At 42.0% G+C, this 72089-nt stretch overlaps 4 pseudogenes; 3 read left to right on the forward strand and 1 right to left on the reverse strand.

Annotated features, from left to right (window-relative positions):
• Nucleotides 1–1966: 1966 nt before the first annotated feature.
• On the forward strand, nucleotides 1967–5520 carry LOC129485341 (cell adhesion molecule-related/down-regulated by oncogenes-like; annotated as a pseudogene).
• A 5636-nt stretch (nucleotides 5521–11156) lies between these two features.
• On the reverse strand, nucleotides 11157–18313 carry LOC129485343 (tripartite motif-containing protein 43-like; annotated as a pseudogene).
• Nucleotides 18314–18798: 485 nt separating this feature from the next.
• On the forward strand, nucleotides 18799–45768 carry LOC129485344 (putative tripartite motif-containing protein 64B; annotated as a pseudogene).
• A 3718-nt stretch (nucleotides 45769–49486) lies between these two features.
• LOC129485345 (ankyrin repeat domain-containing protein 33B-like) lies at nucleotides 49487–53184 on the forward strand (annotated as a pseudogene).
• Nucleotides 53185–72089: the final 18905 nt, after the last annotated feature.

Genomic DNA, 72089 nt, shown 5'->3' on the forward strand with positions numbered 1-72089 from the left:
CAGGAGTCAATCAATTTTGTCAATCAATTCACTATTCTTGTTGCCCAAAAGGGTAGAGATAATCACAGATCACAGATCTGTCTAGCATTAGCTAAGGACGTTTTATTACAGAGACGGATGCCTGTGTGTGCCTGCGCATGTGTGTGTGTGTAACTCAATCATAAATCGAAGGTTTAAGCGTTGTGTGGGTGGAAGATAATTCATTCTGACTCCTGGCTTCAGAGTCCCATGTTTGTTGGGAGAAAAGAGGGTCACGCTGGGAAGAATAGTAGCCCTGTGCCCTCCAGAACTGCAGCATGCTTGGGAATTGTGAGGCTTCCTGCCTTCCAGGAGATTTTGGAACTAGGAGGATGTCACCAGTGACTAGCACAGTACCACCTTCCTTACATCTGCCTGTCATCCCTCCTCAGGGCATCCAAATGTGGCCCTCTCCTTAACTCCTTCCTCTGCTTCTCTTCTCACAACCCTGGGATCTGAGCACTCTCTTTACCTGTGCACAGTATCGACTTAGGGAAGCCCCAGCACCTGCTGCAGTCAGGGCCGCAGCCCTGAGCTGAGTCTAGTAGAAATTTTGTGAACTAAACATAGAGCAAGAAATGTAAATTAGTGCACCCACTATGGAAAACAGTCTGGAGATCTCTCAAAGAACTGAACACGGAGCTACTTTTGATACAATTATTTCATTACTGAGTATATACTCAAAAGAAAATACATCATTGTACCAAAAAGACACATACCCTCCTATGTTCACGGCTGCAGTATTCAAAATAGCACAGACCTAATCAAGCCAGGAGTCCATCAATGGTAGACTGTATAAATAAAATATGGTACATATACACCATGGAATACTCTACAGCCATAAAAAGAATGAAATGACAACCTTTACAACAATGTGGATGGAGCTGGAGGCCTTAATTCTAAGCAAATTCACGCAGGATAGAAAGCCAAATGCTGTATGTTCTCACTTACATGGGGGAGCTAAATATTGAACACACATAGACATCAATATGGGAAAAATAGACTCTGTGGACTACTTGAGGGTGGCGGGAGAAGGACGGGTTAAAAAAATACCGACTGGGGGCGGTCTCTGCAGCCTGCCTTGCCTGTCTCTCTCTGGGATCGCTCCTCCTCCTGCTCCTCTCCTGCTCCTGTTGGGCCTTGTGACCACCTGGTTACCTGTAGGCAGGCCTCCATTCAGAGTCGCATTGCCACAGGGATGGGTCCTGTCACTCCGCACCCCACCCCCAACCCAGTTACCTTCCCCTGAGCCCTGGTTCCCTGTTGAGGTCACTCAGTGCAAGGAGACCTGGGACGTCGCTGCCCGCTCTCCCCACCAGCGCTTCTTCCCTGGCGTGGGAGGCACCACACCCTCCTCTGCCCCATGCGGGGCCTGAAGGGGCCCCTTCAGATCACAGCCGCCACCACAGCCGCTGCCTCACACCGGAGGGCATGACACAGGGGTGGCTTTCCCAGCTGGCTGCCACACGGGAGCGCTAGATGCTTAGCCCGCCCCGTGGAGCGCTAGATGCTTAGCCCGCCCCGTGGAGAGACCTAAAATCAAGGCATGACTTAACAGCTTATTTTGTAAGAGAAAAGCTCAACCCAAAGGCAGATTGTTAGTTTGGACTTTATTGCAAGCAGAACTGCTATGATGTGCTTTTAGCACTGAAGTGAGTTCCAGGCTAAGAAGAGTAAGTGGCTTCTCTGCTTTCCCTCCCAAGCACAAGTGTATTCACCTTGCAGACTTGAATCACTGAAGATATAAGCCAGCTGTTACTCTCATTTTGGGAGACACCCTGTGGACAGCATGAAGACTGTCCCTGATGGAAGTCTTTAGTAAGCAGGAAGGAGTCAAGGTTAAAGAATGTGTTTGCTTAGCCTGGACTACAGTATTTTGGAAAATGAACCAAGCCTTGGGTTTTGCTCTGGAAGCCTGTCCTGCCTGCTTCTGTAATCTCGCGCTCTGCATCCAGATCTTGGCCCTTTATGGACACCACCGTCTGTTACTCTTACGATTCTCTGCTCTTTTGGGAGTTCAGACGCGGCACCTTATTTCACATCTAAGCTACCCTCTGCCATCCAGAAACGTAGTGGACCTGTAGAACTATATTGTTCTGCTAAACCTGTGACCACTCACATCTCAAGGTGGCATAATGGAAAAAATAGAACAAAAACATGGAATATACTAAGATTCATCAGGGTACTTTGACAGTTTTTTCTCTTAACTCCTTCCTTTCGAGTTACTACCAATGCATTTTCAACAACAGGTCCATGTTGTTGTAAGTGGCCCTGGAGCAGTATCCACAGCAGGTCTTGGTGATTTTGATTCATCCGCAAAGCATTTTATTACAGCAAAATAATAAAGGTGCTGGTTTCATTGGCTGCAGGGTACCAGAGAGTAACCCCAAAGCTGAGGAGTGCGCTAAAATCCAGGGGAAGAGGCTGAAACATTCCACAAAGAATTACTTAAGCCCTCCACAAGAACATCTTTAGATTTTGAATGTATCCTTAGCGGACAAGGGATCATATAAATGTGCAGCTTATAATCCGGCCACACATGAATTAAAAGTTGAACCCATTGGCCAAAAGCTCCTTGTGAGTCACCTTTCTTCAGATGATTTTGGCATTCTTCCCCTGCTCGTTCACAGGTATTAGCTGTTCATTCACATAGCCCTGTGCCTTTGGAGTGTGTGTTTAGTGGCATCCTGGCTCCTCAAGTGTGTTGGCTAAAGAACAGGCAGGATATTGCCCCGGGAAGCAACTGGAGAAGGTTGTGTTCTCATCTTGCCATAGATAGCATTGACCCAGTGGACTCTGGAAACGATTCCTGCATGGTGCGAAACAACTCTGGAGATGTAAAATATGTGGCATCCATGGTTAATGTACTTGAACACGCTCCTGCTCTAAGGGACTACAGGATCAGACAGTGTCTCTATTTTCCACAGAACACTTTATCTCTGATGCTTGTAGGAACCCAGCTGCCAAGTATAACTGGTTTCATAATGCGTGGCCTAATCATCCTTCCTCAAGACATTGAACTGCAGGAAATTGATGGAAATTCAGTGGGGTTATTATGCAAGGTACTAGGCTACACCAGTGTTTAGCAGATAATGAGATTGGATTTATGCAGTCTACTGGAAGACTTGAAATAGAAAAAGGCAATGGATTCAAGCAAGTTATAATTTTGACACCAGCAAGCACAAAAGTGGTAGATGGAGACTTTGTTACTCTGTCCTTCAGTGCCACGAGGCTGTTGGGTCCGGTCATTTGTTGGTATGACCGCCATGGATTGATAACCAGCCATCTCTCTTAAGTCCTTAGATCTAAATCCCAAAAGTCAAACTTACCAAGACCTGGAATCTTGGAGCTAGAGCCTGTCTACTTCATCATGTCCCAAGCTGGCTTGAGCCCTCTCCATACTCAGGCTGTGATGCGGGAGCATGTGGAGAAAAACATCTGTGAAGCTACAGATGAACATGGTACCATGCAGGCAGAAGCACCTCTCATGGTTGTTCTTTTTGAAACAAACAAAAGGAGAAATAGTCACACTTTTTGTTGCTACCCAGAATAATGAAAAAAAATAAGAGATTGTTCAGAAACTGGATTATTCAGCTCATTTCCAGAGAAAGTACATCCCAGTGCAGTTTCTAGAAACATCAGAGAAAAATGCTAGTGGTATCTCTGTTCCTGAGGTCCCCACCAAATGGAAGCCCTACAGACCCCCATACCAGTACATACAACCTGGTGTGGAGGGCAGGCAAGGAAAGTGGACTGCCCATCAATGCCTATTTTGTGAAGTATCAGAATCTGGACTATGAAGTTAATGTGATGGGAAGTTGGCACAGGGTTTGAATCCCAGGAAGTGAAAGTGAGCTTCATTTAGCTGAATTGGAGCCATCTGGTCTTTATGAACTCTTGATGGTTGCAAGAAGTGATGCAAGTGAAAACCCACCTGCCATGCTTACCTTCTGAACCAGCAAAGAAAAGACAGCATCATCAAAAAACACCCAGACGTCCTCTCAACTCGTAGGCACCCCCAAGTATCCTGTTGTTTCAGAAGCTGCAAACAACAATTTTGGAGTGGTGCTTACAGATTCATCTAGGCACAGTGGCGCTCCAGAGGCACCAGATCACCTGATTATCTCCACTGCATCAGAGACGTTGGTCTATGTCACTTGATTTCCTTGGGCAATTGGGAATTCTTCAATCGCTGCCTTCAAGGTCAAATATAAATGGATGAGGACCAGTGACTGGCTGGTGGCAGCTGAACATATCCTTCCTTCCAAAATTTCTGTGCAAGTTTGTAGTATAGAACCAGGTTCAACATACAAATTTTGGGTCACTGCTATCAACCATTATGAAGAGAGTTTTCAGAGATCAGCGTCTCATCCTTATCCGGTGACTGGGTTCCCCAGACTTTTTTCCAACTGTGCAATAACGGACCTCACATTGTATACACAGAGGCTGTCAGCGTTACTCAGATTGTGCTAATGTGGACATGCATTCCACGAAGTAACAACAACACTTCCATTCTTTTGTGTCTATTACTGACCCACAGATAATGACAACACCAATGTTTATAAGAGGGATGTTACAGAAGGTTCAAAGGAGTGGCACATGATTGGCCATCTGCTGTCAGAAACTTCCTATGGCATTAAAATGCAGCGCTTCAGTGAAGAAGAAAGTGAGTTTAGCAATGTGATGATCTGCGAGACTAAAGTGAAATGTGCTCCTGGAGCTTCTGAGTATCCGAAAGGCTTGAGTACCCCTCTGAATTCCTCAGGAAGTGAAGGAAATGCGAGGCCAGCAACCAGCCCTGACAGAAGCAGTGACATGTTATATCTGATCCTTGGCTGTATGCTGGGTGTCTTGGGCCTCATTCTTATGGTTTTCATTGAATCGTGCCTGTGGAAGAATCGCCAGCAGAATATCATACAGAAATATGATGCTCCAGGATACCTCTATCAAGGATGAGATATTAATGGACAGATGATGTAATAATACACCACTCTCTCAGGAGCAAATGAAATAAATGGAAGTGTTCATGGGGGTTTACTGAGCCATGGCGGTCTCAGCAGTGGCTGTTCCCACCTTCACCATAGGGTTCTCAATGGGGTCAGTGTAATTGTGAATGGGAGCTTAAATGGAGGATTTTACTCTGGGCACACCAACTCTCTTACAGCAATGGGAATGGCACTGGAGGTTGTAATCCTAAGCAAATTAATGCGGGATCAGAAAATTAAATGCTGTATGTTCTCACTTATAATTGGCAGCTAAGCATAGAATACAGAGAGACATCAGTATGGGCAAAGTAGACTCTGTGGTCTACTTGTGAGTGGACGGAGAGGGATGGGCTTAAGAAACTACTTATTGGAGGCGGACTCTACAACCGGACTCGCTTGTCTCTCACAGGGCATGCTCTGGGCAGCCCTGAACCTGCCGTGTTACATGTCCACTCCCCTCCGCCTGGAGGAGCGCTGCCGCGGGGGCGCGCCCCAGGTCCCCTACACTGAGCCCTGATGCCGGGCTCCAGTGTCAAGGTGCCAGAAGAACCAGGACCCAGCGCCCGCCTGACCTACCCAGCGCCTGCATCCTGGCCTGCAAGACACCGCGCCCTCCTCTGCCCTGCGTGGTGTGTGGAGGGACCCCTTCGGATCACAGCCGCTGCCGCCATAGCCGCCACCATAGCAGCCGCCATCGTAGTAGCCGCCGCGGGCGTCGGAGGGAAGGATGTGAGGGGGGCTTTCCCAGCCGGTGGCCCCACAGTGACTCTGGATGCTTAGCCCGCCCGGCCGAGAGATCTAAAATCAAGACATGACTTAACAGCTTATCTTGTAGGAGAACAGCTCAACCCAAAGGCAGATTGCTAGTCTGGACTTTATTACAAGCGGGACTGCGGTGATGTTTATAACACTGAAGTGAACTCCATTGTAAGTACAGAAAGTGGCTTCTCTGCTTTCCCCCCCGAAGCACAATCATATACACCTTGCAGACTTGAAACACTGAAGATGTAAGCCAACTGTTACTCTGACTTTTGGAGACTCCCTGTGGACAGCATGAAGACTGATCAAAGTCTTTAGTAAACAGAAAGGAGCCAAGGTTAAGGAATGCGTCTGATTACCCTGAATTGTAGTACCTTGGAAAGTGAATCAAGGCCTGGGTTTTGCTCTGGAAGCCTGCCTTGCCTGCTTCTGTAATCTGGCGCTCTGCATGTGAATCTTGGACCCATATGGACATTGCTGTATGTTACTGTCATGACTCTCTGCTCTTCCATGAGTTCAGACTTGGCACCTGATTTTACTTCTGAGCCACTCTCTACCGTCCAGAAACGTGGTGGACCTGTAGAACTACATTGTTCTGCCAAACCTGTGACCACTCATAGCTCATGGTTGCATAATGGAAAATAGTAGGATAGAAACATGGAACATATAAAGATTCATCAGAGAACTTTGACAATTCTTTCTCTTAACTCCTCTCTTTTGAGTTTCTACCAATCCCTTGCCAAAAATAGCGTTGGTATTATTTTGAGTGGCCCTGTATCAGTGTCCGTGGCAGTTTTTGGTGATTTTGGTTCATCCACAAAGTGTGTTATTACAGAGGAGGAAAAAAGTGCTGTCAGGATAATAGAAACGATGTCATCTGCGTTCGCACAGAAACTCCAGAAGAGTTCAGCAGAGGAGACAGCTGTGTCTATTCAGAAACGGACAGCAACAATTTACATTGGTATCCTCTTATTTTGCCACCTATCTCAGAGGACGGTGCTGAAAAGACAACATGGCGTCCGCCTGGTATTCCTTTGGACAGCCCATCAGGGGTCCTCCAGCGGCCCCAGGAAAGTGGAGGATGTGCAAACAACCAGTCATCTTCTGACTTCAAGCCTGTAACCAACTGCACAAAACAGGCCTGGGAGTGAGCTGTGTGAAGGATCCTAATTCAAATCGGAGAAAATCATTCTTTATTTTTTTTTTTTTTTTTGCAGTATAATGTCATGTGAATGTGTCTTAAAATGTGTGCCCTTTTATATTATTTATGCCTGAAAAGTTTTCTTACCCGTTGCTTCCTTGCTCTCAGTAAGAAACAACCTTGTTTTGCATAGCTTTCAATCACCTGGAGGGCAGAGGGATCATTCCAAATTTTCTAACAACTGTAGTGGCAGTAAGAACTCCTCATGCAACTGATTCCATCTCTTGGCTGCTTCAGCGCAGAGGAAATGCAGCGGCCAATTGAAAGTTGCCAGCAGTCAGGTTTTCAGATGGAAAACCGTCTTTCAATAGTGTATTATCAGACTTTCTGAGAACACTTTCAAGTCAACTACGGTTGTTTATAATAGCAGACCTGACTGATGAATTTTAAAAGAGTGCCTTCCACTAAAGTGGTGATGTGACCAGACAACATTCTCTCTATCTGCACGTGGGCACAAGTGATGTTCAGTCTTCTAGTCACTAGTCATAAGCAGTGTCGTGGACATGGTAGAGTGTAAGATGTAGTTGAATGATTGCAGTATGCGGAAAAGGAACCCAGGCCAGAGAGACAAATAATGCTTTAGTATCCCTCTGCTTTAAAATTACATTGATTCCTAAAATGGCCGGTATGGGGCTATTTTTGACTGTTTCTAAGAGTAGGAACAAAATAAGACTTGAAGTCGTGGCTTGAAAAGAAAGATACACATTTTCAGAAGAAAAAAGGGGAGGGCTGCAGGGAGCCTCTCTTGGAGGGAGCTCTTCCGTCTGCTCCATTAGCCTAGGAGCATGCTCATGGTGTCACACTGCCAGAAACTAGTCATCCTCTCACTTCCAACAGGGGCAACAGCCTGAAGGTGTGAGTGTCAGAAAATACTTATTTTGGAAGGAAAGGTGTTTGTCGTTGTTGTTGTTTATTTTCTGAAGTTTCCTGAATTTTTTCCAGAATGTCTTCCTTTTAAACAGGCACCTAAAGCCCTGGTCAGCAGAACTCCTGACCACTGCTGCCTCTGAGTGACAAGGACATTGGAGCTGTCTTTGGATTGATCTTCTCCACATTAATAAATCATTATGATATAATATTTAAAAACTACCTACTTGGTACTATGCTGACTACCAAGGTGACAGGATCCGTATTCCAATGACAAGGTTAATGGAGACATACAATTCTACAGTCATTTATATTTTAATAGCATTATACTCTTTTAACCATCCTCACCTTGTATACAATCTCATTGTATATTAGGATTCAGCTATTAGAGCAATAAGGAAGAATGGATAAATACAGTCAGCTTTTTGTTTTGTTTTGTTTTGTTTTGTTTTTGAGACAGGTTCTCACTCTGTCGCCCAGGTTGGAGTGCAGTGGTAAGATCACGCCTCACTGCAGTGTCGACCTCCCCAGATCAAGCAGTCCTCCGACCTCAGCCTCCCAAATAGCTGGATACAGGCTGAACTGACATGGCTGAGTAATTTTGTTGTTGCCATTGTTGGAGAGACAGGGTCTCACCTTGTTGCCCAGGCTTCTCTCCAACTCCTGGCTCAAGTGATCCTCCCACCTCAGACTCTAAAAGTGCTGGGACTATGTATATATATATATATATATATATATATAAAATATATGAAAAATAGTGCTTGGAAAATAAGCTTACTAATTGAAAAATATATATATGAATGACTGCTTTGAAATATATATATATTATATACATGCACACACATATAAATGTATATATATATATATATATATATATACAACCTTCATCTGAGAGTAGGTATGCTTTTGGCTTCTGAGATGAACATATTCACAATGATAAATATTTACTATGAATTCAGCTAAACGTGAAACTCAGCAATATTCGTATCTATTTACCTCTATTTCTACCTAAATCTGTATTTCAAAAGTTGTGGCTAAGCCTTCCTAGTTAGTTAGATTTTTATCCTTTACCATTTAATGTGTGTGTGGTTTGGAGACTGCTTTCACAGATCAGGAAGTTGACAATTATGTCCCACATTCAGTGGACTAACAGCTCAGAGATCCTCTCTCTGGTTACTGCTACGACAGTGCATGGTCAGTCTTCCAGATCACCGGAGACGATTGTGATTTTATTTTTAGGTCTAGCTTCTAGGAATCACTCCCTGGAACAGAAGAATTTATTGTTCACCCAGTGTTCACTCAGAATTTGTGCTTTAGCTCTTCAGCCAGTAGGGTTAAATGCTCTTTATTGATGAATCAGTGGTTAGCTTGGGGAGTGCTTACAAATTTGTCCACGTTATACCTTGATTGCTCTTGAGTGGGTGCAGGCTGGCACAGATACACAGCCTTCCAGATCTCCAGAAATTAGTGATCCAAAGACACTTTTTCTTGGCTTTCTCTTTGCCTGGTTTTCTCTGGTGAACTTCTGGCTGGCTGTCAGAAGTTTGTTCGTTGGTACAAAGCAGGCTAAAGATTCCAAGCTCCTCTTTAATGTTCCTAACCGAGGTCTCCATTGTTTTTGACGATGCCCTTGGGAATGTACCTTTTCATGACTGATTCAAAATCAATCATTAATGAGAGGCATTGAGCAAAGCTCTCAGTTTTTACGGCCTGTCAGTCCTCCTACATGAAGCTCTGCATCACTGCAAAGGAGTTGACAGTGGCTTCTCTAGCACTCACACACGCTCTACAAGTCTGTGCTGGAGTAGGTAGGGGGATGGTGTTTTGTCTTATCCCTTGAGGGATGGAAGATACAGCCAGTGGGAAACTTGGGCATAGCAACGCTAGACCTGCTGTTCGGGGTGGAGATTCTACCCTATCAGTGGAGGTTGTATGTGCATTATCTCATCCAGTCCTCACAACTACAAGAGAAACATATTTCTCTCATAAACTTATAAGAACAGCCAATTCAACTGAAGTTTAAATTATTGGCCATATTTATGCCAGGCATGGTGGCTCACGCCTATAATTCCCAGTACTTTGAGAGACTGAGGTGGGAGGATCACTTTCTCTTACAATTGTAGGACAGAATAAGAAAATTCACTTAAAATTTGATTATCCACTGCCTGTACCTAGTATTCCTTCTATTAATTCAAGTCATTGTTTATGAAGGAATTTTCATATTTTTGTGAATTATTCTTAAACATTAAGAACTATTCTTATGAAGGGGCAATCATAAAGTAATTCATGTTCAAGAACACATTTTAAGACACAGATTATTCTTATAATGAAAGAGAGAGAAACACAAATAATTTAAATTTCAGTTGAATTGGCTGTATTTAGGCCTCGCCTCGTGGCTTATGCCTATAGTCCCAGCACTGTTAGAGGCTGAAGTGGGAGGATGACTTGAGCCAGGAGCTTGAGAGAAGCCTGGGCAACCAGGTGAGACCCTCTCTCTCTAGCAACAGCAAGAACAAAATTACTCAGGCATGACAGTTCAGCCTATAGTCCAGCTATTTGGGAGGCTGAGGTCGGAGGATTGCTTGATCTGGGGAAGTCGAGGCTGCAGCGAGCCGTGATCTCACCAGTACACTCCAACCTGGGCGACAGAGTGAGAGCCTGTGTCAAAAACAAAACAAAACAAAACAAAAGCAAAAAGCTGACCGTATTTAATCATTCTTCTTTATTGCTCTAATAGTAATATTCTAATATACAATGAGATTATATACAAGATGAGGATGGTTAAAACAGTATAATGCTATTAAAACATAAATGACTACAGAATTGTATGTTTGCATTACTCCTATCCTTGAAATAACCCATTACGTAACCCATCTGTCATTAAACTTTTGGATCAGAGTTACTCTTTATAAATGGAGTTGGCCTTTTTTAGACTTTGTTCTCAGCAATCCTCATTAAAGTAGGCATTCCTAGATTGCTTTAAATAAATTCAAAAAACACATATCAGAAACCTTTGATATGTTTGTTGTGTGCCATATTGCCAGTAATTAGATTAAATGCTAGAAAATACACCATGAAATATGATATTTGATATACAGTTGGACCTCCCTATGAATGGGTTCGGCACCCATGGATTCAACTCATCATGGATTAAAAAATTTCAGGAAAGAAATGGAATGATTACCTTTTCACTGAACATGTGCAGACTTTTTTTGCTCGTCATTATTCCCTAAATAATACAGTGTAACAACTACTTACATAGCATTTACATTGCATTAAGTATTTTAAGTAATCTAAAGATTGTTAAAGTACATTAGAGGATGTGCTTAGGCTACATGAAAATACTTCCTCATCTTTTGTAAGGACATCTGAGGATTATTAGCATCTAAGGATTTTGGTATCTGTGGGGAGTCCTGGATCCAATTTCCAGTCGATACTTTAGGAAAGTCTTCATACAAAATTAACACAATAAAAATATAGGTATTTCTGATAATAAGGATATTTTACTGTACATGTATTTTAAAAACTTCAAACACCTAAATAAATGTGCAGTTTTCTTAAAATGTAATGAGGCTTCTGAGTATTCTGTATTTTCTGAAGCAAAAAGTGGGTCTTACTTTCTATTCTGGTAATGACATGTTCCCAGGTAACTGTCTGTAGGATGCCATCCATGAAATTACTAAAATCTTACAGGTTTTCAGCCTTTTTATCTGTATCATTGTCACTCTCTTAAGATCTGTGTCCATCAATAGTTTGTTCCTGAGCTAAATAAAATTGACTGAGCCTATCAATTGGATAAGCAGTCCAATTTATAACTTTATTAAATAATATTTCTCAGTATCCCTGTTGATTTTGGTTATATTCAGTAGTCAAAATCAAAAGGAATACAGGGGTAAATTTGGTAGCCTTTTAAACAGTTGTATCATATGTTTTTATCAATTATTTTGTGCATTTATTCTTTTATTCAAACTGACAATTAATGAATGTTAGTTGTATTTTAAGCATTGTGTACTTTCTTGGAATATACCTGTGTGTAGTACAAACACAATCCTTTTCTTGTAACCTGAGAAGCAGAAAAGATGCCTACTATTACACTGTGAGTTTTACAAAGAAAAGTGTAAGGTTTTCTGAGTCTTTAAAACAAATAGCCTAATCTAGTCCAGGAGCTAAAGAAAGAATTCCCTGAAGAAATGTTGGAACTTACACTTGATGAAATGGGACTTGCAGATGTGGAACAGAGAAAAGAAAATTCCAGTTCAGGGGGAAGAAACCTGTGCTCTTGCATTAACCCATCAGTTTGGATAAACACACTCGGGTATTCATTTACCTGGGCTGGCTTGGAAATCAAGGGAAAGAAAAGATACAGCATAAAAGAAAAGACATGCGCAGTATTCTAAGAGAGAGTAGTTTAATGAAAATCAAAACAAATGTATACCTCCACACTTTTAAAAATGGTACAAAGTTTCATAGACAAAGATAAAGAATGTCAAGTATTCAGTAGGTTAGCATTCTCAGAAGTTGGTGTTTCTGATACCTTTAGTCATGTTACTGACCTATCTCTGATTCTTTGAGTGCAAATCCAAGAAAGCAAAGCAAAGCAAAGCAAAGCACAGTTGTAAGAGGGTAAGGGAAAGAACCAGAGAGGCTACAGATGAGAAAACTCTTGGCCACATTAACAAAGCTTACTATGCCACATTCATCATCTAGAAACACCCCAATCTGGCCTAGATGTCTTTCTGGATACTGAAATAATAGTGGGGAAGAGGTCTTGAGATGACACCGGTAGCCTTCTTGACACAAAAAAGTAGAAAAATTTTCTTGAAGTTAACCAGCATGTCATTTCTCATTGGGCAAGAATCATTGCAAAATCCAACAGCCCAGTGCCAACACTGCCCAACATCCACCTCTCAGTAATATCTTCCAAGGGTGAATGGCAGGGCTCGCCATCAGGAAAACACTTAGATTTTGTTGGAGTTGGGGCAATGTTGAGATGATCAGAACCAAAGAGTAGCTGTCTCAGAAATTCAAACAACGGGAATGTACCAAGTGGTTATTTTATTATCCCAGGAAATATGCACTGCAGGAATAAGAAAACAGTCACATGAAAACATAGTGTTATAAACTTCTAATGGATGTGAGCTTTACATAGTGTCTACGTATGCCAGGTTATCCCTGGAAATATAGGTCAGGACAGCAGGCACATAAAAGAAGAAATACGTCCTTAGATTTAACCATTGTGCTATTCTTCCTTATCGAGGAGTCCTTACAGACTCCCAGAGCCTAGTCCCAAGAGTTGTCCACATCCAGCTCCCAGTAGTGTTTGCCAGAGGAGAATACCCAGGCTCCCCATGCAGCAAAATAGCCAGATCTGTCAGAATGCAAAGATTCAGGTCTAAACCTCAAACTTCTCACATCCTCAAACAGCCTGATATTGTAATTGGTTACTTCCCAAGTGAAGGAATTTTCCACGGTGGAAAAAAGAGAATGTTCCAGTGAAAAGCAGTTTATAAATTCTTATGTTCAGATAAGAAAGAGATTCTCACTAGAAAACACAGGTCAAGATTAGAAAGAAACTTCTGTCTGGAAAAATGTTGGAATCAAAGAGTGTTAGGATATCTGCACAAGTAAACGCCTAAACTTCAATGATCGCAATTTCTATAAACTCCAAAAGTATAAAGGGGAGGAAGGTCATGTCTATGTCTAGTTAGCGACCATTCATAACAACTGAAAAACTGGAAGCTCTTGCACTGAAGCCAAGTCCATAGCAATAAAATTAACATTCATTGTCTCTTCTCTGTCAGGGCAGAGCAGGAGGCTTGGGACAGGAGATGAGGTGGGAAGCCATCCTTAAACCCAAATAAGAAAGTTATCACTTTGCCGGAAATATTATAATCTGCCACTTAAACTAGTCAATTCATACTTAAAGAGAAAATCTGACTCTGCCTTCTGAAAAGTGCAGCTTCCTTGCAAGAATTATCTGACTTTCATTCCAGATTCAGGCACAGACATCTTTTACCTGCTGGGTTTATCATGATCTATCCTGGAGTTCTATCTAAGGCCTCATCAACCAACAAATCACGTTCCTATCGTTCACAGATTCTCAGTTTTTGCATTGTTATATAAGTTACCCGTGTATGCTTTAGTTGATTAAATTGCACACGATTAAAATTATAAATGCTATGAAACTTCACCTGAAATGTATTTAAAAAAACACTGTCACTCAAATCAGTCATTACCTGCACTGAATTTGAAATTGAAATGTCCTGAATTAATTCAGGTCTGTATACTTCCTGTAATAATTGCATACAGGAAATTGTATCACGGTTGAACCACACATGAATGGTTCTACATCCTAAAGGGCCCTTCTGCATGTTTTACTTTCCTAAGAAATTTGTTATATGGCTGGTTCCACCATCTTTTATTTAGTTTTGTCTGTTTGATGACAATGAAACTATAAATATAAATACCTATTCACAGGCCATTTTCTTCTAGATGAAAGATCATTACACTGAGAAAGCTGCCCATAGAAAACCAGAATTGAAGGCATTGCATGTGGATCCCACCAAGAGGGTGACACTCACCTAGAAAGCGGTTGAACCTATCCGCCAGCCCAGTGATGGGCCCTGTAGTGAGCTCTGGATTCACAGGCTGCGGCATGTGCAGCAGCACGGACTCACTCCTGCAAGGAAGTAGGTTGAGTTGGTTAGGTTTCTGATGTCTGTGTTTAAGAAACAGATTCCAACAGAAAATGCTTCATTCAAACCCACTTCTGATATTGTAATGTACCTCCACAATCCTAGGATGGGTTTCTGGCTCTTAGGGTATCTTTCTAACTCTTCACTCCATATCTAACCTACTGCCACTGAAAGATAAATGCCTCTCTCCCTATCTGCCACCAAATAGCTGATCTCTAATTATGACTCTGAATCCTAAAAAGAGGCAATCGTATTCTAGCAACTTCTGCATTGAACTCTTCAAAACATAACCGCCTGAGTTACTTGGAAAAGTAAGAAAAGGTTAATGTCTGATAAAAGACATAGGTAACATTCAACACACAACACAAACACATGAGTACACACACACACCCACACAATCACACTGACACATTGTGGTGTTAGTAAATTATGTTTTCACTTTGTTGGAAACAGCTTGATGTTTTTCATACCATGCCTTGTGCTCCAGCTTGCACTGATGGCCAATAACATACCTTGCCACCATGTCTCCCAAATCCTGTAGAGAGAGACAGAAAAAAAAATGACTTCTTTAGAAAGTTGTTATTCCTGTTGGGTGAGGTGGCTCACACCTGTAATCCTAGCACTTTGGGAGGCCAAGGTGGATAGATCAGATGAGGTCAGGAGTTCCAGACTAGCTCGGACAACATGGCAAAAACAAATCTCTACTAAAAATACAAAAAAATTAGCTGTGTGCAGTGGTGCGTACCTTTATTCCCAGATACTAGGGAGGCTGAGGTAGGAGAATTGCTTGAACCAGGGAGGCAGAACTTGCAGTGAGCTGAGATTGGGCCACTGGACTTCAGCCTGGATGACAGAAGACTCTGTCTCAAACAAACAAACAAACAAACAAGTTGCTATTCTGAGGATCTGCTCTTGAGGTTTTGAAAACTTTAGAATTACCACATACTATCACTGCAACAGTTTTAAAATGTATTCTCATCTCTAACACTTATTATACCGGTAAGACCTATTGACATAATCTATTTCTGATAGATTCAGGACCCTAAATTAGAGTGAGAGAGAAAGGTGTGAGTAGTGACTGCGCATTGCTGCAGCTGTCTACAATGTGGTCTTTTTGAGGGCTAGTCCCCGGAAGGGTAATGTGGCTCAAATCAAGAGCATTTCAAACCTACGACTTCCCAAAAGGAGGAAGAAGGAAATGTTAGTTTTTCCCTAATTTCTTTGTATTATCCTATGGAAACAAAAATAGAATTTTCACATGAATTTTTTTCTTCCAGAGTTTGAATGAAATGTGCTGGAGGAGGAAGCTTGTGGTAGAAAACGTTCTATGGAAATCTAGTTGCACAATTCCATAAAGCTTTCTTTCAGTCCTTACCTGGAGCAGTTCCACATCTGGTTTATGACACATTTCCATTAGTTCCTGATACATTTCTTTCAAGTGTTTACTCTTGATCCATGTTGATCCAGCTTCTCTGCAGTTGCTGAAAAATCTCTTGGTATTCCTCGTTCAGTCTCTCTAAATGTTGCTTTTCTCCTTTATGGAGAACTGGTTGCAGCTTCCTATACTTATTCCTGATCATCTGTGCCCAAAAAACCACATCGCTCTGTAGGGACATGGCTTTGTAGGCTAAATGCTTAGGTCTACTTCCACCTCACAGAACACACAAATTCATCCTCCTCATTCCTTCTTTTATTTTCCACCCTTTACAAACAGGATGATGAGTTAAGCAAGACCTTCCTTCAAAATTTATGTAATTCATTAATTCTCGAACACCCGCGAAAAAGCCCTTTAGATTTAAATGTTTAAATATATGTCCTCTTAAATCTGAAATACCATTAGAAAACAACTAAAATTTATGATTGATTGTTAAATTGTCATCAATAATATATATAATCTTTGTTATTCAATTAGTTTGTAGTCTCAAACATTTGTACTTCACAGTGCAAACAATCACTCTAAGTAGAGATGCTGTTAGTATATTATAATCAGGATCAGAAGCCATCATACGGAAAGGATCTTAGTAAAAAATTTAACCCCCATCTCTCAAACCGACTACTTATTTTCTGTCTCCCATCTTTCTTCCTTCAAAAGCCACAGGCTCTGAATTGCCCTGCCATTCTGAGAACATGAATCTCCATTCCATTGTGTTTCTCCTCTCAATATTGACATATTTATTCTCTCACTCCCCCGGTCATTTGTTGTCCCTTCTCCTCAGCTTTTCATCGTGTTACATTTTCTCCTACTTGAGCTGGCATCATCTGGGTCCTTTGATGTCAGATTTCACCAGCACAGGCACATTTCTTAAATTACTGATCCCACCTGCTTTTTTACCCCTGGACAACATCATATTCACCATTAAATGCCTTTATTCCTCAATTATATACTATTTAATCAATATTACATAATTCGTTTATACAGAAATCTCTGCCTGAAATACTTACAAATTTTAAGCATCTACTTGTCCTTCAGAATTTATATCTATTTTTATTTATCTGAAAAGCATTTACAGAAAACCTGCACAATTGTTATATTGAACAGTCTGGTTGTTTTCCAGCCTACGAATAAACACATGACAAAATCTGGTATATGAAAATTTCAACTCAAGTTGCTAATATAAATGCTCTCAGCATGCCTGTCTCAAGCTGGTCGTGAGGACTCCTGGTGTCATACTTACCCTCCAGAGGAAGGCTGTTCTTCTCTCCTCACTTAGATTTCTCTGATTTTCTTGAATCTTTTTCCATAAAATCCTCATTTGCTTTATGAACTTCTCCTGCAAAAGAATTACTAGGTTGAACAACAGAAAATGAAACACCATAAATTCCACACTCTGAGTGGTATACACAAGCAAGGGACATAATACATAAATACATTAGAAAGGGGAAAGAAAAACAAATTTTTCACTGCTCATCCTCAATGGATATTTTTCAGTTTGAGGTTTCGGAAGGCAGAACAGATTAGGGAACTGAAAAGTGAAGATTTCCTGTAACTTGGCATTAGCATCCTGCTTCAGAACCCACTATGCTAGCCCCCAGATTTTGTAGTGTGCTAGTCCCATACTCGTTTGTCCAATAATATTGAATATATTTCCAAAATACGTTTCTTTGCGCTAGTAGTTTTGGTGGCTTTTCAATGCCTTTAGCATTGAACTGTAGAATCAATAATAATGACATTTACTTGTTCACGCTCTGTTTGGGTCCAAGCTTCATGAAGGAAGGTAGAGTTGCATATTTTATTCAAAATTTCATCATTGGTACCTAGAACAGCACCTGGCACTCAGTAAAGAATGGAGTAATCACCATGATGATTCTCATCGTCCTTCTAATCTCTTTAACTCTGCCACCTTCCAGCTTTCAGGTGATCGCAGAACTATCTCTTACCTGGTGTTCCTCAGCTGCCTCTTCAGTGGGATAGTGTTTGTGAGCCCCGTGCTCCTGAGAGGTGGCGCACAGCAAGCAGAGCAGACTCTTGTCCATGTCAGAGAACATCTTCTTTTTTTCCGTGTGGTCCCACATGTTTGTTTCTCCGAGCTCAGGAATTGCCAGAGACTGGCTTTTCTCGCAGTGGTCACTAAGTTCTTCAGAAGAATTTTGGTTTTGAAGTCCTTGTTCAGTGATGGTTCCCTGCATGCAGGGCAGTTGGCAGGACTTCAGGCTTCTTCCCAGGAAAGGCAGAGACAGGGCCTACAGAAGCTGTGCCCACAGCAGACAGTGGCAGGGTCTACCAGGTAGTTCAGGCAGATGACGCAGGTGAGCTCCTTCTGGAAGGCATGTGAGAAGTCTGAGTCCATTTTCCTAAGGAAAGAAAACCACAAGAATTTAATCTTCTACCCTGGAGAGACAAAGGTCCAAGCAAAGTTTGAATCAGGTTGCAATTGAATAATATCCTTTCTTTCTAGAGAAGAATAGGCTTTGATTTGCAACAACAGAGATAGGAAAAATAGAAAACCAAGGCACTAAGAGATATCGACCTCTGTAAGAAAACGTGACTGTTCTCCAATCAACACAGGGCCAGCTTTCCAAACTCTATTTTCTTGCATAGAAGAATGTCGTATTTTTTGAGGGGTTAGTGTCCACAAAATTGCTTGGGCTTCAAAGGTTTCATCAACCTGTAAACTCAAGGGTTGAGTCTTGAATTGTCTGAGAATCAGTAACACTCTTAATTGCCAGTGATTGGTTTAGAGAAGGCAAGCGAACTAAGCTCTTCTACTGTCACTTTTTCATTTAACTGTAACAACCATCCATCGTGACTTTTCCAGAAGGACCTTGCTTGAAAATGTTAGAGCAGAACTCATACTTAGAGTCAAATCAGAAAAAGCTAGCCTTTACTCTCCAAGATAAAACAGACAAATCGAGGTAAAGGCACTTCTCCAAGGCAAAACAAACAATCATTGCTTTTCTAGGCTGCTCTGTTAATTCAATCAACAGAAACTTTCTGGCGTGTTTACTGTTCCTTTACTGTCTGTTAATTTGGGGATGTACTGGTTAATATTATGACATTTTTAAAAGACAGGTAATTAAAATTACAAAAAGATTGATAAACTGTAGGAGAGTACACAAAGGATAGAAATATTTTCTAAGCTCTTTGGAAGCATTATCATTACTCTTTCACGCAGTCAGAAAACGAGTAAGTATTACGCAATAATAATAGGCACTAGACAGTAAGTCAGAATTTTAAATGTATGTTATGAAAAAAAAAAAAAAGAGGAAAAATAAACGTAGGCCAGGCAAGGTGGCTCAAGCCTGTAAATCACAGTATTTTGGGAGGCCAAGTCAGGCAGGGTGTTTTGAGCTCAGGAGTTCTAGACTGGCGACATGGCAAAATGTCTAGGTCGGCCTATCTCTATAAATATATATGTGTGTATAACAGCCGAACATGACGGCCCATACCTGTAGTCCCAGCTACTTTGGGAGATGTGGCTGAAGGATTGCTTGAAGTGAGAAGTAGAGGCAATAGTGAGTCTTATTTCCACCACTGCACTCCAGCCTGGGTGGCCCTGTCTAAAGCAAACAAAGAAACAAAGAAATGAACAACCTAAATCCTGGTTTCTACACTGTATAAATATATGATCCCTCTATTTCTGACATTTCTGCATGATTGCCAGTGAGACTTTTCTGCAGAAATACTCATTTCTTGCTTTCTTTGACAGACTGAAGTTTGTGAAGAGACTTTTACCATTTTTTAGAAAAAAATGTTTGCCCGAATCATCCAATGCGCTCTCTACCTATATATAGCCATACATTGTAACACAGGCACATTACCACTAGTACGGTAGAATGTAACACATTTATACACATAAATTACAACACCCATAAGCCATTTATAGAACCCACAGAGATTAAAAAACTACTAGATATTTGGAAACTGTTGCAAAACGCTTACAATCTATACAAATAACTTAGAAATACATTAAGTAAAAAATTAATCATAACCTTAATTTGAGGAACATGTAGCAAGACAGATGACGAAAATGTTAATTTGTAAATAGGTTAAGTAAATGGAGCTTGTAAACCTACAGATTATGTTGAGAATAATTTTAAAAAAGAAATGGAGCCGTTCTTAAAACTCTGAAAATGAGATCATTTCATCTAAAAAAATCTAATTTTGCAGATAAATTAAAGTCCCCAAATTTTGTTTGTTTTGGTTTGTAACCTAATAGTAGCTCCTACTCTGGAAATCGTGTGCTTACCTCAGAAAAATATCTATGTTCTCACCAAAGCCTGCTGTCAAATAAGATGAATTCAGTTCAGGGATCAGAGCCTCACCATGCAGTGCTGGTAGCTTTTGGAAGTCTCCAAGGCCAGTTGCAAAGACACTCTGTGGGTTCTGGAGAAGAATGAGCTTGACTCTTGAAGTGTCCTTATATAAATCTCTGAAGACCAACCCCTTTCTTTCAACTGACTGCATTTCAGGGGGCATAGGGGGGTGTTAAGGTAGATGATGATTAAGTCTTTTCAAAACAGAAGTTTTTTTGTTTTTTTTTTTTGGATGGAGTCTTGCTCTATTGCCTTGCCTAGGCTGGAGTGCAGTGAAGTGATCTCGGCTCACTGCAAACTCTGCCTCCCAGGTTCAAGCAATTCTCCTGCCTCAGCCTCCCAAGTAGCTGGGATTACAGGTGCCCACTGCCATGGCTGGCTAATTTTTTTTTTTTTTTTTGGCATTTTAATAGAGTGGTTAGTAAAGTGCTGGGATTACAGTCATGAGCCACCGTGCCCAGGCGATTCACTTTTATTGTAATGTAAGAATTTAATCTAAGAACACTGTCGGCCTCCACTCCAGAAGGGACATTTCTCCTGCTCCTCATGCTCCAGATGAAGGCTTTCAAAGGCCTCTCAACAACCACAGGATGTAAGATTCCCTCCTATAATGCCTGCCATTGCTCATCCCAGCTCAATGGGTAAAGGAGGGAAAGTCTACAAAGCTCCATCTCAGGGATCTCCCTGGGCCACGGTAGTGTAGGGCATGTTGCTCTGAGATATATTGAAATGCATTTCTACTTGACAAAGTAATGATGGCAGGGCTTCATCTGAATGCATTTATTCTACCGCTCATGGAGAGGAGTGACATGCCATTTCAGACACATGAGAACACTCTCTGCCTAGTTACCGGTGGCTCCAGATCTTCATGCAGTTATGGAAACCCGTGCTGCAGATTCTGGAGAAGCAGCTCAGACCTCGTGCAGACAAGAGTTCTTCAAGAACCACCTTGGCTATGCAAAGACTATCAGGCTCAGCAACAGTCTGAGCTGGATGAGAGATAGAGCAAAGCTCCCAGGAGCAGCAGAAGCTGTAAGGGAGGGAAAAGGGAAGGAAGAAACTCTAGATTTCAGGATATCCCCTTTATCTCTATGAGAATCTCAGCACCCACAAGGCCACCGTTCCTTTTTCTGACTCCTCTTGGATCCAGGAATTTTCCTGGGTTAAGCCATCCAGGGATAGGACAGGAGATGCCATTTGGCTCTAGGAGCAGAGGAGAGAAACTCAGCAGGAAGAGTACCTCTATGGGAGGAAAATTCAGTTGAGCATGTTTGTAGGGTCACAGGGCTGGATATGGGTAGAGTCTAGTGTACATGTTCAGAAGCCACAGTTCCCCCAGATCTTCTGATTCTAACAAGTACACAGAGCCAATCAAATGAAGGAGGGGCGGGTCAAGGGAATTCAGGGACAAGGGGAATGAAGGATATTAGTTGCAGGAGGAGGCTGTTGAGGTCAGTAGGCAGACATTCTCCTCTCCTCTTATATTGAGAAACAAGTAATGAAGCTTTAAAATGTTGCTTGTGCTCTGGGCCAAAGGCAGCAGAGCACTTGTCTCTGGTCTCCATATACACTTGACGTATTTACTTTCAGTATTCCCAGTAAGATTTTGATTCATTTCACACGGAATAACACTCACCTACCATGCTGAAATTGCTATACATATTATGAGACTTTACTGATCGTAAGTAAGTTACTCTCAACCTTGAGATCTGGCTTCAGTTTTCTCTATTCTCATTCCTTCTCCTCTATATCAGAAGTTTCATAATAGACAGTGGGGGCAAATATGGTGTGGAGAAATAATCAGTTTACATTTAGATATTTTTAATGTAGTTGTCACTTCCTAAAAAGCTAGGTAAAAGCTGAAATACATGAAATAGCCACGCGCCTTCATTTCTAGCCTCCTTTAGGTGTCTGCCAAAATATATTCTATACTAGGTCTTTTCTGATCATAATATTATAAATTCAATTTTGGGCGGGGTGCAGTGGCTCATGCCTGTAATCTCAGCACTTTGGGAGGCCGAGGTGGGCGGATCACGAGGTCAGGAGATCGAGACCATCCTGGCTAACACGCTGAAGCCCCGTCTCTACTAATAATAAAAAAAAAAATAGCCTGGCGTGGTGGCGGGCGCCTGTAGTCCCAGCAACTCCAGAGGCTGAGGCAGGAGAATGGCGTGAACCCGGGAGGCCGAGCTTGCAGTGAGCTGAGATCGCGACACTGCACTCCAGCCTGTGTGACAGAGCGAGACTCTGTCTCAAAAACAAAAACAAAACAAAACAAAAATCAATTTTGTCTATGATACTTTATTTATTTTCCTTTCCTGCTGTGTTTTTCTCTAAAGCACTTATCACAATGCGTTTCTCTAGCAATTTTTTTTTTTTTTTCAAAACCGGGTCTTGCTCTGTCATCCAGGCTTAAGCATGGTGCCATATCAGCTCACTGCAGCCTTGACTTCCCAATTTCAAGCAATCCTCTCATCTAAGCCGGTGTCTGAGAATACAGGAACATGCCACAACCCCAGCTAATTTTGTTTCTCTTTTCTTAGAGATGGGCTCTCTGTTGCTGAGGCTGGTCTTGAACTGCTAAGCACAAGTGATCCTCCTGCTTCAGAATCCTGAAGTGCTGATATTACAGGCCAGAGCCACTGTGCCAGCTTCACTTTTTCAATGTTGTATTTTGACTTGCTGACTTGTGTTTCTCACCCTGCGACCTCATTAGCTCTTTAGGTGCAAGAAAATCTGTCTCATTTGTTCATTTCTGCATTGGCTTAGAATGCTTATTAAGACACAGTAGGCACTTGATATTTTGAAGAAAAAAGTATCGTAAGTTACATCCTTTAGGATATCACTTTTAAAGCATCAAGATGACTTATAAATAATTTAGCTGATGATATCTCTCTCTTTCACACAGAGCCAATTTCTTTCTTAGTACTTGGGAGTGTCTTTAATATTATTTGTTTTTATTTTCCATCAGGAAATCTTTACTTCTTTCAGAATGTATATGTAATTTCCTTTAATCTCTTCTCTTCATAGTATTCATTTTATGTTTGAATTAGTAAATGATCCATACAGATTCTTCAGCCATGCATCTAGGCCCCATCTTGAACTACCCTATGCTACCTTTTCTGCTACATCTCTAAGCACTGCCTCTCTCATCATATGTGTGTTAATCACATATGTGAACTAAGTGGAAATCCAATAGTACAATGGTTTATCTAGTATATAGTTTCCAGCACCCCCCGCCCCAATTTACCTGCCTGAAATTCCAAGAAATTTTCTATTAATTTTTTTTATGTAATGTAGTTTAATTTTATTTAGAAAATTAGAGAATATAGTTTTAAAACTTTTGACCTATATATACTGTTGACCCTTGAATAACACTGGTTGGAGCTATGTGAGTCACGTATAATTGGAGTTTCTTCCGCTTCTGCTACCCCTGAGACAGCAAGACCAACCCCTCCTCTTTCTCCTCCTTCTCTGATTACTCAACATGAAGATGATCAGGATGAAAACTCTTATAATGATCCACTTCCACTAATTAGATTTAGTATTCCATTAATGAATATTAAATATATTTTTCTTTTGATTTTCTTAATGACATTTTCTTTCCTTTAGATAACTTTACTGTAAAAATAGAGTATACATATAACATAGAAAATATGCATTAATCAACTGTGAATATTATCATTAAGGCTTCTAGTCGACAGTAGGCTATTGACAGCTAAGTTTTGAGGAAGTCAAACGTTATACACTGATTTCTGACTACATGGGATCTCGGCACCCCAACCACCATGGTGTTCAAGGGTCAACTCTAAGTTTATTAAATATCATTCAAATAATCTGAGAATCTCTTTGTGAACAAAGACTTTATCTTTCTGTGAAACCCTGTTTATCTCACGCAGTAATTATTGCATTTCATAGTGATAGTGTATTTTATCATGCTTACTGATATTTTATATCATTTCCCAGGAAACAAAATTGTTTTAGCTGAATATTTTGATATTAGCAAGAAATCCTAATAAAAAGTTTGCTGCCATGTTGAAATGATTAGATAGAACCCTTTTGCTATTGTTCTGCTGCTCACAGTAGCATAACAATTGACACCTTGGTTGTGCCCATTGCTCTGTCTGGTACACGGAAGCATTTGCTCTCCATGGAGTTCTGATAATATCGTGCATTATATTAATATTTTTGAAAGTAATAGCTATATATTTCTAAAGTGTCCAAGAACTGTCACAAAGTTCCATATTTTGTCACAGTATTTTCATTTCTTGAATTATTTCTTAAGAAAAAGTATCAAATTTGGAAAAGAAAGACTGCTTTGAAAAAGACTTGAGTTCTAAAATGATAATAGCAAGTATTTCAAAGTAACCTCCTGCCTAAGAGAAGAGAAATTACTAAAGAAGTCGATATTCCCCAATGAGAACATTTTATAATCATTAGAATCAATGATTAGAGTCAGGTGTGGTGACTCACACCTGTAATTCCAGCTATTTGGGTGGGTGAGACAAAAATCCTGAGGTCAGGAGTTCGAAACCAGTCTGGCTAACATGGTGAAATCCCATCTCTACTAAAAAACAAACAAAAAAAACAGACAAACAAACAAACAAACAAACAAAAAACTAGCCAGGTGTTGTGGCAGGCACCTGTAATCCCAGCTACTCAGGAGACTGAGGCAGGAGAAGCTCTTGAGCCCAGGAGGTGGCCAGCCTGGACGACAGAGCAAGATTCCGTCCCATAAAAAAGAAAAAATATTATTAGAGGTATAATATAAGAAGACATTTACAACAAAACATGAAGTAAGCAGAAAGAATTTAAAGATGTATATATAATTTGATTAATTTTATTCAACAAATATAGGAAAAACTTAAAGGGAGTTAATCAGTTAGTATAAGCACTGCATTATCTTCAGAGGAATATTGGGAGAATTATTTCCTTATTGTTCACAATTCTTTCCAATTTTTTTTATGTGGGTAAAAGGTCAACAATGAGAATGAAAATGTAAGCAGATTCCATGAAGCTGATTTTCTATCTTTAAAAGAAAAATGATGTTTTCTCTCCCTGACAAAATGCCTCATCATTTGAATTATGGTTTGTTAAGGACACACAGCTTTTTCTTCCTTGAGTATTTCTATATTTGTTTCATTTTCTCCAAATGATAGTAAAGATCCAGTCTGTGTCTCTATAAGATGTTTACAATTCCTGAAACACCTGAGCAGTGCATTGCACGTAATAATAGTAATTTCTCACTAAGTAAATTAAGTTGAATGTTGAATTTCTCAACCAAACTTTGAAATCTACGGAAGAGACATGTCTTCATCCTGCTTTTCTTGTATGACTTCTTTCCTCTGTATCAAAGGATACAGGGTGTTAACATAGGATACAGAGAAAGAGAAGTGTGTGTGTGTGTGTGTGTGTGTGTGTGTCTTTGTGCATTTACATGTGTGTAGCCACATCAATTTTTGTATTTGTAGCAATGGATTGTGAATTTGTTTCAGAAACCCATAGCATTTTATTGAAATTATGTTTTATTTGATTGTCTCATCTGTTTATGAGAGCTGCTAACAGATAGTCTGTGTTTCATTTACTATATACTATTTCAAAATCTGAGTTCGTGATGCTAAATTCATAAATGTTGAATAGAGCTGACATCCAAATTATGGGGGTTGTAGTTATTCCTATTTTTCCTTTGTCAATAGGGTGCAGTTGAAAGAACAATATAGACCTCCCATTTCATTCTAAAACTATCTAGTGTGAGTTTAGGTAAGTTATTTAACTCCTGATCCTTTAGTATCTCTTCTATGAAATGGGGCTACTAGCCTGCCCAACTTGCAGAATTGCTCTGAAGATTAAAAATCCTGTATTGTATAAACATTCAAAACAGTAATTGGCTCACAGGAGGTGATCAGCCAGTTCTAAATGCCAACTGTTAGTAAAACTACATTATAAAAAGTAAGAGATAAATGAATGAATATAATAATTAATGCTTTCATAATGTAATGATGGTTTCTCATTAGTTAATTACATTGTGACAGAATGGTATATTGAATTCAGTGACTCATTGTTCATCTACTCAGAGCTTGTTGATACACTTTCAATTAGATCGAATCATTCTTATTGCAATAGCAACCCCATCACTCCTTTTGGACTGTAAGTTCTGTGAAAGCAGGGAGTGTTTGATTCATAGCAGGCATCCAGATACTGTAGAAAGACTGAAATAAGCACCATGTTTTGTGTTCCTACTAGGTTTAGCTTTAAAAATTAGAATATTGATAGTTATCACTTGGTAAATATTTATAATTTGTCAGGCATCTTACTAAACATTACTAGATTATTTTAATTTAATATTAATATTATTTCTGTGAGCAGATTACTAGGAGACCTAAGGTGAAGAAAGTCTTGCCTATATTTGTATACCTGGGTTTATCAGTAAGTTATTATCGATGTAAATAAAAATCACTATCTTTTATCCCATTGGCACATGCAGCTGTTTATGTGCTTTCATAAGCTTTAGCAGAATAGTATTTTATAAGATTTAAAAAAAATGGTAGCTATGTATTTTATTGTTCTTCATTTGCATATTATAGGAATTTAAAATACACATTTCATACTTGAAGAACACTGATTTGAATTGCACAGGTCTACTTAAGCACAATGTTTTTAAAAAATACGGTCAGCCCTTTCGATCTGTAGATTTCACATCAGCAAGCAAAGATAGGTAGAAAATCCAGTGTTATTCACTGTAATCCCAAGTACTTAGGAAGCTGAGAAAGGAGAATTGCTTACGCCCAGGAGTTTGAGGCTGTGGTGAGGTATGATCAAGCCACTGCACTCCACCCTGGCAAAAGAGCAAAATTCCATGTCTTAAGAAAACATAATAAAATACAGTATTGAAGGAAAGAACCCCACGTATGTAGAGGACCAACTTTTTATTTTTAAAGATGGTAAACTTTATTTTGCCAAATTATTTTTTTAAACTTATCTTTTTAAATATTAGTATTGCATACAGAAAATGATTTTGTTAAAAATATCACAAAGTGCCTGCCTTCTTTCCTTCCTTCCTTCCTCCCTCCCTCCCTCCCTTCCTTTTCTTTCTTTCTTTCCCTGGCTCGCTGCAGACTTCCTGCGTCCAGCTCCCGTGGTTCTCCTGCCCTGGCCTGCGGACTGCCTGGGATTGCCAGCGCGCGCCACCACCCCTCCCTCGTTTTTCTCCTTTGGCTGGAGGCGCGGTTTCGCCATGTAGGCCAGGCTTGTCTCCAGCTCCTGACCTCCAGTTGTCTGCCCGCCTCGGCCTCCCGAGGTGCTGGAACTGCAGACGGAGTCTCGCTCACTCGGTGTTGCCCGGGCTGGAGTGCGGTGGCGTGGTCTTGGCTTGCTGCAGCCTCCGCCTCCCAGCCGCATGCCTTGGCCTCCCAGGGTGCTGGGATTGCAGCCTCTGCCCGGCCGCCGCCCCGTCTGGGAGGTGGGGAGAGTCTCTGCCTGGCCGCCCATCGTCTGGGTTATGAGGAGCTCCTCTGCCCAGCCGCCACCCCATCTAGGAGGTGAGGAATGTCTCTGCCCGGCTGCCCATCGTCTGGGATGTGAGGAGCTCCTCTGCCAAGCCGCCACCCCATCTGGGAAGTGAGGAGCGCCTCTGCCCAGCCGCCCCGCCTGGGATGTGAGAAGCCCCTCTGCCCGGCCGCCCCGCCTGGGATGTGAGGAGTGCCTCTGCCCAGCCACCATCGTCTGGGAAGTGAGGAGCACCTCTGCCCGGCCGCCCCGTCTGGGAAGAAGTGAGGAGGGTCTCTGCTCAGCCACCCCGTCTGGGAAGAAGTGAGGAGCGCCTCTGCCCGGCTGCTCCATCTGGGAAGTGAGGAGCGCCTTTGCCCAGCCGCCCATCGTCTGGGAAGTGAGGAGCGCCTCTGCCTGGCTACCCTGTCCGGGAAGTGAGGAGCCCCTCTGCCCGGCCGCCACCCCGTCTGGGAAGAAGTAGGAGCGCCTCTGCCCGGCCGCCCCGTCTGGGAAGTGAGGAGCGCCTCTGCTCGGCTGTCCCGTCTGGGAAGTGAGGAGCGCCTCTGCCCGGCTGACTATCGTCTGGGATGTGAGGATCGCCTCTGCCCGGCCACCCACCATCTGGGATGTGAGGAGCGCCTCTGCCCGGCCACCCCGTCTGGGAAGAAGTGAGGAGTGCCTCTGCCCAGCCGCCCCATCTGGGAAGTGAGGAGCGCCTCTGCCCAGCCGCCCCGTCTGAGAAGAAGTGAGGAGGGTCTCTGCTCAGCCACCCCGTCTGGGAAGAAGTGAGGAGCGCCTCTGCCTGGCTGCTCCATCTGGGACGTGAGGAGCGCCTTTGCCCAGCCGCCCATCATCTGGGAAGTGAGGAGCGCCTCTGCCCGGCCGCCCTGTCTGGGAAATGAGGAGCGCCTCTGCCCGGCCACCCATCGTCCGGGATGTGAGGAGTGCCTCTGCCTGGCCACCCTGTCCGGGAAGTGAGGAGCCCCTCTGCCTGGCCGCCACCCTGTCTGGGAAGTGAGGAGCGCCTCTGCCCGGCCGCCCCGTCTGGGAAGAAGTGAGGAGGGCCTCTGCCCGGCCACCCCGTCTGGGAAGAAGTGAGGAGCGCCTCTGCCCGGCCGCCCCGTCTGAGAAGAAGTGAGGAGCGTCTCTGCCCAGCCGCCCCATCTGGGAAGAAGTGAGGAGCGCCTCTGCCCGGCCGCCCCGTCTGAGAAGAAGTGAGGAGTGTCTCCGCTCAGCCGCCCCGTCTGGGAAGAAGTGAGGAGCGCCTCTGCCTGGCCGCCCCATCTGGGAAGAAGTGAGGAGCGCCTCTGCCTGGCCACCCCGCCTTGGAAGTGAGGAGCGCCTCTGCCCGGCTGCCCCGTCTGGGAAGTGAGGAGCACCTCTGCCCGGCCACCCATAGTCTGGGAAGTGAGGAGCGCCTCTGCCCGGCCACCCCATCTGGGAAGTGAGGAGCGCCTCTGCCCGGCCACCCCGTCTGGGAAGTGAGGAGTGCCTCTGCCCAGCCGCCCCATCTGGGAAGTGAGGAGCACCTCTGCCCGGCCGCCCCGTCTGGGAAGTGAGGAGGGCCTATGCCTGGCCGCCCTGTCTGGGAAGTGAGGAGTGCCTCTGCCTGGCCGCCCCACCTCGGAAGTGAGAAGCGCCTCTGCCCCACCGCCCATCGTCTGGGATGTGAGGAGCGCCTCGGTCCGGCCGCCCCTTCTGGGATGTGAGGAGTGCCTCTGCCCGGCTGCCCCGTCTGGGAAGTGAGGAGCACCTCTGCCCGGCCACCCATAGTCTGGGAAGTGAGGAGCGCCTCTGCCCGACCGCCCCATCTGGGAAGTGAGGAGCACCTCTGCCCAGCCGCCCAGTCTGAGAAGAAGTGAGGAGCGTCTCTGCCCAGCCGCCCCTTCTGGGAAGAAGTGAGGAGCGCCTCTGCCCGGCCGCCCTGTCTGGGAAGTGAGGAGCGCTTCTGCACGGCCGCCCCTTCTGGGAAGTGAGGAGTGCCTCTGCCTGGCTGCCCCGTCTGGGAAGTGAGGAGCGCCTCTGCCCGGCTGCCCTGTCTGGGAAATGAGGAGCGCCTTTGCCCGGCCACCCATCGTCTGGGATGTGAGGAGCGCCTCTGCCTCTCCGCCCCATCCGGGAAGTGAGGAGCCCCTCTGCCCGGCCGCCACCCCGTCTAGGAAGTGAGGAGGGTCTCTGCCCAGCCGCCTCGTCTGGGAAGTGAGGAGCACCTCTGCCTGGCCGCCCCTTCTGGGATGTGGGGAGGGCCTCTGCCCGGCCACCCGTCTGGGAGGTCTACCACAGAGGCCAGAAGCAATGTGGGGGCTGCATATGGTGGCTTACGCCTGTAGTCCCGGTACTCTGGGAGGCTGAGGCAGGTTGATCACTTGAGGCTAGGAGTTGGAGATCAGCCTGGCCAACATGGTGAAACATATGAAAAATACAACAGACAAAGCAACCAACCAACCAAGCGACAACAAAACAGGTCTAACCTGGAGTCATACTCTAATTTTTTATATTTTCCTCCCTTTCTGATCCTTTATCACACTTTCTTTCTCTTCCGCTTCCTTCTCCTTCTTCTTTGTCAAATAGAAGATTGAGTTGTTATCATTGATCCATACAAAGTCCCTCTCTCATTTATTTTCTTTAATTCCCACCCCCTATTTCTATTCTCCGTCTTCCCATGTGCAACCATCCTAATATGTTTGATATACATCATTTTGTTTGTACTTTTAAAAAAATTTTAAAAAAAAAGATTCATAAGAACAAGGATTGGCCAACCATGGTGGCTTATGCCTGTAATCCCAGCACTTTGGGAGGCCGAGGTGGGTGGATCACCTGAGGTCAGGAGTTTGAGACCAGCCTGGCCAACATGGAGAAACCCTGTCTCTACTAAAAATATAAAATTAGCCGGGCATGGTGGCACATGCCTGTAATCCCAGCTATTCGGGAGGCTGAGGCAGGAGAATTGCTTGAACCTGGAAGGTGTAGGTTGTGGTGAGCCAAGATCACTCCATTGCACTCCAGCCTGGGCAACAAGAGCGAAACTGTCTCAAAAAAAAAAAAAAAAAAAAAAAAAAAAAAAACAAGTATTATTTACTCAATTTTTGGTGAATCAGGAAGGTTGTGGTCGTGGGTTAAATGAAGAAATAAATGTTTGCAAAACAAAAATTGTAAGGAGCACCTCCTACTACTTCACCTGCCTGAGTTCAAAAACAATCACGAATATGGAAGGCTTGCTGAGCACTTTCGTATGGCATTGTTTATCATTGTGCATCATATGATTATTGGATATTTACAGATTTTTATTTGACAATTAAAAAAAATATCACAAAGTAGGAAGGACATAAATCCAGAAGAAAAAGCTTTTAAGTGAGTCAATTTATTTCTATGGAACAAACCTCAACAATTATTTTTCCTTTAGCTTTGACATGTTAGAACTTTTTTCACAGAATGATACTCATTACATGAGCTTGAATCTGAGAACCTCAGATGTGGCCAATAAAGAACTAATGAAAAATGTGTAAAGTAAGAAAATTATGAATGTTTTTCTAAAAAACAAAACAAAATAAAGCAAAACTGTTACGTTCCATTGGGACTCTTAGCCATGTTTTTCAGAAATATTTTGTTTTATATTATTGCCTACTTCATTGTCTTAACAATATGAAGACCAGGCTGTCAAAGGGCATTAGGCATGTGGTGAGAGTTATATTATGGCCAGTTAACACAAGGGAGGTCAGATGTGGCTCCACATTCCACATCCGCAACTACCTTTCCTCACTGAGGCAGAGCAAGGTAATCCAGAAAGTCTTTTCAGACTCTGAGAATGCTGGACTTACATTATTCAGAAAATCACTTGAAAAGATGAAATATTAAATAATTTACACTAAAATTTGGATTATTATTCTGATAGATCAATTTGATTTGTTTAGTGTTTTTTTCACATTCAGCTTGTTAATTCCACAGAAGGGGGGGGCCTACTTTTCATGTATACATGTCTTTTCTGCAGGACTTGGGTATGCACAAATTTTGATCTCTGTCAGTGTCCTGGAACCAATCCCCAGAGCTGACTAAGTTCAGTTTTGTTCTGAAATTTTTATTTTGTCTATAGAAATGCATTTTCATGAAGTTATAACTATATTCATTTTATTTCTCATTCCAATATTATTGAGAATTATGAATAATCAACCAATGTTTCTGTAATGAGCATTTATTGATCCTTAGCGTTACCAGATAGACGTTTTTATAGGTAGAAAAAGAAAAAATGATTCCCTGTTATAGTATCACTTTTTCTTTTTTTTTTGTACTGTGGAAAAATATCATAGATGATTTTTTGCAAGCCAATAGAAAATTTCAATATATATGTAGTAATGATAAATATAATATTCTCTCATACAATGTAATATAATTTTTGCATATCTTTATTTTCAGTATCTTTTTGTTTCTTATTTTAAAATAATGTTTATTTTAGAAACTGTAAAGATCAAGAAAGCCACAGCAGAAAGTAAATAGCTGCCTAATTCCATCAGAAAAATATGAAATCATGGTTATATTCTTGTGTGTATAATTCTAGCCCTTTTCCTATTTTAAATATATTTTGTGTATGTATACACAAAACCCAGTAAATCTCTCTATATGTAAGGTATATAATCAACACATCTTTATTTGTTCTTTTTCATATTTTTGACATTTAGAGGTGTCTTTCTTCCTAAATCTTGACTATTGTAATTTTTTTCTGCCAAACATTGACTATCCCCAGGTTGACCTTATATGTATTGATAGGGGTTAGGTCATTGGACAGCCAGAAATGGCTCCATCTTTCTCTCCAGGGATTATCAAAGTGTCTGGCTTGGGAGTAAGAGCATGTTTTCAACAGTTCGATTGGTTGGCCAATGGCAGCATATTTTAAACTTACCCATCGCCCCAGCTTATTTTGTTGTTGTTCTTAAGAGACAGGTTCTCACACTGTCTCCCAAGCTGGAGTTCAGTGTGCAATCTTAGCTCAGTGCAGCCTCCAACTCCTGGGCTTGATCAATCTTTCCACCGCAGCCTCCAAAATCGCTGCCGCAGTGCCCAGCTAATATTTGTACTTTCATTTGTCAAGACAGGGTGTCCCTATGTTGCCCAGGATGGTCTCAAACTCCTGGCTTCAAGCAATTCTCCCACTTAAGCCTTCCAAATTTATAGAATTACAGTAATGAGCCACCGCTCCTGGCCTTATTTTTCTCTTCAGAGTTTGTCCTTCCTTTCTAGGTCTATGATATGAAAATGTCTTTGCCTGTTCCATAAAACATTCATCTGTCGTGGTCATATGAAACATTACAAAATTATTTTTGATGTTTCTTCATGTTTTATGTTAAGTATGCTAACATGGTAGTGTGGCTTTTTTAAAAAGGACAAAAAAAACACAATAGATGGTTGACTAATCACAAGCAGGACTTTAAGGATCACAGTTGTGCTATCATTTATTATGATATATTAAAAAATCAGCACTTACTTGTAATGTGCCTTGAGACAAACTATTTAGCAACTCGATTTCTCAGACCTCAGTTTCCTCCTCTGGGAAATACTAATATCAACTGTGTGTAGTTTATCTTGAAGAATTAGAAAAATTGTAAGTAAATACTTTATTACCCAGCACGATTGCTGTGGTTATTTTATCGTTGTTACTGTTGTAGCATTGAACCACTTACCACTTTAGGTTATTTGTTCGAAGTCAAATATTATTAATTAACACATATTTCATAAACTAGTCTTTTCCATTTTATTTATTTATTTATTTTTTAAAGGATGGAACCTTGCTTTGTAGCCCAGCCTGGATTGCAGTGGCATGGGATGATCTCAGCTCACTGTGACCTCTGCCTGCCAGGTTCAAGCAATTCTCCTGCCTCAGACTCCTGAGTACCTAGGACAACAGACACGTGCCACCATGCCTGGCTAATTTTTTGTATTTTTAGTGGAGACGGGGTTTCACCATGCTTTCCAGGCTAGTCTCGAACTCCTAACCTCGTGATCCGACAACCTTGGCCTCCCAAAATGCTGGGGGTACAGGCTTGAGACACCGCACCTGACCATAATAGTCTTTAGAGTTGATTTAATGTGGAAGTTTAGTTGACAAGTGGCTGGTTCAAATTGTTAAATTAGAAATATTCAATGTTAGAATTGTAGAGTGCCCTTGTGTTCCTCTTCCGTATCATTTGGGCAACTAGTAAACAGTATACTGTTTTATCAACAGGTATGTCATCTATGCTCCAGGCAGCCACAGCAAGTATTCAGGGGAGTCATTTCCAGGAATTTCTAATGCTCTGTTTGATATTGAAAGGAAAGTGGACCCATGCAAGGCTAAAGGAGAAGTGAAGAGAAAGCTTCGTTGCAGCCTTCACTGGGCAGGCAGCTTCAGAGGCTTTGAAACAAGTAGCCTAAGAGGATTCCTTAGAGAACCCATATTGAATTTGTGTGGTATGTCACTCAGAAAGAATCATGATGGGTATATTGATGTATTTTAAAATTAGTATTTTAGAAATAAAGATGGATAGTATATATAGTTATGTGAGTGTTCATGTATTTGTCTTAGTGTATATTTTTTCTTTTATTTTCTCGTGGATTAAAAATAAAAAATCAAAATTTATAATTATACAAGATTATTCTGAAGTAGAAGAATCAAAGTCAGTATTAAATCCAAGGGGAATGGAGAAATATCATAAAACTCTCATCTGGCATTTTCGAGGAATCAAGTCTAATGTGTCCATGTCGCTTCACACATGGGAAAACAGTTTGTCACAGAACACACTGCGGAATATGCGCAACTGCTCCAAGCCAGAGGCCTCACGCCCTGCCTGGCCTCCCAAGGCTGAGAGGATCACTATCTCAGCGCACTAGTTGGGACACTGATTAAATTACACTTTTAGTATATGTAATCACTCTATAGCATAAGAAATCACTATTTTTTATTAAAATATTTTATTTATGTAAAAGACTATAATATAACACACAAGTATAGAGAAAAATAGTAATGAACATTTGTGAACCTACTAGCCATATTAAGAAAATAACGTTTCCAATATCTTTGGGTTCCCCGTGCACTAATAACAGTTGTGCTTTTTCACTGTCTTGAATTTTGTGTTTATCTTTATTTCCTCTCTTATTCTTTATAATTTTATCACACATGGCTATATTATTTACATGTTGTATGGTTTGGCTTTAGGTAGTTTTGAACTTTTTAAAATAAAATCATACCATGTATAGTTTTGTGGTACTTGATTTTTTTCCACTGGTCTTTAAGTGTTCAGATAGATAGATAAGTAAGTAGATGATAGATAGATAGATAGATGATAGATAGATAGATAGATAGATAGATAGATAGATAGATGATAGATAGATAGATGGATAGCATTTATTCAAATGAAAGGAACATTCAGGGTCTGTCAAGACAGAGAAAACATATAATAATGTGAATAGGGAAAGTTAATATAAAGAATGATTAATTATAACAGCATTTGAGCAAGGAAATATTGTCCAGTAGAATGTAAGGAGAAGTCTAAATAATACGTGATGAGCACATATAAGGAATTGCCATTGTGTCCAGGGTGAAGTTGGAGTAGCCAATGAAGAGTCCCCTCACCCCTTGGCCTCACTGAATGTTAAGAAGTCGCTGTGCTGTTGCGCTTGAACAACTTGCTTTAAATCCACACTTCAGAGCTCCCCAGAAACTTGCCTTCTGGGCCACTTGTAAAGCTGTTTACAAAGAAATGTCATGCCAGACAGGCTCCACTTCAGATTTGGCAAAGCGCAGTATCAGGAGAAGCTCGTGGCTGCTCAGTTCTCCTGGCCACCATGAACTTCCGGAAGTGGATGCTATAGCAACTGCCTGAACTACACAATCTGGGCATTGGTGTATCCCTGTATGCCCTCTGGGCCAGACACTGGAGGTGTCATTTCCAAAGCAGATTGGAAGCGCTTTTTTGGAATTTCTCTCCAATGCTTTCTACTCACACAGACTGACATCTTAACACGTGGCAAAGAAAAAAATATTTAAAGAGTCCAGATCTATTTATGTAAACAATCAAGAGTGAGTTTGTAGTGGAAAACCCAAAGTTGGATACATGGTGCATAATGATATATATTTGTTCATTTTCTGCTGTTGTACACTTGGAATGATTTTTGTGTTTTGATTTTGTGAACATGTCTCCTAATGTAAATAGCCAATAGATTCTCTTTCCAGACAGTATCTTCCGATAACTGGAATGTCTGCGTTATAAAATTTGTGGATGTTAATTCTATTGGGCAATGCCACAGCGCTTCAAAGTAATTTTATTTGTTTATATTTCCACTGACAATCATGTTATACAAAATAATAGAAGTATAGATGATTGTGGCAAGTTAAAGAAATACAAGGCACTCACCCTTACTAGAATCCAAGGCATTTGTGGGAAGAACAATTCATACACTTAGCACCAAATACATCAAGTATGTTTTGGAAGACATCGAGAGGAGTGTAACTACTTTCCTGTAGTTTATCAAAATCCCATAATAAGGTTAAGCAGGTAGGAATATAGGCACATTTCCATTTCAGAAAGCATTCTGGCCTAGATAGAATAGAAGGATATCAACCCAGGAAGAGAACAGAACTAATATTTTGTGTGTGTGTGTGTGTGTGAGACAGGGTCTCACTCTGTCACCCAGGCTAGAGTCGGTGGCACAATCCCTGCTCAATGCAACCTCAGCCTCCTGGGCTCAGGCAAGCGTCCAGCCTAAGACTTAGCTGAGGTTACAGGCATGCACCCTCATGCCCGTCTAAATTTTGTATTTTTTCTGGAGATGGAGTTTCACCATGTTGCCTAGCCTGGTCTCGAACTTCTCAGCTTGACCGGTCAAGCCACCTCGGCCTCCCAAATTGCTGAGATTACAGGCATGAGCCACCATGCCAGGCCCCACCATCTTTTCTCATGACAACTGCTGTCACTTAGACTTTACTATCAGAAAATATAAGACTACTCTCATCCTTTGGGTTTCAGCTTAGGTGTCATTTCTTTTAGGAAGACTTTTAGGATGACTGTCCCTTCCTTTGTCTCAACTACTAGACCATGAGCTCCTTAAGGACTTAATCTTGGGTTTTTTTTACCCTTTTTTTACAAATTTTAATTTAATTTTTGGGATACATGTGCAGAACGTGCAGGTTTGTTACAATTTTGGCTCCAATCTCTACCAGTATGGAGAGTCCATAGCAGACACTTATTTTGTGAGTAGTCAGAGTAGTGCACATAAGAGACCTCCTGAGACATTCTGTGCTTTGAAAAGCAGAGCTGCACTGCACACTAGGATTTCCACAATGCCTTTGTTATGGGGTTTGGCCGAGCATGCCCACAGGCCTTTTGTGATGTCATTGATAGAGGGTTGGACAGTATGGTAGATGTAGGACAGTGTGCATATTATTATTCAAAAAAGTGGACCAAAGCCTGCACAATACTTGAAGGCTTTGTCAACTTTCAATCAATTCTGCCAGCATGCAAGAAGCGTCCCCTCAAAATATTGTATGTAACACGGTGGCTTAGGAAGATACTTTGGCAACATATTTAATGTCACTGAAAGGAAAACAGTTTTCGGAGACAGACTGCCTGGTTTCAAACCCTAGTTCTCCTACTTAATTTGAGTATGCCTATGGACAAATTATTAAACTTTCCTGTTCTCACGTTTCTTAATCTTTAAATGAGTATAAAATATTATTTATCTTATGGGGTTGCTGCAACAATTAAGCAAGTTAGAACATGTGAAGCACATAGAACAGTTTTCAGCACAGAATTGGTGATCAATAAATGTCTGATATTTTCACTTGAATGACAGAGTATTTTTTGGTTAGGTAAGGAAATACTGCCTTTTCTCTCTTACCTACCCTGCATGATAACACACTTGTAGTAAAATAGATAACTTTTTCAGCTTCTAGCACTAAAATTTGCAACTATATTTTATTCTTTCATATGCATCTCATAAGTTGCTTATTGTTTATTTCTGTCTAATACAGGGCAGTCTACAAAATGTAGAATCAAATTTTTATTGAGAAGTGAGAATACCAGAAAGTCTTTCTTCTTTACACTTAGGTAGATAACATGCAACATCTTAAGTAGTGTTTGAATCTGTTTTCAGAGAACAAGATTTGTGGAAAAGTCTGCATATATATGTATCTATTATTACATTTTCTTAACGTTATTGGATATACTTTTTGAAGCATAATGCTGGTGAAATGACACTTCAGAAAACATACTAATTTGCAATGCCATGGACTGATTAAAAGACAGCCACTTCATCTTTTTCTAGGATATGCTGGCTTTTATGAATTTTATAATTTTTTAAATGTCTCTTCAAATGTAAATGGTGACTTTTATATAGATTTCTACTTTTTCAAATTCTAGCAAGGTTTGTTAATTTTACGTTTATAGAAATGACCTAAATCCCCAAACATTAGATAATTTATGAATACAACTATGTATAAACATAGTTGATTTATGTATAAACATGTATCTATGTATAAACATGGTGATTTATTAAATCATGGTAAAAGACAACAAAATCTGTTAGTATGGCAACCGTGTTACAAATAACTTTCATGCACTATTAAAGATAATTATGGACATAATTATTGTGTAAATAACAGCCAGGTGCCATGGCTCATGCCTGTAATCCCAGCACTTTGTGAGGCCGAGATGGGCAGATCACCTGAGGTCAGGATTTCGAGACCAGCCTGGCCAACTTGGTGAAACCTTATCTCTACTAAAAATACCAAAATTAGCCAGTCACGGTGGCAGACACCTGTAATCCCAGCTACTCGGGAGGCTGAGGCAGGCAGGAGAATCACTTGAACCTGGGAGGCAGAGGTTGCAGTAAGCTGAGATCGCGCCACTGCACTCCAGCCTGGGTGACAGAGTGAGACTGCATCTCAAAAACAACAAAAAAAAAAAAAAAAAAAAAAAAGGAAGGAAGAAAGAAAGAAAGAAAATAGATCAATAGATCTAACCAACTGGCAAGGGCTCCCAAGAAGCTGCAACTTCCAAGTCACTAAGGAGAATGGTGAATTGGCGGCCACGCTTCCATTAACTGCATTTCTGGATTTTCTAGTGTAGAGTGGCAAACCTAATACATATCTTCATTTTTTTTGTTATTTTAGAAGATAATTAATTGTTGATTCATTCTTGTTAATTATTATAGGTGAAATATTGGCTATTTCAGAATGTGAAAGTGTTCTCTCTAATCATCTGAATTGACTATGGGAAAAAACTTTCTTAATTAAAAATAATAGATATTATTTACATTTAATATATTGGAAGGAAGAGTTTTGATATTAAAGTTAAAAGGACAAATTTAATGATTCATAATTTTAGGAGTTGACAGTCCACTCTGATTAATCAATCTTAGATAAAACCTACTTTATTTATAATTGTCTGAGCATACTTCTTAGGTGAGTTTGGAGGCAGGGAGTATAGAATAATACCATAGATACTAAGTGTCTTTCATATATTATCATCAAGGAATCATTGAGAGAGATAGAATGACAGAGACAGGATGACATTCAGAATGTGCTTCTTCGTTGATTAGCTTATATAAGTGATTCAGAAATCATCCCAGCTTTTACCCTCCGCCCAGGCTTTAAGCTTGTCTAAGTAACTGGGAATGATTGAGAGCACGGCTTGTTTAACAAAAATGTCATGACGACCGTTGTCTCATTTTCTCATTTGCATCACGGTTGTTCATATCCATAAGTTTCATACCCGTGAATTCAACTAATCTCAGATAAAAAATATTTACAGGGAGAAAAAAGCAGCTGTACTAAACATGTACTTCTTTTTTGTCTTTTTTTTTTTTTTTTTTTTTTTGAGACAGAGTCTCACTCTATTACCCATGCTGGAGTGCAGTGGTGCGATCTCAGCTCACTGTAACCTCCGCCTCCTGGGTTCAAGCTATTCCCCTGCCTCAGCCTCCCGAATAGCTGGGACTACAGGCAGGTGCCACCACGCCCTGCCAATTTTTTGTATTTTTAGTAGAAACGGGGTTTCACCATGTTAGCCAGGATGGTCTCAATCTCCTGACCTCGTGATCTGCCCGACTCGGCCTCCCAAAGTGCTGGGATTACAGGCATGAGTGACCGCGCCCTGCCAAACATGTACATATTTTTAATCTTCTTGCTGTTACTAAACAGTATGGCATTACAAGTATTTATACAGCATTTACATTGTATTAGGCATTCAAAGTAATCTAGACATAAAGTATTCAGGAGGATAGGTTTAGGTTACATACAAATCCCACACCATTTACTAATAAGAGACTTGAACATCTTAGGATCTTGGTATCTCAGGGAGTCCTGGACTGAATCTTCGACGACTATTGAGGGAAAACTTTATAAATCCCGTATGTTTGCATTTACTATGTCTCAGTTTGTACTGGAGCTAACTTATTAGACATATTGGACAGAGCTCAAGTAGACAAGGAAAATTGTCCACCAGCCTTTTTTTCCTTTTCATCGGGACAAATAAAAATAAGAGAAAGAAATTCTCACTTTTTTTTTTAATTTTCAGAAACACGGATTCAGACGCCCTGCGAGTCTTCCAGAATGAGCTCATTTGCTGCATTTGCCTGAAATACCTCATAGACCCGGTCACCATTGACTGTGGGCACAGCTTTTGCAGGCCCTGCCTCTGCCTCTGCTCAGAAGAAGGCAGAGCACCAATTCACTGCCCTTTGTGCAGACAAATCTCAGAGAAGCCCAACTTCAACACCAGTGTGGCACTCAAAAAGCTGGCTTCCCTAGCCAGACAGACCAGACCTCAGAACATCAACAGCTCACACAATATCGGTGTGCTCCATGAGGAGGCTAAGGAGCTCTTCTGTGAGGCTGACAAGAGATTGCTCTGTGGGCCCTGCTCTGAGTCACCAGAGCACATGGCTCACAGCCACAGCCCAATAGGATGGGCTGCTGAGGAATGCAGGGTACGTGATGCCTCTAAGGCAGTGTGAATTATGTAGATTCCCAAATAAGAATGATGAGGGCCTATGATAATGACGGTGATGAGAATGCAGATGGTGGAGGTGGTGATAATTCCATGTCAATCATGATAACATAAATGTGTCCTTTCAATGTTGCTGACTAATTTGGCACTCTAATCATAGCTGTGTTGAGACTCCACTAAAGGAGGTTTCCTTAGAAACATTGTTCAAACATATAGAATGGAGCTGTGGAGCAGGTGGCCAGCACCAAGAACACTGTTCAAAGTCGGGTTATATAAAAGCCAGTTTCTCAGAAAATTGATGATATTATCTGAAGGGTCCCTTAAAACTCTCTATTATGTTTCTATCACTTTTCACATCCCAATGATTAGAACCAAATGTGTTTAATTTGGAAAAATCTGATCACTCCACTCTAACTTAATTTATGTTTCTTTCAATGACAGCCTTTTTTTTATTGATAAGGGGATGAAATCTACTATACTGTCTTCATTATTGCTAAGCTTCTTGCTTCTTTTGCAGGAGAAACTTATAAAGGAAATAGACTATTTATGGAAAATCAATCAAGAGACACGAAACAATCTAAATCAGGAAACTAGCAAATTTCATTCGTTAGAGGTAAAAATGAAAATGTTTTCTTTGTTTTTATGCAAATAAACACACTGTTAGCTTATAATTTTTAGCTAAATTCAAACTACCAGTTGAAAGACAGTGATTTCATCCACAGAAAATGTAGTGATTTCAATTAATATAATAGGAATTGCAAACAGAGAAGCCCACACAAGCTAGCCAAATTAATTCTAGTATATTGGATAAATGGCATGATGTGTATTCTAGTTCAAATTTGAAGGTTGGTATCAATCTTTTCAGACACCGCAGATGAGACAACATTTCACTAAGTTTGGGAATGAGGAAGGTGAAAGCAATAGAATAGTATATAGAGTAAAAATAAGGTAAAAGTAAAAAGAAACTGCATAATACGGTGTATGGCTAAATGTTTTTTAACATGTAGGCGAATCAGACAGGGAAAAATCCTAAAAGAGAGATTAATAGAGGAAATAATTGACTCAATAACAACTGTGAAGAAGCATCACAGTGATAGAAACCAGGAGTCTTTATATAGGTTTGATTTAAAAAGGGAGAGAGAATACAAACATTGACAAAGATGGACAGAAGAAGATAGAAAATGTTCAAGACTGCTTGCAAGAGTGAGGCAGAAAGTTTATAAGTTGCTTGATTACACCCAGCATATAATTATTTGAAGTTTTCTATTGAGAGTGAGAACGTGTAATCCTTTTAACCAAACATCTCTGCAGCACTATGTGTCATTAAGGAAGAGGATAATCAGTATTCAATATCAAAAGATGCATATATTTCTAGAAGAGGAGGAGCAACTGCATCTGCAGGCACTGGAAAGAGAAGCGAAAGAGCTTTTCCAACAACTACAAGACAGTCAAGTGAGAACGACCCAACATTTAGAAGGGATGAAAGACACGTACAGAGAGCTGTGGGAGACATGCCACATGCCTGACGGGGAGCTGCTCCATGTGAGGAGGGAGGGTCCATCCTCAGAGACAGGAAGCCTTTGCTGGACAGTGCTGCCAGGACATGCAAATATCACCTGCATATGTCACTGCTCTAAGCTAAGTGACACATGCTGTCTGACTTCCACCATTACGTTTCTCCATTCACTTATTACTGCATACTTTGGTAATCTTTGGGAAATTTTTGCCATCTTAGCTGATAGCATATAACAAAGTTCTCTTCAATATAATTTGGAGTGCTATCCACACAGAGAGATCATCCAAAATCATTAGAACTCTAGGCCAGGGGAAGGTTAGTAATACTCCATTTACATGCCCTAGTTCATCCTCACTCTGATGTCCCAGACAGCAGTGATTTGCTGAAGACATTGAGGGGTTTCCCCTTGCCTGGGCAAGATTTCTCAAAGCTGCTCATCAATGTCCATGTACTGTTTCTCATATGGTTCTCTGTTTTGTTTTAAGAGTTGTCATGTGTGGTCAGAACTTTCCTTGGAAATAAGATTAGGAAATTAATGACACTGGAAGCCTAGATATCCTTGCTTTACTCCACCATCTCTTGCTGAGCTCCTTTCTTCCTAATGCCCACTGATGAAGCTTTCTATTGTTTAGTTGAGGTTCTGTTATTAATGTAGCCTTGAATGATTCCTTAGCAGGAAATAAAAAGATATACATTATTAAAACACTAAAACAGAAAGAAACAAGAGTGTGAGAAAAGATGCAGAAGGAAAAATCTCTCATAATTAACATTATCTTTTTTTTTTTGCAGGATGTGGGAAATGTATCAGCAAGATGAGTTTACAGTAAAAACAATGCTATTTCTGAAAATTTGTTCTCCTGTGAATGAAGGGGATGTATGCATTTTGAGGACTAACATCGTTGTCAGAGCTATTTCAAATTTTGTTTCAAAAGAGGGCCTGAGGTCTTCTTCTCTTTGGTCTGGAAAATATTCATCTTAAAATTTGTATGAATTAAAATATACATAAAAACACTTTGCCATTTGGAAGTTTTTTCTCCCGATCCATCCATCCTGACCAGCCATACCCCACAGATCTTAATACAAAATTACTCTGAGGAATCATAGAGGCATCTTCTACTCTAGAGGGGTTGGAGGTTAAAAAAAAAAAAAAAAGACAGAGGGAGGAGAGAGATTCCCTAAGGATGGGCTGAGGAGGGATGTTTTGTTCCTAAAAGCATCAATGACCTGGGCCTGCCCCATCACCGTACACCCAGTTCTAGGAAAGACCTCAGGAAAATGGTTGCCTCAGGACCCTCACCAGCAGGGTTCTCAGGCTGGAATTAGACTCCTTTGATTTGCACAAAAGATTAAAGCCTTTTGTCTCAGTGAACATTCTCTGTTACACACTGACTAGCGTTAGTGACAGTTGCAGACTGAGGTCCCAAAGTTTTTGTCTGGGTTTTCTGCTCTCTGAAATATTCCCAAGATTTCTGCCTACCCTCAGGGGGTGTGATGGGCAGAGGGAGGCAATGACTTTTTATGACTTTAGAAGTTGTGTAATGTCTGAGAATAACATATCTGGAGAAATTGGGTTTTTATGGAAGTAAAATTTAGAAAAAGTAACATCCTTATGGCCCCTAGAGTGTGGAATAAAATGTACAACCAGTTAACCAAAACTGGCAGAATTCTGAGGAAACATCTTATATGAAAATGTGATATCTTCGTATGACTGTATGATTAACTCTGGGCTTGGAACTATAGCTGAGGCCATTTTTTTTGCAGGACTGATTTGGCACAGATGCAACAGCCCCAGCCAGTGAACCCAGAGCTCACTTCATGGCGCATAACTGGAGTCCTAGACATGCTCAACAACTTCAGAGGCAAGAGCCAGCTGCTTCACAGTCCAGCCTCAAATTATTTCCTTATTGGGTCCCTTGGTTGAGGCTTTTTCCATTTAAGTTTTATTAGTTTTGACATGTAGGTAATACATACTTTTCCAAAACATGTGCATCTTCTCTACCTGCATAGTAATATTACAATGATGAAAACTCAATTTCCTGACTTACAGTTTGATGAAAATGTAAAGAAAGATACACACTTTATCTGCAGAATAAGAGGACAAAGAATATTCAGATCATGTAGTTATGAAGACACTAGTTCTCATGGTGGCATCAGTATTTCCTGTTTATTCAATTTAATTCAATTTTGAAGGCTTAGATTTGTCATAATGGTTTTTAATTCTTTCTATTCTATGTGCATTTACATGCATTCTACAAGTAACCTTTATTATTTACAAAATCAGAACATTTTGATCAACAAAGAAAATGACTGAAATATCCATAATCAGGACAATTCTAATGCCATCAGATACATCTCAAAACAAGTGAAAAGTGAGGGATCTGTGAACGTGGCTGAACCATGTTAGGCCCATTCTAGAGAGCAGGTCTAAGTAGCAGAGGGCAGGAACCCAGAGTAGATTGAATCAGGAGCTAAACAGATAATGTAAAGCCAGAGTATTCTTTTCAGAAACTTATAAATTTTACGTGTGTAAATTTCTACCAAATTTTTTATGTTTGAGACTATAACAGGCATTACTTACATTCCAATAAATTCCCACATCACAGCAAATTGATGTCTACCTGTTGATGATCTTAAACACAAATAATACAAGAAGATTTTTCTACTGAAGAAAAAAAAACATTTTAGATATGTCCTGAAACAAACTATGCAGAGATAGACATTAAATCATTACTTCGCCCAGTTATATGGTCACATTTTTTCTCTGATTTTAAGGAATAATACATAATTGTATGTGCTGAAGAGGTGTAATAACATTTCATCTTCATGCATGCATGGGGCTAAACTCTCTTGCTTTCCTTCCTTCTGTATTTTCTTGGAGGAAGAGCAAATGAAGTGAATAATTGGGCACAGAGCCTCTGTCCCTCATAGCACTCACTAATATAATATTTTTTCCTTGTCAGTGGATAATGCTCTGAGCACGGAAATGATTCCTTGCTATATAAGCCTTTCTGAGGATGTGAGATATGTGATATTTGGAGATGACCATCTCAGTGCTCCCGTGGATCCCCAGGGAGTGGAGAGCTTTGCTGTGTGGGGAGCACAAGCATTCACCTCCCACAGGCATTTCTGAGAGGTGGATGTGACCCTCTCCTCCAGCTGGATTCTGGGAGTCTGTAGAGATTTCAGGACTGCAGATGCCAATATCGTTATTGATTCTGATGAAACATTTTTTTTTAATTTCCTCAAAAAGGAGCAATCACTGTAGTCTCTCCATCAACTCTCCACCTTTAATTCAGTATGTACAAAGGCCTTTGGGTCGGGTTGGGGTGTTTCTGGATTATGATAATGGATCTGTGAGTTTTTTTGATATTTCTAAAGGTTCTCTTATCTATGGTTTTCCTCCTTCCTCGTTCTCTTCCCCTCTGAGGCCTTTCTTTTGCTTTGGTTGTACATGAAAAGTTGGTTTCATGATGATTTATTGTGACCTCCCATATATGAGGCAAATAGTGTCCTAAGACCCTACGTGTGAGAGCCTGTGAGCTCATTGTAACTTCATGGAATGTAATTACTTTATGGTAATAAATGGGATAACCACCTTGAATGTGTACATTTGTTAATTAAGTTATTTTAATTAATAAATTATTGTGGAATCTTCACTAGAACATCAATAATTTTTTGTACTAGTTTTGTTGAAATTCATTCACTTACCGTGAAAGTCATGTTCTAATGTATTTAATTCAGAGATTGTTAGTGTATCACACTTGTGCAGGCATCAGAGCTCTCTACTGCCTGTGCACTTTTAACACTTCCAGAAGAATCCCGATACACATTAACATTTATTCTCCATTCAACCTCCCCCATTCCTTGACACCACTTAATCTACTTTTTATGTTTTTGCATTCAGGTAAATAAAATCATACAATGTAAGTTCTTTTTTTAATCTGACTCCTTTTTCAGAGAGTATGTTTTCAGTTTGTACACACTGTAAATCATTTCTCTTAGTTGTATATTTGAACCAGGCTGGGGTAGAATAATGAAGTGGTGGATATCTTATCTTACAAAGAATAAAAAGTGTGCTTATTTCCTTTTTAAGTCTGAGCAAGTTAAGTTGACCTCACAGACTTTATCGTTTCTCAACATCCTAGTTATTAATCACATTTCAACTCATGCAACAGATTTTCAGTGCCGGGTTGCTCTGCTATTACATCTCTGAATATATTATATCAGATTATAATATTCAGAAAACTCTTATACTTATTACTACCAGATTGAAAATTCCAAAGGGGCAATGGCAGTATTTGTCTTCTTTGCTAATATATTACAATTATTCAACGCAACTTTTAGAATAGATCATACAGTAAATAAGATGAGTAAATGGATAATTAGAGGAGTTAACATGTATAAATATTATTCTAACATTAAGAAACTATTCCAAAATATAAGTAACAAAATAGGATAGAACATACTAATGAATATCTATCAAAAGATAAGAAATAAATTGATTTTCAGATTCATATCAAAGATAACACTATTATGTTAGGGTTTAAAATAATTGTAGCATAATTTTTACGGGGTTGATTTCAATTGTCTTAGGTTTTTTAATATAAACAATCAAAAGAGGAAGGTTCCTATATAAGATGATGGGGAACAGGAACAGGACTTAGAATAATGGAGGCTGTCCTTATTTAAACTGACATATAAATTTAACTACTTACTAAGCATAAAGTGGTATAAACCTTCTTATGCAGTAGAAAGAACAAACTTTGTTTACATTTTAAATAAGAATCCAGATGATAGAGAATGGAAAATTCTATAAGAGAATGTAATAGCTACGTCTCCTAGCACACCGGCTTATGTGCTGTAACAAAGACCACGAATTTGAAATGATTCAGAAGGTGCATTTCTCTCACATGATTGTACCAATATAGGAGTTGGTCAAGAAGAAGACTGACATCTTCAACAAGTGAATTTTACCTCTTTGTGCAGGAAACTTCCATTTATTACCATGTCCCATGCAGCAGGAGAGCCAGAAGAAACGTAGGAGGGTCAAGAGTATTTGGCTTTAAGGAAATCACCTGGTGTTTCTCACAGTGCTTTTATTCCTGTCCTATAGGTTCAAAATTAGGCAGATGGGACACTAAGTGGTAATGTATCTGGGAATGCTGTTTACACTCTAAACCTTATTTATTCTTATCATTTGATTCAGAAAACAAATTAAATGACTGGAACAACTGAAAATAACCCAAGAGATTTGTTCAATGAAACAAAGCTGAACCTCAACCAAATAGATAAGCTGCTGCCTAAGGTTAGCACCAGTTGTTATTCAAGAGTGAGTAAACCCTGCTTTTTACCACTGTCGAGGTGTCCAGTGTCGTCCTTTTTAGAGCCTGGCTAGCTGAGTGTTATGTGTCAAGAAACATCTTATTTGTATTTTAGTCCCTTAAATGAACGATTTTGATAGAAATGATTCTCCCAATTTTGAAGATACTTATCAGAAAGATTCTCTTATTCCTTCACTCTATATCACGTAGACTATAATAAACTGTCTCTCTTCTGCCTCCACATATTTCATGCAGAACATTAGGAGTTAGCAGAGAGAAAGCTTCTCAACAGCTTCTTTTGGACTCGCTGCCTTTTTCCAAGTGATCTGAGATGATAAAATTATTCACCTTAGGGCTCCAACCCGGCACTCCTTTTTGATTTTCACCTATGTTTTGTGAGTTTTTCTGTTGATGCTACAACTCTATGCAACAGTCAAGGCCTCATAATTTAATTACATTATTTGTTGCTAGATTTCAAGGAAAAATTTGTTCCTGACATTCTTCTAATTTAGCTCACATTCACTTTGTCAGGAAGACAGAATTAGCTACTTTACGATCACTTAGTATTTGACTCTGATTTTGGAAGATGAAAATGTTTTTGTGTCTATTTACCACATTTTCTTAGCCATTTAACGAAGATAATTTTATTCTGTTGATTCTCCTAGAGATACTTAATTTATTTATTCTCTTCACCTGTCAGAATTTATGTTAGAATATCACCAAGACTTACTTACAATTGAAATAAGTCTAAGAGAGACCACTAACAACACTGTCAATCATTAATACAGAAATCTTTAACTTCCTGAGATTTTTATCCCTGAAAGAAGTTATTTATGAATAGCCTGGTTATAGTTTCTTTTAATACAAGAATTTTCACTCTTCTGTAGTACAAAAAGTAAAAACTGATAAAGAGGATAACTTGGAAAAAATTAATCTAACAAAACTGAGACACATTCTTGACTAGCACTTTATTTCTGTACTAAATTTAGGAGATATGTAAATGGCAGGTTTCCTAAGTGAAATGAGACAGACACACAGACAAAAATACTTCATGGTCCCACTCATATTTGAAATCGATTTTTAAAAGTTCAATACATTAAAAAATGGTGGTTACATTCATGGGAAGAAAATAAGTAAATGAAGGGTAACAGTGGTAAAGGTGCAGTAATGTAGAATAAATGAATCTGATGTACAACCTGTAGGTATATTAGATAATCTCGTATTGTTTTTGGGAAATATTCTGAGGGACTAGATTTTTGGCGTTCTTATCATAAAAAAGAAGCACAGCTAAGTGATATGATCGATTTGTTAATTTTCTTCATTATAGTAATCATTTCCTTATGCACATGTATCTCAAAACGACATATTGTGCACCTTGAAAATATAAAATAAAACAAATTAAAACATAAAGATAATTTTGTTCTTGCATGTAAGCCGAAAATAAGTGAAGACTGGGTCAGTAATAACAATGCTTTGCTGAATTAAGAGAATTCTAGTAAAATATTTTTAGTTGGAAAGCTATCTGTATTAAATAAAATTGATCTAAAGCTCTTTACAGGGGCCATACTTATAATCCCAGTGCTTTGCGAGGCCAAGGCAGAAAAATCACTGGAGGCCAGGAGTTTGAGATCAGCCTGGTCAACATAGTAAGACCTTATCTCTACCAAAGCATAAACAGAAAATTAGCCTTGAGTGGTGGTGCACACCTGTTGTCCCAGCTTCTCAGGAGGCTGAGTTGGGAGGATTGCTTGAGTCCAGGAGTGTAAAACTGCTGTGAGTTCTGATTGTGACATTGAACTCCAGCCTGAGTGACAGGGTGACAACTTGTCTCAAAAACAGCAACTAATTCTTTTTGGTAGTCATTTTACCCGAAAGGTATAATTCTTTCTTCTACAATTAAATCCGCATATGTCTAGGCCAGCTATATCAGGTAGAGCTTGTCCTCTAGTGCTTATATCTATAAAACAAGTAAGATAATTATAAGGAGGCTCTAAGCAAAACAATTTTTTTCTCATTCTGGACTTTGAGGTCTTAATTCTTAGACTAATTTTCTGTCTCAATAGTGGATATCACCCTGAAACTTAATTTGTCCAAGCACCTCACATATCCTGAGATTTTACAAAACATATAGTTCATAGGATCAATACGTTCTTATGCCTTAAAAGTCTCCAGGCATTGAAGGATACTACTATGTGGAAACTCGGGCCTTCTACTGCATTACTGAAAGAGCACATTTGAGACTCACAGCACTGGTTGCAGGAGTCTGTTAACAGGTCTGGACAATGAGTAATGTCAGTCTGGATAATTCTGAGGAAGGCTTTCTGCCTTGTTATAAGGAGGATAATCACTGGAGACTCTAGACAAGTTCCCGGTCATCATTCCAGCATTTAGTTGCTGTTTTTGTAATCCCAGCACTTTGGGAGGCCTAGGCAGCTGGATCACTTGCGATCAAGAGTTCAGGACTGGCCTGTTCAACACGGTAAAACTTTGTCTCTACTTAAAATACAAAATTAGCAGGGGGCGGGGGCGGGGAATATGCATTCGAAGGGAAGGAGAACATACTTAACATGCCATTGGAAGGTGAAATTCCTAATATTTGAGAATATTGTTGACAACTATGTTTAATTCTCAGTATAGAAAGATGTACCCTTTGAATGACATTAAAAATTCACTAGAAGAGTGAAGACTAATAGTTAAAATGTCACATAAGTAACAACAGTCTCAAAACAAAGTGTTCTAAAAGGTTAAAGTACGTATATGAGATAGAGGAGAGAATAAATAACAGCTAATTAATTAGACTTTATTATGTGAAAAGACTTTTCTAAAATTCTTCCATAATAATTGAAGATATAAATTACAATAATTAAAGTATACAAAAAATAAAAGCATTAAAATAGTGAAACATTTAAAAAAGGGTAAATTTGAAAATTATTTAATTTTTAATCTCAAAAATCAGAAAGTGATTTTATCAATGTCCTAAAAAATTAAAATAAAAACAAACAATAATGTAAAAGAAGTGAGGTTTCCCCCGGGCTGGGGGGGAGTTAGGGCTTCCTGGGGACACAGAAGCAAGAAGTAGGGACCTTGGCGCCCACCAGGCTTTCCCAGACAGAGCCTTCGCCCCACGCCCACGCCTCCGGCCGATTGTGTGGTGCTGCTGGCTGGGACCCAGCCACAGGGTGACGGGGCGCGCTGCATGACCCCGCCACCGCTGTCCCCACTCCTAGGCACACAGGTCTAGGAGGATCTCGCTGACTACAAAGAGTTCCAGGACTTCTCCAGTCTGCCCCACACCCGCAGCATCTCCTGGGACGACTCTTTCTACCCTTTCCAGGACCAGGAGGAGCACGGCGTCCAGGGCGTAGAGAGCGTCCTGGAGGAGGGCGTCCTGGAGGAGGGCGTCCTGGAGCAGTGGGGCTGCTGCAGACTCTGGTGCGGCGGGGGCTGAACTTTGAGAAGGCGCAGGAGACTGATCACAATGGCTAGACTGGCCTTAATGTCGCCTGCTACCACGGCTTTGTGGATATACCGTGGTGGCCTTAGCTGAGTGCCCCCAAATTGACGTCAACTGGCAGGACAGGGAAGGGAATGCAACCCTAATCGTAGCTGCACAGGCAGGAGCTGCCCCTGGCCCCATGGGCACAGTTGCCTTAGACACTGGCTCTCAGCCTTGCGCTTCCTGCCTCAGCATCACCTGGACTGGTTCATTTGAGCTTTAACACAGATCTGGTGGAAACACAGGCTACCAGGCCCTGCCCCTGGAGTCTTTCTTTGAATAGGCCTGGGTTGGGGCCCAAGAATGAGCAGAAGAACAGGTTTCCTGGTGAGGCTGATGCCCCTGGCCCAGGGATCCCACGTTGAGGACGGAGGGCTTCGAGGTTTTCCTGGCTGATGATGGCCAGGAACCCTTCACAGTAAGCATTGAAGACCAGCAGAGTCCCAGACCCCAGGAGAGATGTCGTCAGACGGACACAGAGGCATCACGGAATTAAAGTGAAAATGAAGAAAGGAGCTGAGGATGTGTTTCATGACTTTCCTGCGCTGTTTTACTAAAGAGGCTGTTCTGGCCCAGTCAGGGCATGCTATCATCACCAACTACTTGTTGAACTATGTCCTGGGTCTTGACCTTGAAGGATGGACGCGTTAGGTTGCAAAGCCGCCATGCAGGGTCGAACCCATCGCATCCGAGCCCTGAGCTAGCAGGGGCGGGTGTCCACGCGAGGGCCCCGCCGTGGGATGTCGCCAGAGGAGTGGCCACTTACACTTCTGCCTCATGCAGAGGCTCCTGGAGCGCCCCTGCCAGGAGCGGTTGGGGGAAAATTACCAGCTTGAGCTGCCTCCGCTCCAGGGCACGAGCTTGCAGAGGCTGAGGGACTGCGAGCTGTCCGCGCTGACACCGCGCTCCGTGCCTGGCCCGGAGGACCGGGGCGCCCTGGACCACATGGTCAGGATGATCACCAGCCTCTAACAGCCCCGCCGTGGCCCTCGCGTGCCAGACCGTGTGCCCCGAGTGCTCCCTGTGCGTGGGGAAGAGGCGGCTGGCGATGCAGGAAATCCTGGCGGCTCAGGAAATTCTCGCGGCGCGGCGGGGGATGGGGAGGCAGGCGCAGGAGGTGAGTGAAGCCGAGGGCACAGAGCAGCACAAGCGGCCCTGCCAAGTGGCCGCGGGCTCCCGGGAGGGCTCCCCAAGAGCCGGCCTCCCACCTGCCCTGCTACCGGGGTCCTGGGGCTCTGCCGACCCCGCCCGGCGGAAGGCCAGCCTCCTGCCCCTGCAGCGCCTGCGGCGGAGCAGCTTGCTGCCGGGCATGGTGCCCCGGGTCCGCCTCAGCAAGGCGCCCTCGCCCACCTTCCAGCCCCAGAGGCCGGCGCAGAAGGGCAGCACCAAGGTCAGTGGCCACCTGCGGATACCCAAGTGGCCTTACAAGGTGGCCAAGGAGGAGAAACCGGGGGCTGAGGAGGCCCAGAAGAAGCGCCAGGCCAAGGTGCAGGAGAAGCGCCCGCCGCCCTGGAAGAAGAGGACGTGAGAATCCGCGGGCGCTTCACACGAGTTTCGAGGACAGGGTGAGGCGGCGGGGCTGGGCACCATGGCGGCTCCGGGGACCACCAGGCCACGGGCGTTTCCACGCTGTCTTTCTAGGATGCTCCCAGGAAGGGGCTGGGGGATCCACATGGATTCGCCTGACACCAGCCACCCTAGCCATCAGTACACATAGAGGGCATGTTGCCTAAAAGGCTCCCTTTAGAGAACCTCAATTAAGATTTGTTTAAAGATCAATTTATGAGGCCGGGCACGGTGGCTCACGCCCTTAATCCCAGCACTTTGGGAGGCCGAGGCTGGCGGATCACCTGAGGTTGGGAGTCTGAGAGTAGCCTGACCAACATGGAGAAACCCCGTCTCTACTAAAAATACAAAATCAGCCGAGCATGGTGGCACATGCCTGTAATCCCAGCTACTCAAGAGGCTGAGGCAGGAGAATCGCTTGAACCCGGAGGCAGAGGTGGCAGGGAGCCAAGATCGCGCCATTGCACTCTGGCCTGGGCAACAAGGACCAAACTCCGTCTCAATCAAAGAAACCTCAATTTATTAAAGGGTATTTTCTGTTTAATTTTGTATTTTTAATTGTTATCCAATTTGCCAAGTTTTACAAGTGACAGGGCCCCTTGTATCCAAGGCAGTTTTAATACACTTGCCTGAAGACCTTTCATTTAAAATACTGTTTCTAGCAATAAATATTTATGATATCTGTAGGAGTTTACACAGAAATCATGGGATTCTCTCCTTTTTGGCTGTTTGTTTTGGTCTTTTCTTCTCATTGTGGGTGCACGTGCACACTGGATGTTTTTATTAGTTAGATTAAGTGATGCCAGATATTTCTATTTGATGGAGGGATTGACTCATTCAGCCACATGATCAAGTGAGAAAGAGATATCATATTTTATTGTATCTTTTTAAAAAGTATTATCCATACAGTCATATATTGGGGACAAACATTTATCATCAAATTATAAAACAATGCAGAGATAAGCATGTATGTATTGCTAGAATTAAACTCATTTTAATCAAGGAGTTTTAGATAAACTGGATACAAAATCTTTAACATATTAAAAACAGTTATGAGGGCCGGGCGCGGTGGCTCACGCTTGTAATACCAGCACTTTGGGAGGCCGAGGCGGGCGGATCACGAGGTCAGGAGATGGAGACCACGATGAATCCCCGTCTCTACTAAAAATACAACAAATTAGCCGGGCGTGGTGGCTGGCGCCCGTAGTCCCAGCTACTCGGAGAGGCTGAGACAGGAGAATGGCGTGAACCCGGGAGGCGGAGCTTACAGTGAGCCGAGATTGCGCCACTGCACTCCAGCCTGGGAGACAGAGTGAGACTCTGTCTCAAAAAATAAATAAATAAATAAATAAATAAAATAAAAAATAAAAATAGATATGAGGAAAACGTGTCATTTGATAAAATGCGGGAAATGTAATAGATGATTACCGGAACTACAAAATTAAGCCATATATGCTCTTAAGTAAATCAAATCCAGACATCCTTAAAATGAAAAAAAAGGATGCAGCAAGAGTAAGGAGCCCAGAATGATGCAAATTAAGGGAATGGGGGGAGGTGATGTTTAGAACAAGCAAAGAGAATACAATGGGAAGCAAATTTACTTTAGGCAAATTCTCCTGGAGTGGACCAGGAAGCCCTCTCTTCCAGACTCAGTTCCAAAGAGTCCCTTATGTGGGTATTTCTTTTATTTTTCCTTTGAGGACTGCACTTGGTGTTTAGTTCAACCTCATGCGGACCTCATGGAATTCCCAAGACTTGGGGCCTTGGCATTGTGGCACCTTCCTGCCACACGTACATAATTCACAGCATTACCAAGTCACCACGAGCTCCACGCTCACTTCTGTCAGCCCAGGGCCCAGCCAGGCAGTGTCGCATGGTCTCCCAGGCATGCCTTTCCAAGCCGGATATCCCTGCTGCGAAAGTTCTCAAGGCACTGGTCCGGGAAGCTGAGCCCTGGGGCTGTCCTAAAGCTCCACAGGTGACTGCACTGCAGCCCACATGGAGAGCTGCAGCTCTAACACAGGCATTTTGAGAGGCCTCAGTCGCCTTTAAGTGGCATTTCCAGGACACCCATCCTGAGCTCTCACAAATGGCTCCACATTCCCAAGGATGTCCTATTGTCATTGGAACAGCCAGTGTCAGGCAGCTTCTGCTCGGGCTGATGTGGCATCTGACCCTTGGTGGGTGGCCAGATATTCCTTCCCATTTCCGCCATGGGAAGTTGGCACTGGGAATGGTATGGAGCCCCCACGTCTACCCTAAGCCTTAGGTGTCTGCTGCTTCCAGGTCAAAAATGGACATTTCTGGTCCTGACCAGCTGCCACCACACTGTAACCGATGCTCATAGTCTCCAGGGATGTTTAGAACAGCAATGGCAGGACAGCAAACAACTGGCGATTTCTCCAGTTCCCACGCTGTTCCAGAGTGGGCATGTTGGATCCCTGTCCCCAATGTGTTCCAGCCTTACCCAGGTGCACACGGTACCCTGGGGCTAGCACAGGGCTTGTCAAGTAACACTCTTGGTGTCCACAAAACAGCTCCAGAGATACCTGCATTTTGAAAAGCCTGCCAAGCCAGCAAGTATAGGGCAGGACCCAGATTTCTTTGGCAAATCTGAAGGTGAGCTGGCCACTTGCCTGGTGAGTAGAAGCTGCCTTTACCTGGCCAGTGTATGCAACTTGAGAGAAAATGACAGCTTCATGGGGTGCTCTGGTGGGACTGGGAAGCCTGACCTCCCGGGGAGCTTTGTTATGGTCCCAGTGGAAAGACTGGATTTTGAAAACGCAACAGACCCAACTGAAAGAAGGGTCATCCCTGATTGGATCCCAGACTCTCCCTGATCTCTCTGGACTCGTTCTAGACGTGGCTTGCCTGTGGGCAGCCCTTCCCTTTGGCCCATGAGGCAGGTCCAGGTAGCTCCTGCAGCTGTGTGCCTGGCTACTGGCCCAGCACTTCTCATTTTCGCCATGTGGAAGCAGATTTGCTACTAGAGGAATTTTCCAAGTCAAAGGAAGTGTCGCCAAGCCTCTTTCCTCGACCTATGGTGAGCCCATGCCCTTGGTTTCTTATTCTCTTTGGAGTGGGCAGCAGAGGGGACAAGCCGGCCTCCAGCCAGGCTCAGGGAGTGTGGGGAGGGCAGGGAGAAAAATCTAGATGATGAGGAACTGGAGCCACCTTGAGGGGGGTGTCCTGGGGTCAGTGTCAGGGTGATAAGATGAGCCAGTTTATATTTAAGCAACATTATTATGTTCAATTATTTTGGGTAAGGGATTCCTCAGGGGAGGTGTGGTCATCTGGTCCCAGAGGGGGAGTGAAATGCCCACACATCTTCCTGAGCCATTTGGAAGCCCTTTCCTCTAGCCCTAGGTACTGATGACCCAGGCTCCTTGGTCTCAGGAGGTGCACAGGGCTGGGGGGTGCAGGCTTTTTGTCACTTACCCACTCAGCACTATTGGGCATCGGGCATTCAGAGGTCTCACAGTGGTCTCTCTAAAAACCTGGTGTCCTAGGAGAACAATTATTATTTTTGTCTATTTTTGTTTCTTTGAACTGCTGCATTCACTCACTGAGGGCTCGCCCTCTCTGCACCCCTCATCTTGTTCAGGAAGGAGGGGACTGATGAGCATGGGCCCCCTTCTCCTCTCCTGTCAGTTGCCACTAAACTGTCCCCCCTGGCTTTATCACCAAGTTCTCCCACCCCTGTTGCCTCATCTCTTCTTCTTCATTCACACTTCCTTCCTTTGCCTGTTTTCTTCTCCCAGTTGGTTAAGTTCTTTATGATCCCTAGCACCACCTACCCTGAGGTCTACCAAGGACAGAAAAGCAGGGGCCTCTGTGAGGCAATGTGGTGTTATCATGGTGGGACCTCCAGGCCCCCAGAGTGAGGGAAGAGCAGGCCTGCCAGAATCTGTGCTGATGGCTAAGAATTCCTCCACCGCCGTGCCCCTACCACCCCCTACTCTTTACTCAGAAGGGAGAGGAGGTTTGCTCTCTTGCAATGACAGCCCAGCCCCTGCTGTGCACAGGGATGGGGCTCAGGGTCCCTCCCTGCACCCTGATGTTAATTAACTATAAATAGTGAATTTCAAGTTAATAGCTACCTTCTCAGGGATTTATATATAAATAGAGTTAGAGGAAAATCTAAAGCCTATTTTACTACTTTTTAGTGTTTGTGAAAATTAAGCTTAAAGTGGACAGAATAAATATTTCTCAGACAATGTCGACGCTACTGATTACAAGTGAGATGGCTGGAGCTCGCCCCTTGGTGGAGAATTTTTTGGTGATTGGAAATTGGGGACTCTGGCAACAGAAATGGCTTTACGGTGGGTGTGAAGTCACTTCTGTCCCTCAGAGAGCCTCTTGTGGATGTGAAAGCATGTATGAACACCAGTGAAATCCACCTCCACGTACACTGAGGCAGCTGATGAGAACACAAATGAGCCAGTCCTAGCACTTCCCTCCAGAGCTGGTCACTCCCAGTCTGACGTTAGAGCATGTGAATTAAGAGTGACAATTTTTTCTACTAGCTTCTGTGAATAAAGTGTTCTACAGTCAGCCAGCACTAAACTCACTAGAAAGGAGGAGGGAAGAGCGTGGAGCCAATCATCTAGAATTACCTCAGTGTGCAGAGGCTGTCCCTTGGCTGCCTTTGGGAAAAGCAGTGTGAAATATCATGTCCCTCTTTCTTTTCAAGCTCCTCCTGACAGTCACCTGGCAACACTGGAGACCTCAAAACTATGGAGATCAGAATTTCAATAGCTGTGTCGTCTCAGCATTGACCACTCCTCTGACCCAAGCTTTCTCCTGGCAGCAGGAGACGGAGTTCGTGATGTTCGTAGGAAAATACGATTTCTGAATGCAGGAGGGCCGTGCTGGGCCCCTCTGCCTGCTTCTCTCCCTGCTGTCAGCAGTGACCAGGTCCCCGGTGTGGAGGCGAGTCTGTCGTGGGTGAAACAGAAGTCCCTGGGGTAAGGCCAGACCCCAGGCCTGAAAAGGATGCAAAGCCTGCTGTTTCATGCAGCCCACCGGCAAGAAGACTACATCCCCTGCAGCCCCGCCATCCACATAACATGATATGGGAAGGCCGTCTCTTCACCCTTACCCTGGGGACCAAAGCCTGCCTTGAGGAGTGAGTACAGCCCTGAGGTGTGCCTTGCATTACTCTTTCCCCAGGTGTGCCCGTAGACTCAAGCTTGCTCATTTCTGTCCTGACACATCTCGCTGGTCCTGCGGTGGTCAGAGTCCTCCTGTTCTGTGTCAGCTCCTAGACATCATTAGTCTTTCACGTGATAAAGTATGAGCACTTTTCTCTTTTACAGTATTTGGGGAAATTCTAACACACTCCCCAGGGATTTGCGCAGGTCCCTCTGGCTCCCCTGGTGGGTAATTCTATGGATTCTGCACCTGGCAGCCAGCACTTTCCCTTGGAAGCCCCTGGGGTCCCTGTTTGTGTGGGCCTGGTCCTTGGTTTCTACCCCAGCACCTTTTGGCTGGGACCTGCCTAGAGCTGCCTGGAAGGTCATGGTCTAGGGAAGGACAGGTGGAACCCTGACCACAACAGATCCTTCTAAAACAACAAAGTCACATTGATGACGACGACTGCAGTGGGGTGAATGCCATCACAGTGGGCATGCTGGGAGCCGCCAAGGACTTACGGCAAAAGCAGTTCTTCCCAAGGCGCCCTTTGCATCTTCTCCTCCTCGTCTCTCAGTGCATTTGGAACTTGCTTATGCGTTGGAATGACTTAAATCAACTGCTCCTTTCTGTGCCCCTGCACTCAAAGCTTCCTTCATTAATAGGAAAAAGAAAAGCACACACTACCTGAAATGATTTTACTAATTTTTGAGTGACTCAGTGGAAAGTCAGTGTTGCATACACAATTTCCTCATGCTGAGCCAGCTTGAAATAAGACTCGATAAAAGGCACAGGCCTCAGTAGCAGGCGGTGCCACTGTGGACAGTGTACACTATGGTGTGAGGGTGTGCACAGGCGAGCGTAAGTGTGTTTACTCATACACACAGATAAACCAAAAGGACATCGGGCTTCCTGATGGCAAAGGTTATGGTGCTGCTGTAGCTTGTTATGGGCCCCTGGCAGTGTCAAATGGGAAATGCTTTTTTTTTTTTTTTTTATTATACTTTAGGGTTTTAGGGTACATGTGCACAATATGCAGGTTTGTTACATATGTATCCATGTGCCATGTTGATTTCCTGCACCCATTAACTCATCATTTAGCATTATGTGTATCTCCTAATGCTGTCCCTCCCCCCTCCCCCCACCCCACAACAGTCCCCGGAGTGTGATGTTCCCCTTCCTGTGTCCATGAGTTCTCATTGTTCAATTCCCACCTATGAGTGAGAACATGTGGTGTTTGGTTTTTTGTCCTTGCGATAGTTTACTGAGAATGAGGTTTTCCAGTTTCATCCATGTCCCTACAAAGGACATGAACTCATCATTTTTTATGGCTGCATAGTATTCCATGGTGTATATGTGCCACATTTTCTTAATCCAGTCTATTGTTGTTGGACATTTGGGTTGGTTCCAAGTCTTTGCTATTGTGAATAGTGCCGCAATAAACAAACGTGTGCATGTGTCTTTATAGCAGCATGATTTATAGTCCTTTGGGTATATACCCAGTAATGGGATGGCTGGGTCAAATGGTATTTCTAATTCGAGATCCCTGAGGAATTGCCACACTGACTTCCACAATGGTTGAACTAGTTTACAGTCCCACCAACAGTGTAAAAGTTTTCCTATTTCTCCACATCCTCTCCGGCACCTGTTGTTTCCTGATTTTTTAATGATGGCCATTCTAACTGGTGTGAGATGGTATCTCACTGTGGTTTTGATTTGCATTTCTCTGATGGCCAGTGATGATGAGCATTTCTTCATGTGTTTTTTGGTTGCATAAATGTCTTCTTTTGAGAAGTGTCTGTTCATGTCCTTTGCCCACTTTTTGATGGGGTTGTTTGATTTTTTCTTGTAAATTTGTTTGAGTTCATTGTAGATTCTGGATATTAGCCCTTTGTCAGATGAGTAGGTTGCAAAAATTTTCTCCCATTCTGTAGGTTGCCTGTTCACTCTGATGGTAGTTTCTTTTGCTGTGCAGAAGCTCTTTAGTTTAATGAGATCCCATTTGTCAATTTTGGCTTTTGTTGCCATTGCTTTTGGTGTTTTAGACATGAAGTCCTTGCCCACGCCTATGTCCTCAATCATATTGCCTAGGTTTTCTTGTAGGATTTTAATGGTTTTAGGTCTAACATATAAGTCTTTAATCCATCTTGAATTAATTTTTGTGTAAGGTGTAAGGAAGGGATCCAGTTTCAGCTTTCTACATATGGCTAGCCAGTTTTCCCAGCACCATTTATTAAATAGGGAATCCTTTCCCCATTTCTTGTTTTTGTCAAGTTTGTCAAAGATCAGATAGTTTTAGATATGTGGCATCATTTCTGAGGGCTCTGTTCTATTCCATTGATCTATGTCTCTGTTGTGGTACCAGTACCATGCTGTTTTGGTTACTGTAGCCTTGTAGTATAGTTTAAAGTCAGGTAGCGTGATGCCTCCAGCTTTGTTCTTTTGGCTTAGGATTGACTTGGCAATGCGGGCTCTTTTTTGGTTCCATATGAACTTTAAAGTAGTTTTTTCCAATTCTGTGAAGAAAGTCATTGGTAACTTGATGGGGATGGCATTGAATCTATAAATTACCTTGGGCAGTATGGCCATTTTCACGATATTGATTCTTCCAACCCATGAGCATGGAATGTTCTTCCATTTGTTTGTATCCTCTTTTATTTCATTGAGCAGTGGTTTGTAGTTCTCCTTGAAGAGGTCCTTCACATCCCTTGTAAGTTGGATTCCTAGGTATTTTATTCTCTTTGAAGCAATTGTGAATGGGAGTTCACTCATGATTTGGCTCTCTGTTTGTCTGTTATTGGTGTACAAGAATGCTTTTGATTTTTGTACATTAATTTTGTATCCTGAGACTTTGCTGAAGTTGCTAATCAGCTTAAGGAGATTTTGGGTTGAGACAGTGGGATTTTCTAGATATACAATCATGTCATCTGCAAACAGGGACAATTTGACTTCCTCTTTTCCTAATTCAATACCCTTTATTTCCTTCTCCTGCCAGATTGCTCTGACCAGAACTTCCAGCACTATGTTGAATAGGAGCAGTGAGAGAGGGCATCCCTGTCTTGTGCCAGTTTTCAGAGGGAATGCTTCCAGTTTTTGCCCATTCAGTATGATATTGGCTGTGGTTTTGTCGTAGATAGCTCTTATTATTTTGAGATAAGTCCCATCAATACCTAATTTATTGAGAGTTTTTAGCATGAAGGGTTGTTGAATTTTGTCAAAGGCCTTTTCTGCATCTATGGAGTAAATCGTGTGGTTTTTGTCTTTGGTTCTGTTTATATGCTGGATTACATTTATTGATTTGTGTATGTTGAACCAGCCTTGCATCCCAGGGATGAAGCCCACTTGATTATGGTGGATAAGCTCTTTGATGTGCTGCTGGATTCGGTTTGCTAGTATTTTATTGAGGATTTTTGCATCAATGTTCATCAAGGATATTGGTCTGAAATTCTCTTTTTTGGTTATGTCTCTGCCAGGCTTTGGTATCAGGACGATGCTGGCTTCGTAAAATGTGTTAGGGAGGATTCCCTCTTTTTCTATCGATTGGAATAGTTTCAGAAGGAATGGTACCAGTTCCTCCTTGTACCTCTGGTAGAATTCAGCTGTGAATCCATCAGGTCCTGGACTCTTTTTGGTTGGTAAGCTATTGATTATTACCACAATTTCAGAACCTGTTATTGGTCTATTCAGAGATTCAACTTCTTCCTGGTTTAGTCTTGGGAGGGTGTATTTGTCGAGGAATTTATCAATTTCTTCTAGATTTTCTACTTTATTTGTGTAGAGGTGTTTGTAATATTCTCTGATGGTAGATTGTATTTCTGTGGGATCGGTGGTGATATCCCCTTTTTCGTTGTGTATTGCATCTATTTGATTCTTCTCTCTTTTCTTCTTTATTAGTCTTGCTAGCGGTCTATCAATTTTGTTGATCTTTTCAAAAAACCAGCTCCTGGATTCACTAATTTTTTGAAGGGTTTTTTGTGTCTCCATTTCCTTCAGTTCTGCTCTGATTTTAGTTATTTCTAGCCTTCTGCTAGCTTTTGAATGTGTTTGCTCTTGCTTTTCTAGTTCTTTTAATTGTGATGTTAGGGTGTCAATTTTGGATCTTTCCTGCTTTCTCTTGTGGGCATTTAGTGCTATAAATTTCCCTCTACACACTGCTTTGAATGTGTCCCAGAGATTCTGGTATATTGTGTCTTTGTTCTCATTGGTTTCAAAGAACATCTTCATTTTTGCCTTCATTTCATTATGTACCAATAGGCATTCAGGAGCAGGTTGTTCAGTTTCCATGTAGTTGAGCAGTTTTGAGTGAGTTTCTTAATCCTGAGATCTAGTTTGATTGCACTGTGGTCTGAGAGACAGTTTGTTATAATTTCTGTTCTTTTACATTTGCTGAGGAGAGCTTTACTTCCAAATATGTGGTCAATTTTGGAATAGGTGTGGTGTGGTGCTGAAAAAAATGTATATTCTGTTGACTTGGGGTGGAGAGTTCTGTATATGTCTATTAGGTCCACTTTATGTAGAGTTGAGTTCAATTCCTGGATATCCTTGTTAACTTTCTGTCTTGTTGATCTGTCTAATGATGACAGTGGGGTGTTAAATTCTCCCATTATTATTGTGTGGGAGTTTAAGTCCCTTTGTAGGTCACTCAGGACTTGCTTTATGAATCTGGGTGCTCCTGTGTTGGGTGCATATATATTTAGGATAGTTAGCTCTTCTTGTTGAATTGATCCCTTTACCATTATGTAATGGCCTTCTTTGTCTCTTTGGATCTTTGTTGGTTTAAAGTCTATTTTATCAGAGACTAGGATTGCAACCCCTGCCTTTTTTTGTTTTCCAGTTGCTTGATAGATCTTCCTCCATCCCTTTATTTTGAGTCTATGTGTGTCTCTGCACGTGAGATGGGTTTCCTGAATACAGCACACTGATGGGTCCTGACTCCTTATCCAGTTTGCCAGTCTGTGTCTTTTGATTGGAGCATTTAGCCCATTTACATTTGACGTTAATATTGTTATGTGTGAATCTGATCCTGTCATTATGATGTTAGTTGGTTATTTTGCTCGTTAGTTGCTGCAGTTTCTTCCTAGCCTCGATGGTCTTTACAATTTGGTGTGTTTTTGCAGTGGCTGGTACCGGTTGTTCCTTTCCATGTTTAGTGCTTCCTTCAGGAGCTCTTTTAGGGCAGGCCTGGTGGTGACAAAATCACTCAGCGTTTTCTTGTCTGTAAATTATTTTATTTCTCCTTCACTTATGAAGCTTAGTTTGGCGGGATAGGAAATTCTGGGCTGAAAATTCTTTTCTTTAAGGATGTTGAATATTGGCCCCCACTCTCTTCTGGCTTGTAGAGTTTCTGCTGAGAGATCAGCTGTTAGTCTGATGGGCTTCCCTTTGTGGGTAACCCGACCTTTCTCTCTGGCTGCCCTTAACATTTTTTCCTTCATTTCAACTTTGGTGAATCTGACAATTATGTGTCTTGGAGTTGCTCTTCTCGAGGGGTATCTTTGTGGCGTTCTCTGTATTTCCTGAATCTGAATGTTGGCCTGCCTTGCTAGATTGGGGAAGTTCTCCTGGATAATATCTTGCAGAGTGTTTTCCAACTTGGTTCCATTCTCCCTGTCATTTTCAGGTACACCAATCAGACGTAGGTTTGGTCTTTTCACATAGTCCCAAATTTCTTGGAGGCTTTGTTCATTTCTTTTTATTCTTTTTTCTCTAAACTTCTCTTCTCTCTTCATTTCATTCATTTCATCTTCCATCAGCGATACCCTTTCTTCCAATTGATCGCATCTGCTACTGAGGCTTCTGCAATCTTCGCATAGTTCTCGAAACTTGGCTTTCAGCTCCATCAGCTCCTTTAAGCCCTTCTCTCCATTGGTTATTCTAGTCATCCATTCTTCTAATTTTTTTTCAAAGTTTTTAACTTCTTTGCTATTGCTTTGAATTTCCTCTCATAGCTCAGAGTAGTTTGATCATCTGAAGCCTTCTTCTCTCAACTCGTCACAGTCATCCTCCATCCAGCTTTGTTCTGTTGCTGGTGAGGAACTGCGTTCCTTTGGAGGAGGAGAGGTGCTCTCTTTTTTAGAGTTTCCAGTTTTTTTGCTCTGTTTTTTTCCCCATCTTTGTGGTTTTATCTACTTTTTGTCTTTGATGATGGTGATGTACAGATGGGTTTTTGGTGTGGATGTCCTTTCTGTTTGTTAGTTTTCCTTCTACCAGACAGGACCCTCAGCTGAAGGTCTGTTGGAGTTTACTAGAGGTCCACTCCAGACGCTGTTTGGCTGGGTGTCAGCAGCGGTGGCTCCAGAACAGCGGATTTTCGTGAGACCACAAATTCAGCTGTCTGATAGTTCCTCTGAAAGTTTTGTCTCAGAGGAGTACCTGGCAGAATGAGGTGTCAGTCTGTCCCTACTGGGGGGGTGCCTCCCAGTTAGGCTGCTCAGGGGTGAGGGACCCACTTTAGGAGGCAGTCTGTCTGTTCTCAGATCTCCAGCTGCGTGCTGGGAGAACCACTACTCTCTTCAAAGCTGTCAGTCAGACAGGGACTTTTAAGTCTGTGGAGGTTCTTGCTGAGCTTTTGTTTGTCTGTGCCTGCCCCCAGAGGTGGAGACTACAGAGGCAGGCAGGCCTCCTTGAGCTGTGGTGGGCTCCACCCAGTTCGAGCTTCCTGGCTGCTTTGTTTACCTAAGCAAGCCTGGGCAATGGCGGGCGCCCCTCCCCCAGCCTCACTGCCGCCTTGCAGCTTGACCTCAGACTGCTGTGCTAGCAATCAGCCAGACTCCATGGGCATAGGACCCTCCGAGCCAGGTTCGGGACACAATCTCCTAGTGTGCCATTTTCCAGGCCCGTTGGAAAAGCACAGTATTAGGATGGGACTGACCCGATATTCCAGGTGCCGTCTGTTTCCCCTTTCTTTGACTAGGAAAGGGAACTCCCTGACCCTTTGCACTTCCCGAGTGAGGCAATGCCTCGCCCTGCTTCGGCTCATGCACAGTGCGCTTCACCGACTGTCCTGCACCCACTGTTAGGCATTCCCTAGTGAGATGAAACCAGTACCTCAAGCAGAAATGCAGAAATCACCCATCTTCTGTGTTGCTGGGGTTGGGAGCTGGAGACCGGAGCTGTTCCTATTCGGCCATCTTGGCTCCACCCCCAACATTGGGAAATGCTTTAATGGCAAGTTGTTCAATGTATATAATGCGGTCTCCCATGGCCCAAGGACCCACTATGAGCACTCCACCTTCTGTGGTGGAGAACACGGCTGGAGTCATCACAGCCCAGGTCTTTATTGAAATGCAGTGTTGACCCAGAAGGCTCATGTAGAACCCATTTGGCCAGGTCTGGACCATCTCTCTCCATCTGAACTGCCTTGGCTGCACAGAGGGACCCAGACCCAAAAGGCCCAGAATCAAGAGGAAACTGAATGACATTTACCATTACACCAGCTTTCATTTATTTTTTCCATATGATCATAAGGACTGTATTACTAAGTATGCTTATATATGCTATTTACAATCTGTTCCCTTTTATATGATGAAAGATTAAAAAAGAACAAAAAATTGCCTGCAGTAAAACCATGCCTGAGGCCAAGAGTGGTGGTTCATGCCTGTAATACCAGCACTTTGGGAGGGCAAGATGGGCAGATCACCTGAGATAAGCAGTTCAAGACCAGCCGGGACAACATGGAGAAACCCCAACTCTACAAAACACACACACACAAAAAAAAATTAGCTGGGCATGACAGTGAGTGCCTGTTATTCCAGCTACTTGGGTGGCTGAGACAGGAGAATTGCTTGAACCTGGGAGGTGGAGGTTGCAGTGAGCCGAGATTGCACCATTGTCCTCCAGCGTGGATGAAAGGGAGAGAGAGGGAGGGAGAGAGAGGGGGAGGAGAGAGAGAGAGAGACAGAAAGAAAGAAAGAGAAAGAAAGAAAGAAAAAGAAAGAGAAAAAGAAAGAAGAAAGAAAGAAAGAAAGAAAGAAAGAAAGAAGAAGGAAAGGAAGAAAGAAAGAAAGAAAGAAAGAAAGAAAGAAAGAAAGAAAGAAAGAAGAAAGAGCAAGCCATGCCTGAAGGGCACAGTGTGGTCATCACCTCAGCAGGTTGACACTCACCTGGAGGTCATGAAATCTGTCCATTATGCCAGTGATGGGTTGAGCACTGAGCTCTGAGCTCACACACTGGGGCATGTGCCGCTGCTCTGACTCACTCCTTTAAAGAGGAAAATACAATTGAGCTTTCTAATACCAAATATTTCATCACAGGATTTAAAAACAAATAATCATTCAAGGGAAATTCGTCTTTAAAACCCTTTCCTGATGTAGCACTGCGAAATTATAGGGATTATGAACTTGAGCCACTGAGCCTAGACTGACTGATGTATTCTACCAATAAGCTATATACATAAACCCATGTCTTCCCACTTCTCAGAACCATGAAATCAATCATTCCTCCCTTTCTTTCCTTTATTTTTATTGTTTCTTAACAATACTAGAAGCCAAATTCATTCTTTTCTTAAACCACTTTTATTCATTATATGACTTCCTAAAACACCTGAAGAAAGGTTATTATCCACCATTTCTTCCATATACACCCTTTAATAACAGACAACCTACGTGAGAGTCGTTGGAATTTATGGTGATTCACAGATAATTTTTTTGCAGTCTTATGTTTTTAAATTAGTCTTTAGTACCAAACCTCCCTACTCCATAGCCTGACCACTCTCTCTGAGCAGTAATCAATGCTGCACTGTACCCTCAGGATTGGAAGCCATGAGAAAAAATCTTCCTCAAATCCTAACCAAGATGTTTTCCACTCAAGTGGTAAGTGGATACATTTGTAGCATGTCTGTCTGAGGCTGAATCTGAGGGAAAAGGCCTAATACTTACAATCCACTGGTTGGTTTTCCTGCTCTCCTCATTTAACTTTCTTTGGTTTTCTTGAATTTTTGCCCAAAAAGATCTCATTTGCTTCATTATCTTCTCCTATAAAAGAACTATGAATTTGAACATCACAGAAACAAATCGCTTTGGGTGTCAGACCCCCATTGATAAAGAAATCAAGGAATGAGATATGAAAGAGATTTGGGAAGATCTCAGAATGTAGAACCACGACATGCAACACAATCAGTTTAATAGGAAAATCATAAGCAGGGCCGGTTTACAGATAATGTGGCATCTTGCATCAGAATTGGAATCCACTGACACCGTGCCTTGCTAATTCTAGCATATTTTATTGTATTATTTCCAGTGTTGGTAAATAGGTTTCTTATATAGAAGGCTTTTGAACTTGTAGTTTAGATAGCTAGAAACCCTTTCTGATATTGAGCTCTTTACAGTGCTTTGAACATTAAAGTAAATAGCCAAATTATTATAATGATTATTAACTTCATCACTCCCTCAGTGAAATGCAAGTTCCAGGAAGGAAGGTATTCTCACAGATTCCGTTTAAATTTTTACCATTGATACCTAGGCACTACATGACATCCAGTACAGAAAAGAATAATCCTCATGCTCTTCATCTTCTCCCTAATCTCTTTACTTGTGCCATCCTCCAGCTTTCAAAGTGCTCTCAGAGCCATCACTTACCCAGTGTTCCTTAGTTGCCCCTCACAGTGTCTGTGAGCCCCGTGCTCCTGAGCGTACGGCAAATGAAGCAGGCTCTTATCCACTGCTCCAAATATCTTTTTTTCTCCCTGTGGAACCCACACATTTGTTCATTAGAACTCAGGAATTGCCAGAGACTGGCTTTCCTGGCAATGCACACCAGATTCTTCAGAAGAATATTGGTTTTGATGTCCTCCTGCTGTGACAATTCCCCACATGTGAGCGGCAGGTAGGAATTTTGGCTTCTTCCCAGGAAAGGCAGAGACAGGGCCTACAGAAGCTAGGGCCGCAGCCTGTAGTGATGGGGTCTATGAGTTAGTTCAGACAGAAGAGGCAGATGGGTTCTTTCTGGAAGGCTTGTGTGATGTCTGAAAACATTTCCCTGAAGGAAGGAAATTAGGAAGGGTATGATTGAAACTTCATCTTATGCCTTGGGGAAACAAAGACCAAAGCAAAATTTGACTCAGTTGTGACTCAGTGATAAACTTCTGTCTAGAGTAGAACAGGCTTTATTTTGTATAAGACAAAAAGAGAACCTGAGGCCCAAAGAGAGCTCTTGGATCTGTAGGTAAAATTGTTGGGTTCATACACAACTCACAGGGCACTACATCCTACCATTTTCTTTTGCATAGAAAAATGAACCTCAGAGAGGCCCGGTGTGATGGCTCACACCTGTAATCCCAGCACTTTGGGATGCCAAGGCTGGTAGATCAGGTTAGAGACCAGCCTGGCCAATATAGGGAAACCCTATCTCTACTAAAGACACAAAAATCAGCCAGGAGTGGTGGCACATGACTGTAATCCCAGAAACTTAGGAGACGGGGCAGGAGACTCACTTGAACCCTGAATTTGCAGTCAGCTGAGACCGAGCCACTGCGCTTCAGCCTGGATAATAAAGCAAGAAGTAAGAAAGAAAGAAAGAATGAGAGAATAAGAGAGAGAGAAAGAAAGAGAGAGAAAAAAACAGAAAGAAGAAAGAAAAAGAAAGAAAGAAAGAAAAGAAAGAAAGAAAGAAAGAAAGAAAGAAAGAAAGAAAGAAAGAAAGAGAAAGAAAGAAACAGAAAGAAAGAAACAAGAAAAGAAACCTCAGTTTTGTTGAGTTTTGACTTTACTCCAAAAAGCTTCAGGTTTAAGAGTATGAAGTTAGGACCAATTTATACCTTTAGACGATGGGTCCTGAATACTCTGAAAATCATTCTTAATGCTCATTGTGATTGGTTTAGAAAAGACTGATTTAGTACAAAAGAAAAAAAGTGATTTGTTTAGGAAATGGTATTTAACTGCAATTTTACTCTCATTGTTTCATTTAGATGTCATAATTTTCTCCTTTAAAGTATTTTGTAAAATCTCAATCACAATCCACCACTGCAAAATGATTTCTAAATAACCATTATTTATTTACTGAACATTGTGAGATTTGATCAGATTTCACCCAGAAATGCTGGAGAGACATTTAGTATACTCTAAAACACTTGTATATATGCTTGTCTTGTGGAGGCACAAGCACTATGGACTCAAAAGTGGGAAGCTTCTCTCCCTAGTAAGGGGAGGGCACCACTGGGATCACTGGTGGCATCTCCTGCAATGGATCTTCTGATGTTGGGTCGAACAGAAATTCAGGAGTTGATTTCCCTCGGCGGGTGGAGCGAGATCCTTCCTTGGCTATCTGTTCTTTTGCTACTAACACTGCTGCTGCCTGCCCTCTTAGCCACTGTGGGGGGTCTAGCACCAGCTGTAACCAAGTGTCTATGTATGAAAACTGGTCTGAGTGTCCTGACTTACCAGTTACCTTGTGCCATATCTTAGAAACAAGGGACCTGTCCAGGCTTCTTTCTGATGGCCAGGCCACTTCTAATGTTGGCCAATCTATTCCACATAAAGTTCTAAGTTTCCCTGGTGTCATAGTAACCCCATAGTCTCCATTAAATCCCATCTTAAAATTTTTCAACATAGTTCCTAGCAGAGTAGGCTTACTTTGTGTCTGACCCATGTTTCCTCAAGACAAAACACCAAGCTCACACAACACGCACACCACAGAACAAAGAATGGGTAAAAAGGTCACATACACACTTTTTCAGTTTTCACCAAACCAGAATCAACACCAAAATCAGAGTATCCAGAAATCCAAGCCAGGTCAAACAAAAACCAAAGTATCAAGCAATTCAAGTCAATTCAAAAACGAAAGCCAAAGTGCCAGTACAGGCACGCAGTGGGTGATCAGGACACACTTCCACTCAAGTGGAGTAGGCAAGTTCCAAAGACCAGTCTTACCAAGTTTCAAATGTCTGGACTCCAAGTGCCTGTTCCTTCCCGGTGTTCAGCCACTGCGTTGATCCTCCACAGGGGCCTACCACACACCGCTCTGATGAGGCGTTCCACCGGGGCAATTGCCTACCCGGGAGCGCTCTCAGGATCCACATCGCTCAAACTGGCTGGAGTCCCCTGCAGGGATGCGCCACAGGGCAGGCCTAAGCCAACTAAGGGGCAGCCTCAACTGTCCATCAATTACCTCGTTTCCTGGTCAGGGAACCAAGAAATGTAGCAGGACGAGTCACAGACAAAACTCCTCAGACACCGGATTAAAGAAGGAAGAGGTTTTTTATTCGGCCGGGATCCTCAGCAGACTTGTGTCTTAAGAGATGAGCTCTCTGAAAAAGAAATTCCTAGGGCTTTTAAGGGCTTACAACTCTAAGGGGTCTAGGTGAAAGAGTCGTAATAGATCAAGTAAGCATGAAGAACGTGACTGGGGGCTACATATATCAGCTAACAGAACAAAAAGTTTTTTTTTTTTTCTTTTGAGACAGAGTCTTGCTCTGTTGCCCAGGCTGGAGTGCAGTGGCGCAATCTCAGCTCACTGCAAGCTCTGCCTCCTGGGTTCATGCCATTCTCCTGCCTCAGCCTCTCCGTGTAGCTGGGACTACAGGCGCCCGCCACCACGCCCGGCTAATTTTTTGTATTTTTAGTAGAGAGGGGGTTTCACAGTGGTCTTGATCTCCTGACCTCGTGATCCGCCCGCCTCGGCCTCCCAAAGTGCTGGGATTACAAGCATGAGCAGCCGCGCCTGGCCAGAACAAAAAGTTTTACAGTGCTTTCTCATACAATGTCTAGAACTTACAGATAACACCAGTAGTTTTGGTCAGGGGTTAATATTATTATTATTTTAACCACCAGAGCCAGGTGGTGGCACCAAGGTCGTCTAGGTATTTATCTTACTTCTGTTTCTTTCTAACTTTTTGCTTTCTCCCTTTTCTCCTGTCTTATAAACTACAGAAAAGGGGAGGTTGGGGAGCAACTGGGAAGGACGACAGGAGAAGTGGTGGTCTCATACCATAATACAACAGCTAAATCTAGCTCTGATGCTTATTCTGTGTGGACAATAACAGCAGAGCCAATGGCTGATTTGTGGGAGGTAAAAACTACTTTTGCAGAATCGTACATGATTTCAGCAGAAGGGCAAGGACATTTCAGTTGGGAACAGATTGCTCCGTGGTAATGTGATCACTGTGTACCCAACAATGGCTCTTTCTTCCTAACGTCAATGCAGATGTTATTTTCTCCTTAACTATTATCATTTCTGTTTCTAACCATATAAAACTATATCCACTATATATCTGAAGTAAATTCATACTAGTGGTGCAACATCTCCAGCCATTTAAGTGTAAAAAGAGAAAACGTATGATGTGTTTACTCACTGTTTTATACTCTGTAACACATGAAGAGAAGACCCTTTTATTCATTGCCTGTACTATTATTTTTAAACTTTCTGAAACACTTTATCTTATATCCAGCATAGAATTGAGTTTCCCTTTTTGATTTAATCTGACAATATTTTTTTCCTCTAATAAGAGCATGTTATGCTATGATCTATATGCACATATCTTCTTTTGCTGTCTTGTTTGTTTTTATTGATTTTGTTTTGATGTTGTGATATTTGGAAGAGTTAAATTTTTATTCTGATGGCTACCTTATGTAATTTCATAAAATCATCTCTTTCTTTAGACAGTAGCTAATGTCTCTAAACTAAGAACAATGCTATTAACTCTTTCTTGTCTTCCCTATGTGATCTTTCATCCCCCAATTGGATATAATAATATTAACTTTGTTTCCCCTGGTGCCATTAAGTATGCCTACATTTCTATAAACAATATCCTTTGACTCCCAGGCATTACAGATGTGCAGTCAGTAAAATCATCCTGCAGAATACCTTCTTTTTCCTTTTCTTCTATTTTTCTTAGTGTATCATTTCTGTAATGCCAGAGCACCTACGGTTGCATTTCTTTCTGTCAGCTTTATCCAGCATTTGTTTTTGTCTTTTATTTAAGGTTAAATATATTCCTTGCTCACTATGACACTGGGGAAAGGAAGGTTTTTGTTGTCATCGTTGTGCTTGTACAGTTGCTTATTTAAAAACATTGGCGAAAACAAAAAATATATGTAGATAGAATGGAGATAAGACAGAAAATGAGAGCGATTGATGATGAGTGTGCTTATTCTAGGCTGGGAGGGGTGCTACACCGAGTAGTGTCTCCAAGGCTACAGGAAAGGATGGTTGATTGGGAGCAGGTGGAGTTTCCAGTGGAGGAGAGAAGTCCTGTCTTCAACAAACTGTGCAGAACCAGGAACTGGTAATGGTTCAAATCAACTTACAGACCTGGAGGTAAAAATTTAGGACAACTCGTTTAGCACCTCGTTTCCTAGAAAATATTAGCTACTATTTGCTGAG

The sequence above is a fragment of the Symphalangus syndactylus genome, chromosome 6 (assembly GCF_028878055.3).
Source record: "Symphalangus syndactylus isolate Jambi chromosome 6, NHGRI_mSymSyn1-v2.1_pri, whole genome shotgun sequence".
Lineage (NCBI taxonomy): Eukaryota > Metazoa > Chordata > Mammalia > Primates > Hylobatidae > Symphalangus > Symphalangus syndactylus.